Raw genomic sequence first — 72089 nt, forward strand, 5'->3', positions numbered from 1 at the left:
TTCATACGGATTTTCCAAAAGTCGAAATATTAACCGGAAAACAAAGGAGGCTTGTTACTACTACCACCATCTTTAAATACACGATCATTGTTTGCGGAAGCCATCTGAATCTTTAGGAATAAGTTACCTATAACTTGCTCTGATGCCAATTGTAAGTTGTAAATGCGCCTAAGAGGGGGGGGGGGTGAATTAGGTGGTAAAAATTTCTTCGATCTTGTTTCCGGTTCTTGGTTATTTTTCGATTTAGTGCTGAAAAATAAATTCCGGAAAGTAAAATAGACACCGGAATTTATAGTGGTTCCCTTCACACTCCGAAGGTACTCCACTCCCCTTTCGACTCGAAAGAGATTTCACTATAGTTAGAATTATTGTACAACCTAGTCACACCAATGGTGATGCTTACTATCTAACCTATAGGTAATCAAGTGTATGAAGAACAATCCTTTTCAACCCTTCACTTGTTTCCAACAATCCTAGACAACAAGGTATGATACAAATATCTAAACTTAATTAAAAAGTTGATGATGAATCTTGAATATATTAATCACTTGGATTAATCTTCCCCTTTGGATATCAATCACTCAATGTAGTATACAAGTGTTCAAACCGAATGATATGTATTCTTTTCAAGGTATATGAAGGTTTAATGCAAAGAATACTTTAAGAAAGTTTTTGGACACTTGATAAAAATCTGAGTTTTTATAAGAGTGATTTAATTGAAAGTTTGTTGCAAGAAAAGGAGGTCGTTATAAAAAATGAATAATGATGTTTATATATTGCTACAAACACCTTTTTGAAAGAGTATGATGAATGAAAAGATGCCATGATTCAAAGGAATGCAAAGAAAACATTTGAATGAAGAAATGCACCAATTTGCCAAAATTTGTCAGTGGTAACCGGTTACTGCACGGTGGGTAACCGGTTACTTGCTTTCAACGTTCAAAAAATATTTGAAAAACAACAGTGGTAACCGGTTACTGCTCGGTGGGTAACCGGTTACTGAAGCCCAGTTTTGAAAAATAGAATTTGGCAGAATGTGAAAAATGAAATGCAATATATCCTAATTTCCTATATGGACCAAGATATCATGGAATGAATATTTGAACACTTGTATATTATATCAGTGAAAGTTTTAGATATACCAATGATGATACTTGATCCTTTGAAATGATATCTTCACTTGAATCTTTACTCCACTTCAATTCACTTCAAGTCTTTGACAAACTTTTTGATCTTTTCATATGAGAATTGTTGAGAGATGTTGTAATCATCAAAATCATCAAGGAGCCATGACTTCACATAAGGGTAGTATGGCATAGGAGCCATAGGTGCTTGAACATGAGGGTAGACATTTTCTATCACATCACTTGCCTTAACCTCTTTCTTATTAGCAAAACCCTGAGATCTCTCGGCCACTGACTGGCTGTCAATACTAGCAATCTTTCCATTTTTCAACTCATTCTCGATGCGTTCTCCAATGGTTACTATGTCGGAAAAGTTGGGTCATCTTTAACTTTAGTTTCTTTTATTGATAGAGAATGTTTAACATTGGATCCTACTTTTCTACCATGCTTCAGGCGTGGTTATAAATCATTTGTAATATTAAATTGTCGAATAGGAGAAGCCACTTTGAGTGGAGTATTAGTTGTTGATAATTTTTTCATAAACTTTTGGCAATTGAATTGTGTTTTGAATTTCGAGGATTATATAATAATATTTTTTTTCAAATTATTAATTTGAACTCTAGTTCATACTTTCAGTTTCTCATTATCTCCCCCTAATATTAAGAAAACTAATTTATCAATTGATTATCAGCCTACTGAGTTTCAAACAAGTATGCAATTATTGGATCAAGATGTATCCTCAAGTATGAGATTCATATAAAATATATTTTTCAAAATTATTTTAAAACTCATCTTAGCGTACTTTACTAGAGCAATTGAATAATCACAACACATCAAAAAAGTTACTTAGATGAGACATATTAGGTTATTAAACTAAAACAATTTGTAATTTAATGGGAGAATTATCTTATATTAACTTGTTAGATTAACGAGAATAAATATCTTCATATTTATCTTTTGTGTGTTTCAAATGTTTAATTTAGATTTTATGATCTCACAAGTATCAATCATATAATTAACTTTAGACGTCTAAAGAATGTATTTTCAAGTATATTGTTTATGAACATATGCTACAAGATTTTCAATATATGCTTTAATAATATATGTGATACTTATCAAGAAAATTTTGAACAATTTAGAAATTGAGATCTTAGTTTTAGAAAACAACTACATAAACTTCTGGTCATGAGTAGACACTAAACATTTGTATTATATTTTTGTCGATGTAATAATTAATGTCATGAAAAACTCAATTTCTAATTTTTTAATTTCCTTTAGAAAAACACAAATTTTATTGTATTGAAGAAACTTTTGGTTCTTCAATACTAGTTCTCGCATCATAATACATCCGAGATGACACAATCGATTTTGTCAATAACACACTTAAGTGGTGATTTGTAAACTTCTGATTTATAATAATTCTTGTGTTTTAATTGTTCTAACCAATTTCAATGTATAGTAAAAATATAATTGAATTTCGTTGTTGCCAAAATAAAAATAAATATTTTAAATAGATGATTTTTTTTAAATCATGTATATATCAACTATTATTTTTCATATGCAAAATTATTTTAAAATACAATTGTTCTTTAATAAAAAAAGCATCATAAACCCTACATACGTATTATTATTTAATTTAATTATTATAAATTAAATCTAATGAATTAAAAATAAATTCATTAATATCTAAAAAAAATATGTAATAACTAATAATTAGGAAAATTAAAAATATAAATATATATATATATATATATATATATATATATATATATATATATATATATATATATATATATATATATATATATATATATATATATATATATATATAGTATAGTTCAATAGAAACTATTCAACCATATTATAAATCTTTCTTAATCTTCTCATAAAATAACATTCCTATAATATTTCTATACATAAAGATGTAAAGAGCTTAAATTTTTTAATTTAATATGTAAAATAATACTACCTTCATTCCTTTCCTTTATATAAGAGACAAATTATTTTTTAGATTTATTTAATAATCAATGTATCAATTTCAGAAATTGAACAAATAAATTGATTATTTAATAAATTTAAAAAATGAATTCTTTTTTATATAAAGGAACAAAAGTAGTATCAAATTGATAAACTTCTCTTAATTAAAAAAAAAAAAAACATTAATTTGATCTATATAAATATGGTCTTTATCTTCCAATAAATAATAACCTCAATAGCCATTAAAATAATTTAATATACCAACTAAACACCAATATTGATATATTAAATGCTTTTAATTTATATATTAAAAATAATTAAATATAATTAAATATTTTAAAACCGTAGCATTATATTTTTAAAATAATGATAAATCATTTACACATTATTTCATGATCAGTGTAGTAGAATATTTTATATTTTTATTTAATGAATTTGATAACAATAACGTTTCAATTTTAACGTATAAAACAGAGATAAATAAATAATTATAGAACATTTGTTTACTCTCATTTACTAAAATTAAATAATTTTTAATTTTTATTAAAATTTATTCTGTATAAAATTATACTTTATTATAAGGTCAAATTATTACACTATAATTTAAAACAGTGACAATCATAATCTTACCACCAAAAAGAAAATGTAAAAGTCATAATAAAAAATTATTATTATTATTATTATTATTATTATTATTATTATTATTATTATTTATGGAAATGCGAATGAGTGCCCCAAGGACACTGATTAAAAGATTAAAAAGAAAAGTTAATCATTATTTAAAAGATTAAAAAAAATCCTAATAATGTGTATTCATTCTATGCATTCAAAACATAAATATTTAATTTTTTTAAAGAATATTAAATATATTCAATACATTGAATATAAAATATTTTTTTATTGTGAATCCTTAATCAGTTCTCCGGTCACTTGTTACCTCACCCTTATTTTTATTACTAATGAAATCAGATCTAAAAAAATATAAATAGTTTTTTCAATTATAAAAATATAATATAATCAATATGTGACCTTTGATATTTTTTATAAACAATATAAATGGTTAGGGTTACGATAATTTTTACTTTTGGGAGTTTTATTGTGCTTTCGTATATAGAGATGAATAATGAATTTTTATATGTTTGATTTCGTTAAAATATAATTGAATTTTTGCTTTAACAATTATAGTTGAATTTTATGAAATTAATTAGGATGATAAAAGAAAAAAAAGTGATAAAAGCAAAGAGTAAACAGTAAATACCACAATACTCTGCATCAAGATACACTCCATACTATTTCAAAGCAAACAATCAAAAAAAAAAACAAATTTTCCATATGAGTGGAGCAATAAGTACTTTTCCAAAATAATGAATAATGAATTTTTATATGTTTGATTACATTAAAATATAATTGAATTTTTGCTTTAACAATTATAGTTGAATCTTATGAAATTAATTAGGATGATAAAAGTAAAAAAGTGATAAAAGCAAGTTCGTATATAATCCATAATGCCGGACCACAATACTCTGCATCAAGTTACACTCCATACTATTTCAAAGCAAACAACCAAAAAAAGAAGAAGCAAATTTTCCATATGAATGGAGCAATAAGTACTTTTCCAAAATAATGAATGAGCATAGCTACCACATGCCTAGTAACGGTTGATATGGGTTTCTAACAGTCTCCATTCAAATATTACTTTTAAATTAAATTTATTTTTAGTAAAACCATACACTGAGTTAATACATTGTTCTTTTAATCATGCATGACATAATAAAGATAGTAAGCATATATTTCTTTATTGACAAGAGATTACAATCATGATAGTGATACATGTAGATAAAGAGAACAAAGTACTAGTAACTAATAGCAACTTATTATAGTAAGGCTCAATAAAATATACTCATCTCACATACATTCTATTACACATTATCCTATGCGAAATATCACTTCACTTCCTTCACTACGTAGGACTCTAGAAGATACTCGAACAAAATTTGGTTTCACTTTCTTCCCTTCATAACTTTTTTTTAATGCAAATTCAATATATATATATAAAGTAACGTCTTACAAAATTTCATTAAAACCGTATTTTTACCATTCTCTTTAACATATCAAATGATTTTTGATTGATGTGAAATTCTATAGACGTGATATATATGATAATAGCTTTCAATCCAATGGTAAATTTTGTTATACAAATATAGACTAAAGAGTTGACGGAGGTGTTATGTTAATAAATTTGACATGTTGGTGTCATTTGATCCTAACCTTCATAGATGAATTCACCAGATATATGTTGGTGTCATTTGATCCCAACCTTCAATAAGTTTAAATTACATGTCAAGAAACAAAGTGAATGCAAGTTAAAGAATATGAGAACTGATGGTGGAGGTGAATACACCTCTATGAAATTTCAAAATTCTACAATGGGGAAGGTATAAAGCATGAGGTCATTGCACCATATACACCTTAGCATAATGGTATATATAAGAGAATAAATAAAAGTATATTGAACATAATCATGAGTATATTGAAAGCTAAAGAAACGCCAAATAGATTTTAGAGTGAAGCAGCTTCGACAACAATGTACATTCTCAATAGTTCTCCAGCCAAGAAGATAGTCGACAAGACACATTATGAGGCTTGGACATGACTAAAGCCAAATGATATTCAACTTATAATATTTTGATCCACATGTTTCAGGCATGTACTTGAGCAATTGAGAAAAATGCTAGATGATCGAAGTTAGGCCATGATTCTCATAGGTTATCATTCGACTGATGCATTCAAGATGTATTCACCAATTGATGATAAACTATTTAGTAGTAGGGATGTTCTGATGGATGAAAGCAATGGATGGAATTGGACTCAGGGGTCAGTTCGACATGAATAAGATATAGTCATAACTATGCTTAATGAAGACCAACAATGGGAGTTGGACTTAGGGTGCCAATGGTGTTTGGGCTTAGAAGGGGAAAGTATTGAATTTCCGGTACTTGAGAAATTGGAACTTGATGTCCAAGCAAGCACTGCATGTAAAGCTGAGGATTTCGGCTGGGGAAGAAATGATTAGCTAAGTCCACGGGACTGCATGGCATTTTTAGGATGGGGATACCAAGTGCGTTCTTGGTTACCTTTAGTAATTTCTGAAAGAAATGTAATTCGATGTCGTTTTCCTTAAACTTTTAATTTTAAAAATTGTATTTTCAACAAAAAATTTCCAATGCAATATTATTTTTGGGAAAATTGTATTTCTTAGACAAAGCAGGAAAAGTAAAAATATTGAGCATATATGAGGGAACTGATTTTATTGAAAAATGGTCTCAAAAATGAGTAATTTTTGTACAATTCTTAGAAGAAGTGATTGCGAAATAAAATTAAAAATTATAATGGAAATGAAACTTCTCGGGTTTCCACCAAATTCCCATTTTGCTATAGCCTATATGCCTTTGGTCGTCCTTTGATCTCTCTTTCAGAAGGAGAGTGACTGATATGCTGAGGAGGCAACTGGATTGACTTGCCGAGGATTGAAGAAAGATTCTTTGCGGGATGCAGTCTCTCGCTATTATTAAATCCCTAATTTTTTCCTAGACCGCCCATTCGGGTTTTCATCCTACCGGGATACCCATCTTTCCACAAGTCGCCCTTTCGGGTTTTCAACTTATCGAGCTTATTTTTTTTCAAGCGTGGTATTTTTTGACTGCATCCGCATTAACCGAGGATGGAAGATTTTCACCATGCATAGTTGTAAGGATCAAGGCTCCTCCAGAGAAGGTCTTTCTTACAATGTATGAGCCTTCGTAGTTCGGCGTCCATTTTCCCCTTGCATCGGTGTGTGTGGGAAAAATCTTCTTTAGTACAAGGTCTCCATTCTCAAGGTTGTGGGGGAAGACTTTCTTGTCATGTTCCCTCTTGATATGCTTTTGATAAAGTTGTTTGTGGCAGATGTCGGATAAGCGCTTCTCATCAATGAGGTTCAACTGGTCAAATCGGGCATGGACCCATACGGCTTCATCAAGCTTGACATCGGTCGAAATCCTTAGGGAAGGAATCTCTACTTCAACTAGCAAGACTGCATCCATGCAAGAGAGAAAGGTGTTTCCCCAATGGAAGTACGTACGGATGTACAATTGCCATGTAATGTGAACGAGAGAATTTCGTGCCAATCGTTGTAGGTTTCCACCATCTTCTGCATGATTTTCTTGATATTTTTGTTAGCTACTTCGACAACGCCATTCATCTTAGGCCTATAAGGCGATGAGTTGTGGTGGTCAATTTTGAAGCTTCGACATAGCTCTTTTATCATCTTGTTATAGAGGTTAGATCCATTGTCAATAATGATCTTGTTGGGGACCCCATAATGGCATATGATTTTCTTCCTTATGAACCGAGCCACCACTTATCTGGTAATATTGGTGTATGAGACAACTTCCACGCATTTTGTGAAAAAGTTAATGGCTACAAGGATGAAGCGATGTCCATTCAAAGAAGTTGGCATTATATGTCCAATTACGTCAATGCCTCATATGGCAAAAGGCCAAGGTGATGTCAAGCCATTGAGCGACATTGGCGGCACATGAATCTTGTCGGCATAAATCTGGCATTTATAGCATATTTGGACGTGGAGGTGGCAATAAACCTCCATAGTCATCCAATACTTGTTGGCCCTTAAGATCTTCTTCACCATAGTATGTCCACTAGAATGCGTCCTGAAGGAGCCTTCATGGATTTCCATTATGATTTGGTTTGCTTCTTGCTTGTTCACACATCTTAGCAAAATCGAATCATAATTTCTCTGGTATAATACCCCTCCACTTAAGAATAACTTGAAAGATAGTTTCTGAAGGTACTTCTTGTCAGTAATGGACGCGTCCTTTAGATATTCTTGGCATTATAGGAATCTCATGATGTCATAGAACCAAGGATAACCATCGACTTCGTCTTCGGTCGCCAAATAGTAAGCAGGCTCGTCCATGTAGCTGAGGTGAAAAGATGGTGCTTCATTCTTCCAGTTGACCTTTAACATGGACGCCAAAGTTTCCAAGGCATCAGCTAGCTGATTCTCCTCTCGATGCATGTGATGGAATGTGACCTCATCGAAGTATGGGACTAGTTTCAAAACATGCTCTTTGTAAGGAATAAGCTTGTGATCTCTAGTGTCCCAATCTCTTTTGAATTGGCTGATTAATAAGGTTGAATCTTCGTAGACTTCAAGGATTTTAATCCTAAGATCAATTGCGACTTCAATACCGAAGATACAAGCCTCGTGATCGGGAAAATAACAAGTGTACTATTTTTCCATTGTAATAATGGTAGGAAAGTTTCCAATGTACTATCTTTAAATCCATGTCTTGGTTTTTCATTTTGGTGATGGTTGAAGGTGGACCAGTCCGGTGAGGTCCACTGGAAAAGAAGACCGGAACTCTGGCTCCGGCGATGTGTTGGCAAGCTTCTCAACCACAGGACCCATTTAAATTGTTTTAATCTTGGGCGTTGATTGTGATTACCACGTGTGCTGCTCAGTTGACTAAAGACCACATAAAACGCGCGCTTTGGACCATCTGATATGTCACCTCAATTAATGAGGGAGATCAGATGATCCACATATTTTTGAATTTTTGAATTTTCATTTTAATTGCTTTACTTTTATTAATTCATATTAATTTCATTATTGATCCAAAAAATATGGGAATTTCACAAAAAAAATCAAATATTTTGCTCTTTCATTTTCTGAATTAAAATATTTTTTGGATCAATATTGATATTTTTCATGATTTAATTGTTTTTGTGCATATTTTTTTAATTGTTTAAAAATACTTGTGACTTTTTAAAAATAGTGAATTTTTCCCCCAGGGTCCTTTGACCTTGTTTGACCTATGATAAATCTCTTGGCATTTATTTGGTGTTTTGAATAGGTTTTAGGTTTTTGATCAAACATAATTTAATTTAATGCATTTTTATTGATTTTTAATTGATTTTTAATTTGTTTAATTGAAAATAAATTGTGTTGAGCCATTTTTATTTACTTGTGAAGTTTGAATATTGTGTTTGGGCCTTGGTCAAGGTTGATTTGACTTTTGTTGGATTAAAATCATTGGATTTAGGGGATTGATGAAATATACATTTCATCTCTCAAAATGAATGAATGATTTTAATTTGATAAAATTCCTCTCATGACCAATTTGTGTTTATCTCATTTCCCCTCCCTCTTCATCTTCAATTCGTTTCTATCCCACTCCTCTCATTGGCCAATGACATCTCAATATCCTAAGGCTAATTGGTTCATGAACCAATACAAGTATGGATGAGATTAGGTCCACCCTTTGATAATTTTCTTTTTGCGTGTGGTATGTGTAGCGGTAAATTCATGACCATCAAGCTATAGATAAGCTAGACGTCAATAAAATCAGAGTCGTCACCACACTTTTATTATTTCCAATGGAAAAGGGAAAAGTACGAACAAAACCCGAAAGATAAGAAGTTTTCAAATCAAAACTAATAAAATACCAGAGATTACAGGTAAGGGGGTTAGTTACACAGAGGGAAGGTGTTAGCACCTAAAGTGTCCTAGGTACTCCTAGGGAGCCCTTTTTTGTGTGGATATGTGTTTTTGTATAAAATGATGTTTGTAATAAATAGAATGGAGGGATGAGAAAAGAATTCATTAATTATGTTTTTGTGTTTGACAAGACCTTCAGACTTGTGCCTACGTATTACCATAAAATGAGGGATAAAAACCTCGTAGTTCGTGGTAGCAATTTCAAAATGGATGCATTACTTTTAACAAAATTTTAAGTTTAACTAAGGCACTAAAAGGCCTAAAAAGGTTTGAATTAGTGTTATTTCTTTTTGTCTTTCGAAATTTTAAGTCAAGTATAGTTAGGTTCATTTACAAGTTTGATTAAGAAAAGGATTTAAAAATGCAATGGCATAAGGCCAAAGTTTCTAATTTGCAATGTGGTCTAAATTTAGAAAACACAAGCAAAGAAGATTTTTAAAAAGAGGGAGAAATTTTGAAATTAAAGAAGTGGGAAGGAGATGAAGAGACTAATTCTAAGCGCAAATTTAAAAGTTAAGAGTTGAAAAGATCTGATCAATAGGCTGGAATACAATAGACAAGAATGTCATATAGAAACCCAAATTCCCCTAGGACTTTATAATCAAGCAATATCAATACACAAATAGCAAGATGAAGAGTAAGGCGTCAAATAAAGATAGCCACATCCAAGCTTAGCAACTCCATGATCTTCTTCAAAATGCCCCATGTATCAAGTGACTTCAAAAGATAGGCATTAGACACAAGTTCAAAGTAATGGCTTCAATAGGGCCATGTTGCAGAAGAACTCAAATGGGATCAAAATACTTGCATCAGATGAAAGTTTACTTCACAAGCATTTGGTTTCACTAAAGTTGTCATTGGCCAAGTCCTTTTGCATAGGGAGTGTTGCCTAATTCTAAGGCAAATGTCTCAGATCAAATCCAACAGTCCACACAAATGTCTTTTAGGGTTTTTGTTTGTTTTATGTATATTAAGGTCAAAATACCACAAACACAAACAAGTATATACAAGCACAATATAATCACAAAATATGGTTCAAGTGAGCAAAGTGAAAATGGCATTAAAGTAAACAAGTTAAATGGTATGAATAATGAAAAATGAATAAAGGCTTAAAAATTAATGTGCATAAAAGTAAATGGCTTAAAATTAAATATTAGTTGTTATTTAATTAGAAGTTAGTATTGGTTTTGCTTTTGTTTTGTTTAAGTCATTCTTTGGAGAACACTCAACCCACTATTTACAAGCATGGATCCTTGAACCAAGACATCTTCCAAAGTAAGGAAAAAAGGCCAAGTTTCTACACAATACCATGAAAGAGTGGAGACTTACAATCTCATTTACTAGAATGATATGCCTTTTGTGTCACAAATTTAGCGTTATGTTAAGCAATCGTAATTGGACTTATGCAGAAGTCACAACTATTTGAGGTCGGGCAATATAAATTTTAGTGTTAATGCATGTTAGAGATATGGTATTATGAACCATACTCCTAAAACATACCAAACTTAAAAGAATATGTAAAAGGGGTTGACCTAATCTCATTCATACTTATGTTGATTTTGCAATCAACTATCCTTATGATATAGAGATATCATAGGTCCATGACATGAATGAGAAGAGAATGGGATTGAGATGAAGAGTGATGGGAATGAAATCAACACAAATTGGTCAAAGGAGAAATTATATCAAATTAGAATTATCCATTCATTTTGGGAGATGAAATGTACATTTCATCAATCCCCTAAATCCAATGATTTTACCTCAACAAAGTCAAATTAACCTTGACCAAGGCTCAACAACACAAGTCAAACACAACAAGTCAATATCAAAAGCTCAACACAATTTATTTTGCAATTAAACAAATAAAATCAATTAAAATATACATTAAATTAAATTATGGTTTATGAAATTCCTAAAACCTCATCAAAACACCAAATAAATGGCCATGAGATGTATCATAGGTCAAACAAGGTCAAAGGACCTTGGAGAAAATTTTTCATAATTTTTGGAAACTTAAAAGTATTTTTAAACAATTAAAAATATTCAAAAACTCAATTAAATCATGAAAATATTAATAATGACCCAAAAAATAATTTTAATTCAGAAAATGAAAGAGGAATTTATTTCAAATTTTTTGGTGAAACTCTCATATTTTTTGGATCAATATTGAAATTAATATGAATTAATGAAAATAAACCAAATAAAATGAAAATCAGAGAATAGGAAAAAACATGGACCACTTGATCTCCCTCATTAATTGAGGTGGCAGATCAAGTGGCTGTAAGCGTGTATTCCATGCTGGACACAAGTCAAATCGCTGTAAAAATGTTAATCAAAAGCAACGCACGAGATTATAACATTTCAAATGGATCATGTGGTTCAGATGAGCGCCAACACATCACCGGAGCCAAAGCTCCGGTCTCCTTCTCCGGTGAGCTTCACCAGACTTGTTCACTCAGAACTAGCACCAAAATTAAAAAGAAGGACATGGAGTTTAATTTTGAGGTGCATGATCTGAGTTGCTTCGATTTGACCTCAAAACAACTCAATCTTGTTTCCTACATTGGTAGTACTTCAGACAACCAAAGATCAAGAAGAATTATGGAGAATTGAGTGAGAATCAAATATATGAAAATTTCGGGAGAATACCTTCAATGCAGGTCTGTTACACTCGATATTGCTCTTGCTTGCTCTTGATCTTGCTCTGGACAATTGATGGAGTTGAATTGAATGATCAAAACGCACAAGACTCTTGGAGATTTGAATTTCAAAACAGTGAGATTCAAAATCAATTTCCAATGGAAATTATCAAGGTTATCCTTTGAAATGAGAGGGTTTGAAGGTTGGGATTCAAAGTTGGCGCGCAGGGTCCTCAATTCTGATGGCAAGGGGCTCTATTTATAGTCAAACCAATTGATATTTGCACACTTGAAATGAAGTATCAAAATTAGCAATGTAAATTTCATGGGTGCATGGGCGTGTAATAGGCCCATGTAATCACTTCTTGTGGTCCATAATTGAGTACAAACATTGCTGAAGTCGTGTTGGAAAGCTATGCATTGGTGTATGTAAGTTTCAAGTCCAATTGTGCCAAATGGTCATCCATGTTCAAGTCATGCACAACTCATTCAAACCTTGTCCAAATGGGATGAAATTGGACTTTTTGTAAAGGTTAGATCAAGAGGAACAACTTTTATGTTGAACACGTGTTCATTTGAAGCTTGTATCATTATGAATTTTAAGGTGGAAGTTGGAAAAATCAAACATATCAAAAAAAATTCTAAGTGTCAAGCTATATGTTCACTTATTCCACCTTGGCTAACATTTTATGTGAGCTTCAAACGAGAAACGTTACTTCGTCAAAGTTGTATCTCTCTCAAATTCCTTCAAAATGGTCATAAATTTGACCTTATTTGGATTTAATATGAGGGAGTTATGCATTTTTGAAGTTGAGGAAAATCACTTGTTCAATCGCATTGGTCCAAAATGACCTATAATGTATCCTCATATCACATGCACATAAAAGTTGAATTTCATCTTCCTCCATACATCAAAGTTGAAGTATGCATCTTTAATTTGATTTTGAAACTTTAATGGCTTTCATATAATAAAAATTGAGCAAGTTATGGTCTTGGGAAGTTGACCTCCAAATTTGGGTTTAGACAAAATGACCTATAATCTTTCACCATAAAAAATGACTTTCCAAGAAAAACTAGCTATATAGCTCCACATAAAAGTTGTTTGTAATGTTATTTAGAGTAACTTTTATGTTGGAATAATTTTCATATGATAAAAATTGTAGGAGATAGGGTCTAGGGAACCCTAGTTTTGACCAGTTGACTTTCTCTGGTCAACCACCATGAACCAACTTGCTAGCTTGAAATTCTCTTGACTTTTGGGATCCATGGGAGATAATATATGCATAATATGATGAAATTTGAAGTATCCCTTGAGATATTTGATCAATTGTTGAAGAATCTTGTTGAAGAAGTCACACAAGATACCTAGATGAACTAGGGTTTCCAAGGCAAACCAATTCCAAACTCTTGATGAATCCTTGATAAAAATAACATGTAAGGCTCATGAGGGTTCATATATGATGTCTAGAGCCATTGTATATCAACTATTGATTGAGCTCCTTGCGTTGAGGGTCTTAAACCCTAGATGTGAGCTTGATAGATCAAAGGTGAGCATGTGCAATACCTACAAAAGAGTTAGACAAATACAGAGACATATTTTGGGTATTTTGGTTAGTAAATGATAAAGTACACAGTATTATACAATTAAATGGTGCTTGATGATCTCTCCCTATACAAATCCAATGAATGAGGGGTAAGGAGAATGCCCAGATGTGATCCCAATGCCAATGAATATGATGAGATAGCATGAGGGATCTTAGGTTCAAAATTGGGGTCTCACAGTATGTTTTAGGAGTATGTTTCATTATACCATATCTCTAACATGCATTAATACCAAAAAATTTATTGCCCGACCTCAGATAGTTGTGATTTTTACATAAGTCCAATTACGATTGCTTAACATAGTTCTAAATTTTGACACAAAGGCATACCATTCTAGTAAGTGAGATTGTAAGTCTACCCCCTTTCATGGTATTGTGTTGAAACTTGACCTTTTTTCCTTCCTTTGGAAGATGTCTTGGTTCAAGGATCCATGCTTGTGAATAGAGGGTTGAGTGTTCTCCAAAGAATGACTTAAACAATTAAAAAAGAAAAACTTCACTAACTCCTAATCAACTAACATTTGACTAACTTTTAATTTTAAGTCATTTATTTTTATGCACCTTAAATTTAAGCCATTTATCATATGCCATTATACATATCATTTAACTTGTTTATTTTAATGCCATTTTCAGTTTTCTCACTTGATCCATATATTGTGATTGTATATACTTGCTTGTGTATTTTTGTTTGTGTTTGCGGTCTTTTGACCTTAAGATACTTAATAAACAATAAAAACCCTAAAAATGATTGTGTGGTCTGTTGGATTTGATATGAGACTTGGACTTAGAATTAGGCAACATTCCCTATGCAAAAGGACTTGGCCAATGCGAACTTTTCTGAAACCAAGTTTGTGAATAGGACTTTCATCTAATACATGTGTTGAGATCCTTATGAGTTCATCTACAACATTTTCTTGATGCAAATGTTACTTTGAACATGTGTCTAATATCCTATTTTAAGCCATTCAAGGAGTATGTCATCTGATACATGGGAGCTTAAGAAGAAGAATATGGAGTTGCTTGCTTGTATGTAGATATCTTTATTTGATGCCTTTCTCTTCATCTTGATATTTGTGTATTGTTGTTGCTTTATTTAAAGTCCAAGGGAAAAGTGGGTTTTTATATGACATTCTTAGCTATTGGATTGCATCCCATTGGTCAGATCTTTTCAACTCTCAACTTTTAAATTTTTGCTTAGGATTAGTCTCTTCATCTCCTACCATCTTCTTAAATTTCAAATCTATCCCTCTTTTCAAAAATCTTCTTTGCTTGTGATTTCTAAACTTAGACTTGCTTGCAAATTAGAAACTTTGGCCTTATGCCATTGCATTTTTAAACTCTTTTTCTTAAATAAAACTTGTAAATTAATCTATTCATATCGACTTAAAATTTCAAAAGACAAAAAGACTAACACTCATTCAAACTCTTTTAGGCCCTTGTTCCTCTTTTAAATTTAAACTTTTTGTTAAAAGCAATCCACTCACTTTGAAATTGATATCACGAACTACGAGGTTTTGATCCCTCATTTTATGTTGGTACATAGGCACAAGTCCGAAGGTCTTGTCAAATACAAAAATATAATTAATGAATTATTTTCTCATCCCCACACTTTGGATGCTAACAACTTCCCTCTGTGTAACCAACCCCATTACCTGTAATCTCTGGCATTTTATTAGTTTTGATTTGAAAACTTCTTATCTTTGGGTTTTATTCGTACTTTTCCCTTTTCCTTTGGAACCAATAAAAGCACAGTGGCGACTCTGGTTTTATTGGCGTTAAGTTTATCCATAGTTTAATGGTCATGAATTTACCGCTACAGAAGCGGTAGTGTTTTTCTGATTGTTTCTAGTTTCTTCTTGGAATTGAACATTATAAGTGTAGCGGTAAATTCAGGATCATCAAGCTATGGATAAGCAAGACATCAATAAAACCAAAGTCGCCACCACGCTTTTATTGTTTCCAAGGGAAAAGGGAAAAGTACGAACAAAACAAAAAAATAAGATGTTTTCAAATCAAAACTAATAAAATGCCAGAGATTACAGGTAAGGGGGTTGGTTACACAGAGGGAAGGTTTTAGCACCCAGAGTATCCTAGGTACTCCTAGGGAGCCCTTTATTGTGTGCATATGTATTTTGTACAAATTGATGTTACAAACAAATAGGGTGGGGGGATGAGAAAAGAAGTCATTGATTATATTTTTGTGTTTGACAAGACCTTCAGACTTGTGCCTACGTACCAACATAAAATGAGGGATCAAAACCTCGTTGTTCGTGGTATAAATTTCAAACTGGATGTATTGATTTTAACAAAAATTAAGTTTGAAAGGCACAAAGGCCTAAAAATGGTTTGAATGAGTTAGTTCTTTTTGGCTTTTTGAAAGTTTAAGTCAAGTATATTTAAGTTTATTCAAAATTTGATTTAAGAAAAGAAGTTTGAAAATGCAATGGCATAAGGCCAAAGTTTCTATCTTTTTGGATTTTTAAAAGTTTTAGTCAAGTATAATTAAGTTTATTTACAAGTTTGATTAAGAAAAGAAGTTTGAAAATGCAATGGCATAAGGCCAAACTTTCTAGTTTGCAATATGGTCTAAGTTTAGAAGAATCTAGTACAAGCAAAGAAGATTTTTAAAAGGAATGAGAGATTTTGAAATTAAAGAAGTGGGGAGGAGAAGAAGATACTAATCCTTGTAAGGGCAAACTGTCATACAACATACAATCATAGGTTTTGATGATGACAAATTACCAACATCGATGAATCGGCATTGTCGAATCCACCTCTACAAAACAAATGCAACATATCACCTATCATATCCTTTTCTATGTTCATCTAAACTGTTATATTTCATACAACATATGTGGATAAAATGTGGTCATGACAAAATGCATGAAAACCACAAAAATCTGAATTTTTGCAGATTTGCAGGGCTTGAGTCGACCGCAGGGTCGGCGCATAACATAGTGCAGTTTGTCACGGGTCAGCGCATGGAGGCTTGAGTCGACCACAGGTTGGCACATAACATAGTGCAATTGGTCACGGGTCAGCGCATGGAAGCTTCAGTCGACCACAGGGTCGGCGCATGAAGCTTTCACTTTCCCACGGGTCAACGCACGCCGACCTATGGTCGACGCATACTGTTGTGTTTTTCAGATTGTCCAAAACTGCAGGCTATGCGTCGATGCATAGACCTGCTATGGTCGACCGTTCGTGCGCAAATACAGTTTTTAAGTAATTCCCACTGTGTTTGAAAAGCTGTTAAGTTGGTTGGTTGGTTTGTTACTATATATAGAAGTTCAGCTACTTATATCAGTTGAACATTTGACAAATTGATTCAAGTGTTCAAAGAACAAGAAAAAGTGAAATAGGTGTCCAAGATTCTTCATCTTCATCTTCAATTACACATCAATTACACACAACCATTTTTGAAGTGCTTTGTGATTGGTTAAAGGTGATAACGTTCGAAGCCGTGATTGGGGAATCCGGTTCGGGTTGAAGCTTGCGACAGGTTTTTTCTTGAATAAAACCTTTAGGGTTTTGTCCTCCAAGACTGGTTTGATTTTGGGGGTTTTTGGACGATTTCTTCATCAATTTTCAGCTGAGCGAAGGTGATTGAGAAGAGGAAGTCTTCATCAATCTAGTAGTGGATTTAGTGATATTTAAGGGAAGATTTCGGGTTCGATTTGTTGTAGTTGAGATCAGCCGGGCCGAGGGTTTGAAGAACTGAGAGTTATTCAACAAAGGGGCTGGAATCGGAGGTCTATCAACAACAATCGAAGGACTTGATTCACCTTGAATCAAGGAACAAGGAGTGGAAGCAACATTCAACGTCTTGAGAATTCTGTTGTATATTTGCTTTTCAATCCTTGTATATACGATTATACTCAACAGGTGATATCTATTAAAGCAATCTCAATTCTAGTTTTAGAATTGAGGGCAAACGTACCCCGAAGCGAGGACGACGGGGGAACTGCCTCATCAAATCTTTGTCTTCTCTATTTTTCAGCATATTTGTTTTGGCTTAAAATTAAGTGATTTTTGTATAAGCACTTTTATCAAACCTTGATATTAATTGAGTAAGAAGTTAAAACTCTATTTTTGAATCCAAAGTACAATAAGATATTGTACTAGACTAATTGGAATCACTTACTCAACATAAATATCACTTGGAGTGTTTTTGCACACCAAGTGTTTGATAATTTGCCTAAACCAAAATTATCTTAGTTGTGTATCTAGTTTGGTTTGCTCTTTGAATCATTGGAACTAGGAATCCTAGCAAGTGAAATAAATCATTGATAGTGTGATTAGTGTAGTGATTCTTATTCTACATTATCACTAATCCATAGGCTAGACGCATATCCGGTTTTCCAATAACCGTTCGTTTTAGACTATATTTTCCCCGGCCGCTTCCGCACTTAAAACAAATTTTCAAAACCATTTTTAATTGGTAGCGCCGACTCAAATTTTAATTGGGATCTATTCAACCCCCCCCCCCCTTCTAGATCCGTGCCAGTCTAACAAGTGGTATCATGAGCACCGGTTCACTCTGTGCTTCAAAATATAACTTTGATAGAAAATGGCTAACAAACCTAAAGGGGCTTATAATAGAGCTCCCGTTATCAATGGTGAAAATTATAGTTATTGGAAAGACTGTATGCGGGTGCACAAAAATTCCATAGATAGAAAAATATGGAATGTTATTCTCAATGGTCCAATTGAAATAACCATGACCAATGAGAATAATGAATTAGTGCCAAAGCCCGAAGCATAATGGACTGATGATGATGAAAGAAAATACAATTATGATTGGAAAGCCAAAAATATCCTAATCTCCTCATTAGGTTTAGATGAATACTATCGTGTATCCCATTGTCCTACTGCTAAGGCCACGTGGGATTCACTACAAATCGCCCATGAGGGGACGAACGATGTTAAGTTGGCAAGAATCAACACACTAACACAAGAGTTTGATCTCTTTTTCATGGAGCAAGGGGAAACCATTGCTGACATGCAAAAGAGATTTACTCATCTCATCAATCGATTACATTCATTAGGTAGGCCGGTTTCCAATGATGTTGCTACTAATAAAATCTTGAGATGTCTTAACAGGGAATGGCAGTCGAAAGTGACCTCCATCAAAGAAGCAAATGATCTTACCATATTAGATTTGACAACATTATTTGGAAAGCTACAAGAGCACGAACAAGTACTCTTGAGCCTAGAACAACACGAAAAGAAAGAAAAGAAGGACAAAACAAAGGTGAGTGAAAAGAAATCTATAGCTCTTAAGACTTCCTCCTCGAAGTCTCAAGCAAAAGAGCAAAGTGATTATTCCTCGAGCGACGAAGAAGAAGAGGACAAGAGCGAATATATGGGGTTGTTCGTTAAACGTTACAATCATTACGTGAGAAAGAACGACATCCAACATTCCGAGAAGAACTTGGTAAACTTCCGGAAACAATCGAGGTACTCTAAAAATGATGACTCAAAAGGTAAAAAGACTAGAGGGTCGTGCTACAATTGTGGGAAGCCCGGTCATTACAAACCAGACTGTCCGATGAACAAGAAGACAAAGGAAAAGGAATCATCCAAATCACACAAGAGATCATCAAAGCCAAGGAGAGCATACATAGCTTGGGAAAGCGATAGCGACTCCTCCGATGATGAAAGTTCTAGCGATGAAGATGAAGCTGCAAACCTATGCCTCTCTGCTCATCCAAAGAACAAAAAGAAACAGGTACGACATGCTAAATATGAAAAATCCTCTAGTATGTCTCATCATGAATTACAAGCTGCATTTGATACTTTACACTATGAAGCTAAAGAGGCCTTTAAAAGGCTTGCCTCAAATAACCAAATTTTTATCCATTTGGAACAAAAAATTCGAGAATCCGAAAGGAAACTTAAGGCACTCAAAGCTTCTATAGTAGAAAGCACAAAAGCAGGTTGTGAGAACCTTAGAAATAGGATAATTAACTTTGGGTGTGATACTTGTTATATTTGGCAAGGTGAAGTAAGGAACCTAAAGACCAAACTTGACAAGGCTTTTGAGCCCAAGATTACTTTTGCTATCGATAAATCAAACTTTCGAAAAAGTATGGTTAATCCATATCAAAAATATAAATATGTTATAACGGATGAAGATAGCAAAGGCAATCAAAATGCAAATTTCTCTTGTCTTTATTGTTGCAAGAAAGGCCACTCCATTGCTAAATGCAGGTTTAGGAGATTCTTAGTTCCTCAAGGCATTTATCAATGGCTGCCCAAATGCAACCATTTCGTTACTCACCATTCAGGACCCAATAAGCCATTGGGTACCTTCTCGTGTTAATTGCATTTCCATAGGTACAATGCCTCAAGACCACCGAGAGAAGATGGGTTCTCGACAGTGGATGCTCAAGGCACATGTCAGGAGACATATAACTCTTCATTGACTTCGTGGCTAAGAAGAAAGGATATGTAACCTATGGTGACAACAACCGTGGAGCAATACTAGGTAAAGGTAGTGTAGGTAATCCTTCTTCCACTACTATTTCTGATGTATTGCTTGTCGAAGGTCTTAAACACAATCTACTTAGCATCAGTCAATTATGTGACAAAGGATACAATGTATCTTTTTCAAAAGATTGTTGCAAAATTGCACATAATGATGATAAGAAAAGTATGTTTAATGGCCTGCGCGTGAATAATGTCTATATGTTTGACTTGAACGAAGTATCGTTAACAAGTGACAAATGCCTTGTAACAATGAGTGAAGATTCATGGTTATGGCATAGGCGTTTAGCACATGTTAACTTTGACTTACTAAATAAAGTGGTCTCAAAAGATCTAGTCTTAGGTCTCCCCAAAATAAAGTTCACCAAGGATCACCTTTGTGATGCTTGTCAAAAAGGGAAGCAAACGAGGATCTCATTTAAATCCAAAAATATCGTTTCAACAACGAGACCTCTCGAACTTCTTCATATGGACTTATTTGGGCCGTCTAGGATTAAAAGTCTAGGAGGAAATTATTACGGTTTCGTAATAGTGGACGATTTTTCTAGATTTTGTTGGACTATCTTTTTAGTAAGCAAGAGCGGTACGTTCGCCGCCTTTGAAAGGTTTGCTAAGCTTTCCCAAAATAAATTAAATACAAACATTGTTTCAATTAGAAGCAACCATGGGGGTGAGTTCGAAAACCATTTATTTGAAGAATATTGCGGTAACCATGGTATAGATCATAACTTCTCCGCTCCACGTACTCCTCAACAAAATGGGGTTGTGGAGCGTAAAAATCGAATTTTGGAAGAATTGGGAAGAACAATGATTAACGAAAGTGGTTTACCGAAATATTTTTGGGCCGACGCCATTAGTACGGCGTGCTATGTTTTGAATAGGGTGCTCATTCGCCCCATTCTAAATAAAACTCCGTATGAGATTTTAAAAGGGAGAAAGCCAAATGTTTCTCACTTACATGTTTTCGGTTGCAAATGTTTTGTATTAAATAATGGAAAGGAAAACTTGGGCAAATTCGATTCCAAGACCGACGAAGGTATCTTCCTCGGATACTCTCAATCGAGTAAATCATATAGAATATATAACAAACGATTACTTGCTGTGGAAGAGTCTGTACGTGTCACTTTTGACGAATCCTATCCGAGAAACGTCGGAAAGGGTAGTGTTGTTCATGGTGCAGGTACATCTACGGAAGACATACTCAAGGGTGGCAGGCCGGGGATTGATCAACCCGATAAAGTCAAAGTTGAGGAGGATAAAGATGTACACCATGAGGAAACCGAGGTAGCTCATCCGCCTTCAAACGATGATCTCCTTCAAGCTTGGAAGTCTCCCAAAGACCATCCAATTGACAACATTCTCGGAGATATCTCAAAGGGTGTTACAACTCGATCGAAGCTAAGTAATATCTGTTATCACTTCGCTTTCGTTTCACAAATGGAACCTAAAAACCCTAAAGAAGCCCTACTCGATGAACATTGGTTTTTGTCAATGCAGGAGGAACTAAATCAGTTCACTAGAAATGAGGTTTGGGACCTTGTCCCTCCTCCGCGAGGTCATCGAGTAATCGGCACCCGATGGGTGTTTAGGAACAAGTTGGACGAAAACGGGGTAATAACCCGTAACAAGGCGCGTTTAGTCGCGCGAGGGTATAACCAAGAGGAAGGCATCGACTATGAGGAAACTTATGCACCGGTTGCCCGACTCGAGGCTATATGCCTTCTCCTTGCCTTCGCTTGTGTGAAAGACTTTAAACTATTCCAAATGGATGTTAAGAGTGCGTTCCTTAACGGTTACATAAATGAAGAGGTCTACGTCGCACAACCTCCGGGTTTTGAATCTCATGAGTATCCTAATCATGTTTACAAACTAAAAAGGGCTTTATATGGTCTCAAACAAGCTCCTAGAGCTTGGTATGAGCGACTAAGTAAATTTTTACTTGATCAAGGTTACTCAAGAGGAAAGGTTGACACAACTCTCTTTATTAAACGTCAAGGAAATCACTTGATATTAGTAAAAATTTATGTTGACGATATTATATTTGGGTCTACTAACATGAATCTCGTGAGAGAGTTTTCGGATCTTATGCAGGATGAATTCGAGATGAGTATGATGGGGGAGCTCACATACTTTCTTGGTTTGCAAATTAAACAACTCAAAGAAGGAACATTCGTGAGTCAAACAAAGTATTGTTTGAACCTTATCAAGAGATTTGACATGGCAAAAGCCAAGGCCATTGACACCCCCATGCCAACATGTGCAAACTTGAATAAAGATGAAAACGGTAAGGACGTAGAGGTAAAAAGGTATAGAGGTATGATTGGATCACTTCTCTATCTTACGGCTTCTCGTCCCGACATTATGTTTAGCGTGTGTATGTGCGCAAGATACCAATCATGTCCCAAGGAATCCCATCTAAAGGCTGTCAAACGAATACTTCGATACCTATCCGGTACTCCGAAGTATGGACTATGGTATTCCAAAGGTAATGATTGCTCATTGGTAGGTTTCTCCGATTCCTATTTTGCCGGTTGCAAATCGGATAGGAAAAGCACTAGTGGTACTTGTCATCTATTTTCAAATTCCTTGGTCAGTTGGCATAGGAAGAAACAAGTTTCAGTTGCTTTGTCAACCGCCGAAGCGGAATACGTTGCCGCCGGTAGTTGTTGTGCTCAAATCCTATGGGTTAAGCAACAATTATTGGATTTTAATCTCAAACTCGAACGTATTCCCATTTTCTGTGACAATAAAAGTGCCATTAATCTTACCAAAAATCCTGTGTTGCATTCTCGCACCAAACATATCGAAATTCGACACCATTTTCTTCGGGATCATGTAGAGAAAGGTGATGTTGTATTTCAACATGTTGACACTAAAAATCAACTAGCAGACATTTTCACAAAGCCGCTAGCTACTGAGCCTTTCTTTCATATTCGCCGAGAACTTGGTATTCTCGACATTTCGGAACGGGCGTCATAAATTGCTTGCTTTATCTTATTTCATTTAAAAAGATAGCCTTGTACTTCTAACAAGTTGATGTTGTTGCAAGCACAAGTATATTGTTCATCAAGTTATTCCGGCATCGAGGTGATATTGTTCCTTTACCCTTCTCTCTCTCTCTCCCAACCTTCATGGTTAAATAGTTGTATTACATGATAATATTGTATATATATGACTTGTTTCTTATACCATATCTATTTGGATGTTTAATGTTGTGTGGCATTCTATTTATGCATCAAACATGTGAGCATATGTGCATAACAATGAAAAAACTGCTAAATGTGCCTGTATGAGTCGACCATAACAGGGCAATGGTCGACGCACACTTTAAAAAATTTCTTTTTTAAAAATTCAAACAGCATGCGTCGATGCATGCATAGTGTATGGTCGACGCATCGCACGAAAAATCAGTTTTTCTCTGCAGAAAACGTTCAAACTTCCCATGCATTTACATTTCAAATTCTCATTAAGTGTGCATTCAACCCACTACATTGTGAGTTGCATCTACCTAGTGCCTATTGTCTCTTGGCCTCTCCTCTTCCCAAAACCCTAAATCCTCATCTATAAAAAGGGAAAACCTCCTTCTTGCAAATCAGTCTCAAAATCTTACACCAAGCTTCACTCTCAAAACCTCCTTCTTGCAAAAAGCTTCAAAATCATTACCCATGGCTTCCTCATCCCGCAGACCTACCGGTAAGAGATCAAGGGGATCATCCTATGCCTCCTTACCCATTACCGTTGTCTCATTAGTTCCACCGGCTCTTGTCAACACCTTCAACAAAGACATTGGTCAAAGAGGAGTTGTGAGGCAACATGCATTCTACAAACTCACAGCAAAACGCATGCATCTCGTAGACATCATGAATCTGCTACAGTATCACGACATTGTTAAATTCCTGGAATGCAATGCCAAATATAGAGAAGACCTAGTCCGTGTGTTCTACACCTGCCTTCATGAAAAATTTCGTGGTCAAAAGTTTCACTCCAGGATTGGCACAACAAAGGTATCTTTCAAGTCTGCTGTTTGGAATAAATATTTTGATCTGACATTGGCTGCTGATGAAAATCCTCTTCCTGAGGTAACTAATTCTCACACAATAGAAGGATATGAGTTTAAGAGCGCTTTGAATGATATGTTGAAACGACCCTACCCAGATCATATTATGAACAGTGATGCGTTCCCACGAACTGTCAATGTCGGTAAGCTAAAAACAGGTGAGCGCATTCTCCAGTGGATTGTGGCGCGCATCCTGCGGCCTAAGAAGGGTGGCCTTTCTCGAGTTGAACAGGCTGAGGTTCATCTCATATATATCCTGAAAAATCAGCGTAAAATAAACTGGCCCTACTACATTGCTAGTAGGATGTTCAGTTTACGAGACTCCGGACGAGGCACTGCTCTTGCCTATGGATCGTTTATTCAAGAAGTTCTTACTGCAGCCAACGTTGATTATCTGTCCTTTCCGTATACCTCCATTTCCTCAGATAAAGAATTCAGCACAAAAACTCTCTCTATGATGGGATACTTTTGGTGTGATGAGCGGAAAGCATACAGATTTGTTCGCAGGGGGTATATTCCTACGACTGTTGAAGAAAATGATGAAAGTGATGAAAGTGAAGAAGAAGACCAAGAGGAAAACGAAGAAGAAGGAGCAGGGCAAGTGTAACACCCTTCTAAAATACCCCGAGTATATAATTAAAATAACACATATCAATCAGAGTAAATATGCAATCAAGGGTGTCACACAACATTTCACACCATAATAACTGTCATGCTCTTTCATTAACTCAAACATAAAACATTTGCACAATACGCAGCGGATAGAGATCAAATCGATCATTCAAAACATGCAACATACTACATGTAAACTGGTTCAACAATCATCAACAACAATATTAAAAATGTTCCCTCCCGATGTTACATCTATCAGAGCATGACCCACTTAGGAGACTACACTAGACTCCAAGCATTAGCTTCCCCTCAACTCATTTGTTCGTTACCTGAAAAATAGTTGTAAGGGTGAGTTCCTCAATCGATATAATAAGCATTATAAATCATCATGTAATGCTAAGTAAATTCACACATTTCATCACCCTAATCGTAACATACATCCAGTAACGGCACATCAACTCAAACATCATACTTAATATCAACACAATTCCACTCCTCAATTAAATTAAATATCCATACAACAAGCCAACAAAATGCAACTCTAATGAGACTCGACTCGTCATGCATGTGGTACCATTCGGAGTAAAACTCCCAACTTAAAATCATTGCCATTTTATTGGGCATCAAGGCATAAGCCTTCAACTTTCAACTTAAAATTTGCCAATCCAGGCCAACGTGGTGTGAGCAAAGCTCCGACTTAATGCATATGAATGTACATGGCATACACGACTTTAAACTGTCGACAACATAATAATAATAGCAATACAACAATGTTTTCAACAACATCAACTTATAATCAACTTTGGCTCACCAAGCCTACAACTCAGTATTTTCAACAACTTTCCGTACACGGAACAACTCAGCAACATACTTGTATCAACACTTCATAACATAAATCCAACAAAGTTACTCATCACAATTAACTATAATAGGCCAATCACCAATTAGGTTCACAACATTAAAATATCAATTTTTTCTAATTTCCAACAGTGTTAACCGGTTAACGCCCTGGGTTAACCGGTTAACGCAGGACAAAACACATTTTCTGGCAAAACGCAACAGTGTTAACCGGTTAAAGCCCTGGGTTAACCGGTTAACGCAGGAAAAACAGCACCTTTTCACAAAATATAACAGTGTTAACCGGTTAACGCCCTGGGTTAACCGGTTAACGCAGACAAAACAGCAGTTCCTGCGCTAACACAAGGCAGAATGCAGAGTTCTCCGCATTTTCCGCCGTTGGAGGACTTCCGGACCTCCGATTCAATTTCCGTAAAAAGCTATACGTTCGGGGGAACACGACCCACACAATTACGGACTCAATTACAGCTTTAATACAACTTATTCATCACAATATTTCAGCATTCAACATCCCAATTAGGGTCACTTCAACGGTTTATCACTACCCATGACATGTTAATCTATAATACCCATTAAACGACGATAAACCCCCCTTACCTGAGATAATCCGGCAATCTCTAAGCTTCAACCTTTTCCGTTCTTCAACCTTTGCTCTCTAGCTCTTCCTCTTTGCCCTTTCTCCACTTTCCACTTTTCAGCCGCTTCTCTGTTTCACGTGAAAACTCTTTACCAAAAATGAAAACCCTTTTCTCTTATTCCAACTTATATATTTTCCACTAATTATTATTCCAAATAATAATAATAATAATAATAATAATCCAATAATTCAATTTATTTAATTAAATTAATAAATATATTATTAACTTAATTTAATTAATTCTCTTATTTTATTCGGGGTGTTACAACTCTCCCCCACTAAAAGAGTTTTCGTCCTCGAAAACATACCTCAAGCAAATAACTCTGGATAAGACTCTTTCATCTGACTCTCCAGTTCCCAAGTCACATTGCCACCTGCTGGTCCTCCCCAAGCTACCTTCACTAAGGCAATCTCTTTACCCCGCAACTGCTTCAACTCTCGATCCTCAATCCTCATAGGCGATATTTCAACAGTCAGGTTATCTCTTACCTGTACATCATCTACTTGGATCACATGCGACGGATCATGAATGTACCTCCTCAACTGAGACACATGAAAAACCTCATGCAAATTCGCAAGTGACGGCGGTAAAGCGATACGATAGGCTACCTCTCCTATCCTCTCCAAAATCTGATAAGGACCAATAAATCGAGGTGTCAACTTCTTTGACTTCAAAGCTCGACCAACCCCAGTTATTGGAGTAACACGAAGAAACACGTGATCTCCCTCTCGGAACTCAAGTGATTTCCTCCTCTTGTCATGATAACTCTTCTGACGACTCTGAGCAATTCTCATCTTCTCCTGAATCATCTTAATCTTTTCCGTAGTTTGTTGAACAATTTCCGGTCCAACCACAGCACTCTCACCGGACTCATACCAACATAACAGTGTCTGACATCTCCTACCATACAAAGCTTCAAACGGCGCCATACCAATGCTCGAATGAAAACTATTGTTGTAGGTAAACTCAATCAAAGGTAAATAACAATCCCAAGCACCTCCCTTTTCAAAAACGCAAGCTCTCAAAAGATCCTCTAATGACTGAATCGTCCTCTCAGTCTGACCATCAGTCTGCGGGTGATATGCAGAGCTCAATCTCAGTTTAGTTCCCAAAGCCTTCTGCAAACCTTCCCAGAAGTTCGATGTAAATCTAGGATCTCTGTCCGAAACAATACTCGACGGAATACCATGCAAACTTACAATTTTCTCAATATACAACTCAACTAATTTCTCTAACGGATAGTCCATTCTGATCGGAATGAAATGAGCCGACTTTGTCAATCTGTCAACAATCACCCAAATAGCTTCAAAATTCTTAATTGTCCTCGGTAAACCAGAAACAAAATCCATACTGATACTATCCCACTTCCACTCTGGAATAGCCAACGGTTGCATTAGCCCAGACGGCTTCTGATGCTCAATCTTTGACTTCTGACAAGTCAAACAGGAATAAACAAAACTCGCAATTTCTCTTTTCATTCCCGGCCACCAAAATAACTTTTTCAAATCATGATACATCTTCGTAGCTCCAGGATGAATACTCAGGCCACTACGATGTCCTTCTTCAAGAATACTCTTCTTAAGTTCGATAACATCCGGAATACACACCCGATTACCAAATTTCAAAACATCATTCTCATCAACTCTGAATTCGCCACCTTGACCTTGATTCACTAGAGTCAACTTATCAACCAAAAGCACATCGGATTTCTGACCCTCTCTGATCTCATCCAGAATACCACTTGTTAACTTCAACATCCCCAATTTAACACTATTGTGAGTACTCTCACACACCAAACTCAAGTCTCTAAACTGCTCAATTAAATCCAATTCCTTAACCATTAGCATAGACATATGTAATGATTTCCGACTCAATGCATCAGCCACTACGTTTGCTTTACCCGGATGGTAATTCAAACCAAAGTCATAATCCTTCAGAAACTCTAACCACCTTCTCTGTCTCATATTCAACTCTTTCTGATCAAACAAATACTTTAAACTTTTATGGTCACTGAAAACCTCAAATCTTGACCCGTACAAGTAATGCCTCCATAACTTCAGAACAAACACCACAGCCGCCAACTCTAAATCGTGCGTCGGGTAGTTCCTCTCATGGACCCTCAGCTGTCTTGAAGCATAAGCTATAACCTGTTTATTCTGCATCAACACGCCACCCAAACCCAACAATGAAGCATCACAGTAAACTTCAAATGATTCCGACGAGCTTGGTAATATCAGAATAGGAGCAGTAGTTAACCTTCTCTTTAACTCTTGGAAACCTCCTTCACATTTTGATTCCCAAACAAACGCTTGCCCCTTCCTAGTCAACATCGTCAATGGTAACGCCAACTTAGAAAATCCCTCAATGAACTTCCTATAATAACCAGCCAAACCAAGGAAACTTCGAATCTCAGCAACAGACTTCGGAGCTTCCCACTTAGATACCGCTTCTATCTTAGAAGGATCAACAGCAACACCACCTCTTGAAATCACATGACCCAGAAAACTTACCTCTCCTAACCAAAATTCACACTTGGACAATTTAGCAAATAACTTCTTTTCTCGTAGAACTCCCAAAACCACTCTCAAATGTTCAGCATGCTCTTCTTCAGATTTCGAATACACCAAAATATCATCAATAAACACCACAACAAACTTGTCTAGGTACGGATGGAAAATCCTATTCATATACTCCATAAATACTCCAGGCGCATTAGTCACACCAAAAGGCATTACAGAATACTCATAATGTCCATACCTTGTTCTGAAAGCAGTCTTCTGAATATCCTCGGTTTTCACACGGATCTGATGATACCCAGATCTCAAATCTATTTTGCTGAACACACTTGCACCAACCAACTGATCCATCAAATCATCAATCCTCGGCAAAGGATACCGATTCTTGATCGTCACTTTATTCAGTTGCCTGTAGTCCACACACATCCTCATAGTACCTTCTTTCTTCTTAACCAATAGCACTGGTGCACCCCACGGTGACACACTCGGACGAATAAATTTCTTATCCAACAGATCTTCCAACTGACTCTTCAATTCAGTTAACTCAACAGCAGACATACGGTACGGAGCCATCGATATCGGCCTAGTACCAGGTACCAAATCAATCGAGAACTCCACTTCGCGCTCAGGCGGTAATTCATTCACCTCTTCCGGAAACACATCAGGAAAATCACACACCACGGCTAGATCGCCAATCACCAGTTTATCTTTAGCCTCCAAAGTCGTTAACAGCATAAACAACTCTGCCCCATCAGCTACTTCCTCATTCACTTGCCTTGCTGATAGAAACAAACTCTTTCCCTCCTCAATCTCAGGAAAGACCACCGTCTTATCAAAACAGTTGATAGAAACTCGGTTAAACACCAACCAGTTCATACCCAGAATAACATCAATTTGCACTAGTGGAAGACACACTAGGTCCATCCCAAAGTCTCTACCAAAAATACTCAAAGGACAATTTAAACAAACCGAAGTAGTAGTCACTGAACCCTTCGCAGGAGTATCAATTACCATACTACCAAACATCTCAGATATATCTAACTTAAGTTTCACAACACAATCCAAAGATATAAAGGAATGAGTCGCACCTGTGTCAATAATAGCTACAAGAGGAAAGCCATTAATATAACACGTACCTCGGATAAGTCTGTCCTCACTGGAGGTTTGAGTTCCGGTCAATGCGAACACCTTCCCCGTCTGAGATTTCTTTGGCTTCTGACACTGACTTCCAATATGCCCTTCTTCGCCACAATTAAAACAAATCATTTCCTTGTGCTTGCAATCAGCTATTGCATGACCAGTCTTACCACAACGAAAACATCTCTTTACTTCAGCAGTGCATACATTTACTCTTATGACCGGTCTGACCACATTTGAAGCAAACTATACCAGCAGGAGCACCTCCCCTACTAGTCCTCTGAGCCGGAGCAGCTCCTTGTTTCCCTTTTCCCACTGGGGCATCATACGGCTTGCCACGATTTTGATGTTGCTTGCCCCTGCGGTCACTGACAATCTTGTAATGAGCATTATTGTCTTCTTCAAATATCCTGCAGCTATCAACCAATTCAGTAAAAATGCGTATCTTCTGATACCCAACAGCCTTCTTAATTTCAGAGCGCATTCCATTTTCAAACTTGATGCACTTTGAAAATTCAGCACCAGCACCAGTGTAATGAGGATAAAATTTGGACAGCTCCATAAATTTCGCAGCATAATCAGTGACAGACATGTTTCCTTGCTTCAGCTCAAGGAACTCAATTTCCTTCTTACCACGGACATCCTCCGGATAATACTTTCTCATGAATTCCCTACGGAATACATCCCAAGTAATGACTTCACCTGCCACGGTCAACCTCTCGTGAGTCTCTAGCCACCAGTCATCAGCTTCGACTGCTAGCATGTGAGTACCATACCGAACCTTCTGAGCTGGAGTGCAATCCATAACACGGAAGATTCTCTCGATCTCTTTCAACCATCCCAAGGCTGCATCTGGATCATGCTTCCCTTTAAACACCGGCGGATTCTCTCTTTGAAAAGTCGCCAAGCTACGTGATCCAGCATCTCCACCAGCATTTGGCAAGTTCTGCACAGCTTGTGCCATCGCTTGCATTGCGGCAGCCATTGCAGCGTCGTTCCTTCCAGCCATTTTAACTTATCACCACAACACAACTTAAAAGTTAGATTAGTAACAATACACAATTGTTAGACAGTAACGACACGACAACTGGCCGGACAGACCAACCAGGCTCTGATACCACTAATGTAACACCCTTCTAAAATACCCCGAGTATATAATTAAAATAACACATATCAATCAGAGTAAATATGCAATCAAGGGTGTCACACAACATTTCACACCATAATAACTGTCATGCTCTTTCATTAACTCAAAACATAAAACATTTGCACAATACGCAGCGGATAGAGATCAAATCGATCATTCAAAACATGCAACATACTACATGTAAACTAGTTCAACAATCATCAACAACAATATTAAAAATGTTCCCTCCCGATGTTACATCTATCAGAGCATGACCCACTTAGGAGACTACACTAGACTCCAAGCATTAGCTTCCCCTCAACTCATTTGTTCGTTACCTGAAAAATAGTTGTAAGGGTGAGTTCCTCAATCGATATAATAAGCATTATAAATCATCATGTAATGCTAAGTAAATTCACACATTTCATCACCCTAATCGTAACATACATCCAGTAACGGCACATCAACTCAAACATCATACTTAATATCAACACAATTCCACTCCTCAATTAAATTAAATATCCATACAACAAGCCAACAAAATGCAACTCTAATGAGACTCGACTCGTCATGCATGTGGTACCATTCGGAGTAAAACTCCCAACTTAAAATCATTGCCATTTTATTGGGCATCAAGGCATAAGCCTTCAACTTTCAACTTAAAATTTGCCAATCCAGGCCAACGTGGTGTGAGCAAAGCTCCGACTTAATGCATATGAATGTACATGGCATACACGACTTTAAACTGTCGACAACATAATAATAATAGCAATACAACAATGTTTTCAACAACATCAACTTATAATCAACTTTGGCTCACCAAGCCTACAACTCAGTATTTTCAACAACTTTCCGTACACGGAACAACTCAGCAACATACTTGTATCAACACTTCATAACATAAATCCAAAAAAATTACTCATCACAATTAACTATAATAGGCCAATCACCAATTAGGTTCACAACATTAAAATATCAATTTTTTCTAATTTCCAACAGTGTTAACCGGTTAACGCCCTGGGTTAACCGGTTAACGCAGGACAAAACACACTTTCTGGCAAAACGCAACAGTGTTAACCGGTTAACGCCCTGGGTTAACCGGTTAACGCAGGAAAAACAGCACCTTTTCACAAAATATAACAGTGTTAACCGGTTAACGCCCTGGGTTAACCGGTTAACGCAGACAAAACAGCAGTTCCTGCGCTAACACAAGGCAGAATGCAGAGTTCTCCGCATTTTCCGCCGTTGGAGGACTTCCGGACCTCCGATTCAATTTCCGTAAAAAGCTATACGTTCGGGGGAACACGACCCACACAATTACGGACTCAATTACAGCTTTAATACAACTTATTCATCACAATATTTCAGCATTCAACATCCCAATTAGGGTCACTTCAACGGTTTATCACTACCCATGACATGTTAATCTATAATACCCATTAAACGACGATAAACCCCCCTTACCTGAGATAATCCGGCAATCTCTAAGCTTCAACCTTTTCCGTTCTTCAACCTTTGCTCTCTAGCTCTTCCTCTTTGCCCTTTCTCCACTTTCCACTTTTCAGCCGCTTCTCTGTTTCACGTGAAAACTCTTTACCAAAAATGAAAACCCTTTTCTCTTATTCCAACTTATATATTTTCCACTAATTATTATTCCAAATAATAATAATAATAATAATAATCCAATAATTCAATTTATTTAATTAAATTAATAAATATATTATTAACTTAATTTAAATAATTCTCTTATTTTATTCGGGGTGTTACAGCAAGCATTTGAGCAACATGATAGTCCTCCACAAGCAGACACACACGACTACACAAACTCCGCTTGGGTTCAGAATACCTATTCATTTGCAGAAGATACACCCAACCATGGTGGCTGGGGTGAATCGCAACATATGGGCTGGTCAACACAACGCCAATTCTATCAGCCGTATCAATATGGTGCTGAAGAATCTCCACTGTCTCCTCCGCAACAAGCAAACTCTTCTGAACTTTTAGATATGATGAGAGATATGCAGTTGGCTCAACAATCATTCATACACACTCAGGATGAGCGCTATGCTCATATAAGCAGTCAGCTTCAAGCACAAAATGAGAGGCTCGATAACCTCTCTACCAGCATGAATGAACGGTATGCAGCATTCACTGAGACATTTGAACGACAGGAGCGGTCCGTCGATGTGGGCCTCAAGTATCCAAGTAGCGTTGCTGACCAAATGACTTCTTTGGCAGATCCTGACAGAAACCCGGATATTTGTTACCCTCGAGGACGAGGCCATTAGGGTATAAAACTGCATGTGCATTTGTATTTTTGTTGTTTGACTAAACTTATTATATGTTATGCTTGTTTGTTAATCTAGTTTAATGTTATCTCCTTTTCAATTTGTTCAGTAATAATATTGGTATGGTATTATTATATGATTCGCTATCTCCTGTTGAAAATCATGTTATGTTGAATAAGAGTTCTCTCTCTCTTTTTGATGTTGTCAAAGGGGGAGAAGAGCATATACCAAATCCAAGCCAAGATATTCACACAACAATTAACAGTTCGTTTTGCCGCCAGCCTTAGATTACAAAAGAAAGGGGGAGTGTGTGTAAATATTGCATGTTGTTTTTTTTTCTTTGGTTTCACACAGGTTGTCATCATCAAAAAGGGGGAGTATGTAAGGGCAAACTGTCATACAACATACGATCATAGGTTTCGATGATGACAAATTACCAACATCGATGAATCGGCATTGTCGAATCCACCTCTACAAAACAAATGCAACATATCGCCTATCATATCCTTTTCTATGTTCATCTAAACTGTTATATTTCATACAACATATGTGGATAAAATATGGTCATGACAAAATGCATGAAAACCACAAAAATCTGAATTTTTGCAGATTTGCAGGGCTTGAGTCGACCGCAGGGTCGGCGCATAACATAGTGCAGTTTTTCACGGGTTAGCGCATGAAGGCTTAAGTCGACCACAGGTCGGCGCATAACATAGTGCAGCTGGTCACGGGTCAGCGCATGGAAGCTTGAGTCGACCACAGGGTCGGCGCGTGAAGCTTTCACTTTCCCACGGGTCAGCGCATGCCGACCTATGGTCGACACATACTGTTGTGCTTTTCAGATTGTCCAAAACTGCAGGCTATGCGTCGATGCATAGACCTACTATGGTCGACCGTTCGTGCGCAAATACAGTTTTTAAGTAATTCCCACTGTGTTTGAAAAGCTGTTAAGTTGGTTGGTTGGTTTGTTACTATATATAGAAGTTCAGCTACTTGTATCAGTTGAACATTTGACAAATTGGTTCAAGTGTACAAAGAACAAGAAAAAGTGAAATAGGTGTCCAAGATTCTTCATCTTCATCTTCAACATCTCACAACACATCAATTACACACAACCATTTTTGAAGTGCTTTGTGATTGGTTAAAGGTGATAACGTTCGAAGCCGTGATTGGGGAATCCGGTTCGGGTTGAAGCTTGCGACAAGTTTTTTCTTGAATAAAACCTTTAGGGTTTTGTCCTCCAAGACCGGTTTGATTTTGGGGGTTTTTGGACGATTTCTTCATCAATTTTCAGCTGAGCGAAGGTGATTGAGAAGAGGAAGTCTTCATCAATCTAGTAGCGGATTTAGTGATATTTAAGGGAAGATTTCGGGTTCGATTTGTTGTAGTTGAGATCAGCCGGGCCGAGGGTTTGAAGAACTGAGAGTTATTCAACAAAGGGGCTGGAATCGGAGGTCTATCAACAACAATCGAAGGACTTGATTCACCTTGAATCAAGGAACAAGGAGTGGAAGCAACATTCAACGTCTTGAGAATTCTGTTGTATATTTGCTTTTCAATCCTTGTATATACGGTTATACTCAACAGGTGATATCTATTAAAGCAATCTCAATTCTAGTTTTAGAATTGAGGGCAGACGTACCCCGAAGCGAGGACAACGGGGGAACTGCCTCATCAAATCTTTGTCTTCTCTATTTTTCAGCATATTTGTTTTGGCTTAAAATTAAGTGATTTTTGTATAAGCACTTTTATCAAACCTTGATATTAATTGAGTAAGAAGTTAAAACTCTATTTTTGAATCCAAAGTACAATAAGATATTGTACTAGACTAATTGGAATCACTTACTCAACATAAATATCACTTGGAGTGTTTTTGCACACCAAGTGTTTGATAATTTGCCTAAACAAAAATTATCTTAGTTGTGTATCTAGTTTGGTTTGCTATTTGAATCATTGGAACTAGGAATCCTAGCAAGTGAAATAAATCATTGATAGTGTGACTAGTGTAGTGATTCTTATTCTACATTATCACTAATCCATAGGCTAGATGCATATCCGGTTTTCCAATAACCGTTCGTTTTAGACTATATTTTCCTCGGCCGCTTCCGCACTTAAAACAAATTTTCAAAACCATTTTTAATTGGTAGCACCGACTCAAATTTTAATTGGTATCTATTCAACCCCCCCCCCCCCCCCCCCCCCCTTCTAGATCCGTGCCATAGTCTAACAATCCTAAGCACAAAAATAAAAGTTAAGGGTTGAAAAGATCTGACCAATGGGTAGCAATCCAATAGACAAGAATGTCATATAGAAACCTAAATTCCCTTTGACATTTAGAATCAAGCAACAAACAATGCACAATATATCAATCTTGAAGAGCAAGGCATCAAATAAATATAGCCACATCCAAGTTTAGCCACTCCATGATCTTCTTCAAATTTGCCCATGTAGCAGATGAATTCTACAAGTAAGAGGTTCAAAATAACAACTTCATAATGATCATGTTACAAATGAACTCAAAGGGATCTTCAATGATGTATCAAATGAAGTTCTAAATTGCAATCACTTGGTTTCATGAAAGTTGGCATTGGCTAAGTCCTTTACATAGGGATGTTGCCTAGATTTTAAGTCCAATTGTCCAAGATCAAACCAACAGTATGCACAAAAGTTTTTTAGGGTTTTTGTTTCTTATTATGTACATTAATGGTCAAAGACCACACAAGCAAACAAAATATATACAAACAAGATATATCACACAATATGGTCCAAGTGAACAAAGGGAAAATGACATTAACATAAACAATTAGAATGATATGAATAATGGCAAATCAATAAAGACTTGAAATTAAATTGTGTTAATATAAATGGCTTAAAATTAAATGTTAGTTGTTAATGAGTTAGAAGTTAGTATTGTTTTTGCTTTAGCTTTTTATTTTAAGTCATTATTTGGAGAACACTCAACCCACTTCTCACAAGCATGAATCCTTGAACCCAAACATCTTCCAAAGGAAGAAAAAAAGGCCAAGTTTCCACACAATACCATGAGAGAGGGGAGACTTACAATCTCACTAACTAGAATGTTATGCCTTTTGTGTCAAAAATTTAGCGCTATGTTAAGCAATCGTAATTGGACTTATGTAGAAGTCACACCTATTTAAGTTCGGGCAATAGAATTTTTGTGTTAATGCATGTTAGAGACATAGTATAATGGACTATGCTCATGAAACATACCACACACAAAAATAATATGCCAAAAAGGTGGCCTAATCTCATCCATACTCATGTTGATTTTTGCAATCAACTAGCCTTAGGATTTAGAGATATCATAGGTAAAATGGAATGAATGCATAAAGAAGGGGAATTAGATGAAGAGGGAGGGGAATTGATCAAAACTCAAATTGATCAAATGAGGACTTTTACCAAATTAAGATCATTCATTCATTTGGGGGAGATGGAATGTACATTCCATCAATCCCCTAAATCCAATGATCTTAACTTTGTAAAGGCAAATCAACCTTGACCAAGGCCCAACAACACAAGTCAAACTTATACAAACCATCAAAATATCTCAAAATAATTATTTCGTATTTATTCAATTTAAAAATATTAAAAATAATGCATTAAATTAAATATTGTTTGTCAAATTCCTAAAACCTCATCAAAACACCAAAGAAATGGCCATGAGATTTGTCATAGGTCAAAGGACCTTGGAGAAAAAATTTCAAAAACTTAAAAGTATTTTTAAATAATTAAAAATATTCACAAAATCAATTAAATCATGAAAAATATTAATGATGATCCAAAAAATAATTTTAATTCAAAATATGAAAGAGGAATTTATTTAAATTTTTTTGGTGAAACTCTCATGTTTTTTGGATCAATATTAAAATTAATATAAATTAAAGAAAATCAAAGGAAATAAAAAAAGAAATAAAAAATCAAAAAAATATGGACCACTTGATCTCCCTCATTAATTGAGGTGGCAGATCAAGTGGATGAAAACGCGCGTTCCATGGTGTAACTCAGTCAGCGCGCCAACACGTGGTAATCACAACTAACGCATGAGATTAAAATAATTTAAATTAGATCAATGGCTTAGAACCTGTCCAGCACACCACTGGAGTTGGACCTCCGGTCACCTTCTCAGGCGAGGTCCACCGGATTGGTTCACTCATCACCATCACAAAAATGAAATAAGAGGACATGATTTGAAAGAAAAAATAGCATAGATCACGAATATCACCTCAATTTAACCTAACTCCAATATATAGAGAGATACGTGAGTTGAATTTTGAGGTGTGTCAATTGAGTTGCTTCGATTTGACCTCAAAGCAACTCAATCTTCTTGCCTATATTGGTAGGACTTCAGACAACCAAGGATCCAAGAGAATTGATGAGAATTGAGAGAGAATCAAAGAGAAGAAGTTTTCTGAAAATTACCTTCAATGTTGTGCAGAAAGGGATCTTGCTTGCTTCAAACTTGACTTGATCACACTCGAGGAGCTTGTAGAAGTGGTTTGACAATGGTACAAGGCTTTGGATCTTGGAGTTTTTGAATCTCTAAACAATGAGATTCAAACTCAATTTTCAAGTTGAAAATTCTCAGGTTTTCCTTTGAATGGTGAGGGTTTGAATTGGGGGACAAAGCTGGCGCGCAAGGTGTGTTCAAAATGAGCTCAGAGGCATTGTATTTATAGCATTTGGGATTGATAATTGCACACTTGAAAATTTGCTAAATTTGGCAATGTGACGCATAGGATTGCATGGGCGTGTACAAACCCATGAAGCAATCCATTATGATTAAATTGCAACTGTTCTGATGTTCAAATGATGCTTGAATGGTAAGGTAATGTGAAATGGAGTTTTGGACATTTGATGCTCTCCAATGATGCAGACCTGTTAAGAACATGCGCAACCCTAACAAACCTCATCCAAAATGCATGAAATAGGACTCTTTGGAAAGATTAGATCAAGAGGAACAACTTTGATGTTGGACACTTTTTCATTTGGAACTTGGATCATGGTGAATTTTGAGGTGGAAATTTCAACATGTTGAAATTTTTTCTAAGTGTTAAGCCATATATCTCAATATTCCACCTTGCTTAACTTTTTATGTGAGCTTCAAATGAGAAATGTGTCCTCAAAAAAGTTGTATCTCTTTCAAACACTTTCAAAATAGTCACCAATTTCATGTCATTTGGATTTATAATGATAAAGTTATGCATTTTTGAAGTTGAGGAAAATCACTTGTTCAATGGTGTAGGTCAAAAATGACATATAATGTAGCCTCATATCACATGCTCATAAAATTTAAATTAGCCTTCACTCCAAAAATCAAAGTTGAAGTAGACATCTTTAATTTGTTTTTTCAACTTGGAAATATTTTATCTCAAAATAATTGAGCAAGTTATGGCCTTGGGAAGCTGACTTTCAAATTAGGGTTTAGACAAAATGACGTATAATGTTTCAACATAGAAAATGACTTTACAAGCAAAACTAGCTCTAGGTATCAACATGAAAGTTGTTTGGAATGTCATTTAGAGTAACTCTTATCTTGGAATCATTTTCATATGGTGAAAACTATAGGAGATAGGGTCTAGGGAGACCCAGTTTTGATCAGATGAATTCATCTGACCAACCACCATCAACCAACTTGCTAACCTTCATTTCTCTTGACTTTTTAGGCTCATGGTAGATCATATATACATAATATGATTAATTTTGAAGTGTCCCTTGAGAAATTTGATCAATTGGTGAGATAGCTTGTTGAAGAAGTTATTTAAGATACCTAGTCAAACTAGGGTTTCCAAGGCAAATCACCTCCAAACTCTTGAAGAATACTTGATCAATATAACATGGAGAGATTATTGGGACTCATATACGATGCTTTGAGACATTGTGGATCAATACTTGGTTGTGCTTTTAGCCATGAGGGTCTTAAACCCTATATATGAACTTGATAGATCAATGATGATCATGCCCTACCTACAAAAGAGTTAGGAAAATGCAAAGACATATTTTTGGTATTTTGGTTAGTAAAATGATAATATACAAGTATGATACAATCACATGGTGCTTGGTGATCTCCCCAAAACAAACCCAATGAAAGAGGGGTAAGGAGGATGCCAAGGTATGATCTCAATGCCAATGCATATGATGAAATTGCATGAGGGGTCTTAGGGTCAAAATTGGGGTCTTACAACTGCCCCTATTTAAGGACATTCTAACTGAGAAGGTGAAGGCTAAAATCTTCGTATCGACTCAGTAGAATGGGCTTAAATAACAACATATAGAAACAAATTTTGGTCCCTAAGAGACCTCATGATGCATATGATATGAATGTAAAAGCAAATTCTCTGTGGGGAAATGTTGGCACAAAGGAAAAGAAATCAGAGAGACCGAATATTCACAGAAGCATAACGCATTTCGTAAGGAAAGCTCACTGGGGAGACAGATACTCTGAGGGGATAAAAAGGGTTACGTGTAGGCCAGGCTACGACTTAAAACTTGCTGGGGAACTAGAGGAATTCCATAAAATGGAAAGACTCAGTCGGGGAAACAAAACATTTGCAGGGATACGAGTAGATCAGGATAAAACTGACATACTCGAATAACGTAGGAAAAGCGATTTCGATAAGGAAATACACACTCAACTCAACTGAAGAAATAAACTTCCACAGGAGGAGCAGAAATCTATTATCCACTACCTGCTACTGGGTAAAGAGATAATAAAGATCTGACAGAGAGGACATTCGTCATTGGTTGGGATGAACATATCAAGGATGACTCGCTGGGAATCGCCAGGAGGGTGTATTCATTACCGATTACTGGGTAAGAATAGCCTTGCTGGGGAAAGCTGCAGAAATAGGATTTACAACTACCAGTTACTGGGTAGAAGACCCAAGATGAGAATATCCATCATCGGTTAGGATGAAGATATCAAGGATAAACTCAAAGGAAAGAAAATCTGTCATCGGTTAGGATGAACATATCGAGGATAGACTTACCTGGGGATGTCAATGAGGATATCCGTCATCGGTTAAGATGAACATATCAAGGATAAACCAACTGAACAAAAAGTAGGAATTACATCTATCGAATGCTGGATAGAATACCATCAAAGAGAAAATCCTTCACCGGTTAAGATGAGCATATCAAGGATAGACACTGTTGATGAGCAAAATAAGAATTACATCTATCAGTTACTGGATAGAATACCAAAAGAGATAGTATCTGTCACTGGTTAAAGAGAACATATCAAGGATAAACTATGCAGAGGGAAAAATAGGATTTACAACTACCGGTTACCGGGCAGAAGACCACAAAGAGAAGGAAACCTGTCATCGGTTAGGATGAACATATCAAGGATTAATTCTCTGGGGAACAAAAATAGGGATTATAATACCTTTTTCTTGGGTAGAATACCAAAGATGAGAATATCCGTCATCAGTTAGGATGAACATATCAAGGATAAACTCATACAGGGGAAGAAAATATACGTCATCGGTTAGGATGATCATATCAAGGATATTCTTTTGGGGAAAATAAATCGATTGGGGACCCTGTTGAGGAGAAAAAATAGGAGTACTTTTGCCGGGTATTGGACAAGAAGTAACAAACTGCAAACTAAGAAGAATATTACCGGTTAATGGGTACTAAACTCTTAGGGGACCCAAATCAAGTCTTTCTGCTTAAGGGGCCGACACTCTACAATTGAAGGAGGACAAACGCCAAATTTGTATGGGGATAAAGTACCGCCATAACGGAGAATAAGAATCTCAAACAATGAATCAACAAATATGATGATACAAATATGCAATTATGAAATTATATGAGTGTATATGTATATGTATATGTATATATGATGATGATGCTGACAAAATGATCGCAAAGGATACAAAGGTGTCGCAAAAATGAATCATCAGTATAATCCTCGGTCAATCCACAAAAGAGGGAGACAACTGCTGGAGAACAGAGAGATCCCAAAAGCTCAACCCTAGCTGGTGAAGGAGGAGATCTACTGAGGAAAGGAAAACGTTAATCGAATTTGCAGGGAATTTTAGGTCAACACCATATCAAATGGGAGACAACCATGCAGAGAATAAACGTAAATAGTTTCTCAGAAACTAGGAGGAAACTCTGAATGGGGATTGATCCGGTGGCGACTGGTGGAGAAACCAACGCAATCTACTGAGGAAACCAATCTTACTTTGCTGGAGACAAAAATGAATCGGATAACAAACATCAACCCTGCTGAGGATTACACAAACTTCGTTGGGGAATAAACAAAAACTCCACTGGGGATCAAACATTCTGCAGGGGAACTGAATCAACCAACTCGGTTGGGGATATCTAAAGGGTTAACCGCTCGGGGGAATCATTAATCCTCCACACTTAGGACTTGCTGTTTTTTGAAATGCTGTTGATATTTATTTTTAATTGCTTTAAAGTTCTTGCTTTCATATGTTTAAGAAAACGATTTTGATTAAAAATTTTAATTTAAAAAAAATGATCATAATAAAATTTAAAACTATTTGGCTGAAGTAAATAAGAGTGGAAACAATTGGATAAAAGCTCAACTTTATTTAATAGAATGGTAGTCTGTAAATGACAAGACTCCATAGATTTTTACAAAGTTGAAAATGGTAATTTACATGGAAAAGGGTTACATTGAATACAATTGACCACTAATCCTTCTACCAACTTTTGATATCCGTTGTGCTTTTGGCCGCTACTGGGGATGATGAATTGATGTCAACCCTTGTGCTCAACAAAGTTTATCCAATACCGGAAGATCAGTAGAATGCAGTTAATTGTGATAATCCCTAATTTTGCATAAGTTGCCCCAAGGTGGGGTACTCAACTTATCGGGAAAATTCTTTCTGTTTTATGTCTCTAATTTTTTCCTGGATCTCCCTTTCGGGTTTTCAATCCACCGAGACGCTCATTTTTTCCTAAGCATCCCTTTCGGGTTTTCAACTTAGCGAGCTGTTCTTTTTTTATTTTAGGTGATGTATTTCTTGATTGCATTTGCGTTCACAGGACGAGTGAACTCTTCACCATCCATAGTTGTAAGAATCAAAGCACCATCTGAGAAGGCTCTCTTGATAACATATAGGCCTTCATAATTAGGAGTCCATTTGCCCTTAGAATCTGGTTTGAAAGATAATATCTTCTGGAGCACAAGGTCACCTTCCCTGAATACCCGAGGTCTGACCTTCTTATCAAAAGCTTTCTTCATCCTTTCCTGATATAACTGACCATGACACATGGCAGTTGACCTATTCTCTTATATTAAATTAAGTTGATCATACCTGGTCTGACACCATTCAGCCTCAATCAACTTGGCTTCCATGAGCACACGCAATGATGGAATCTCAACCTCTACGGGGAGCACTGCTTCCATACCATAAACAAGAGAGAAAGGGGTTGCCCCTGTTGAAGTGCGGGTGGATGTACGATACCCGTGCAAAGCAAATGGGAGCATCTCATGCCAATCCTTATATGTCACAACCATCTTCTGAATAATCTTCTTGATGTTCTTATTTGCAGCTTCAACAACCCCGTTCATCTTGGGTCTGTAGGGAGAAGAATTATGATGTGCGATCTTGAAGTCTTTATAAAGAGCTTCCACCATATTGTTATCAAGTTTGATCCATTATCAGTAATGATCTTACTTGGTACACCATAACGGCATATGATCTGATTCTTGATAAACCTTACAACGACTTTCTTGGTTACATTTGCATACGATGCCGCTTAAACCCATTTTATGAAGTAATCAATTGCCACCAAAATGAAACGATGTCCATTCGAAGCTTTAGGCTAAATCATCCCAATCATATCAATTCCCCACATGGAGAAAGGCCATGGGGATGAAATGACATTCAACAGTGTCGGAGGAACATGAATCTTATCCGCATAAATTTGACACTTGTGGCATTTCGTCACAAACTTGCAACAGTCAGATTCCATTGTCAGTCAATAGTAACCTGCTCTCAACATCTTCTTTTCCATTGCATGTCCATTGGAATGAGTACTAAAAGAACCTTCATGGACTTAAGTCATCAACAGGCCTGCTTCGTGTCTATCCACGCATCTGAGCAAAACCATGTCAAAGTTTCTCTTGTACAGTATATCACCATTCAGGTAGAAATTGCCGGCTAATCTTCTCAAAGTCTTCTTATCTTTCAAAGATGCCCCAGATGGGTAAATCTGACTTCAGAGGAAACACATGATATCATAATACCACAGATTCTCGTCTTTGACCTCTTCAACAACAAACACATGAGCTGGCCTATCAAGATGCATCACCGTCAAATTGGGAACTTCATTCCAATACTTCACTACGATCATTGACGCTAATGTTGCAAGAGCATCTGCCATCCGGTTCTCATCTCGAGGGATATGGTGAAACTCAACCTTTGTAAAGAAAGTTGAAATCCTCATCGCAAATCTCTATATGGTATCAAACCGGGTTGATTCGTCTCTGATTCACCTTTGATCTGATTCACAACCAAAGTTGAATCTCCATAGATGTCTAAATATTTGATTCTGAGATCAATGGCCTCTTCGAGCCCCATAATGCAGGCTTCATAGTCTGTCATGTTGTTTGTACACTTGAAAGTCAATCTAGCTGTAAATGGTAGATGTGTGTCTTGAGGAGTAATAATCACTGCCCCAATGCCATTACCATATTGATTAACAGCTCCATCAAATACCATGCCCCAACGGGAACAAGGTTCTGGCCCTTCTTCGAGCAATGGTTCATCACAATCTTTCATTTTTAAGTACAACATCTCTTCATCAGGAAAGTCATACTGCACTGACTGGTAAACTTCAATCGGTTGGTGAGCTAAATGGTCAGCCAAGATACTACCTTTGATCGCTTTCTGAGATCGGTATTCAATGTCACACTCTGATAACAACATTTGCCAACGGGCAATTCTCCCAGTTAAAGCAGTCTTCTCGAATATATACTTGATTGGATCCATTTTGGATATCAACCAAGTGGTATGATTCAACATATACTGACGCAGACGCTTAGCAGCCCAAGCCAATGCGCAACAAGTTTTTTCAAGCATAGAATACCGAATTTCACAGTCGATGAACTTCTTACTGAGGTAGTAAATCACAAATTCTCTCTTTCCAGTCTCATCTTGCTGACCAAGAACACAACCCTGAATTTCTTCAAGCATAGTCAAATACGTGATCAACGGTCTTCCTTCAACAGGTGGAGACAAAATCGAAGGCTCAAGCAGATATTCCTTGATACTTTCAAAAGCTTTTTGGCAATCTTAGGTCTAGTCACAAGATTGATCTTTCCAAAGAAGCTTGAATATAGGTGCACATGTGGCAGTCATGTGTCAAATGAATCTTGAGATATAATTCAAGCGGCCGAGAAAACCTCTGACTTGCTTCTCAGTTTTGGGCGCAGGAATCACTTGTATTGCTTTGACCATGGTAGGATCAACTTCAATACCCTTCTCGCTGACAATAAAGTCCAACAACTTACCAGAACAAACACCAAAAGTACACTTATTGGGATTCACGTGGAGGCTATACTTCCTCAAACACTGGAATAGCTTCAACAAATGCTCAACATGTTTCTCTTCATCAATCAATTCAGCAATCATGTCATCAACATAAACTTTAATCTCTTTATGCATCATATCATGAAAAAGAGTAGTCATTGCTCTTTGGTAAGTTTCACAAGCATTCTTTAAACCGAAAGGTATCATTCAATAACAGAATGTTCCTCAAGGCTTAATGAATATGGTCTTCTCCATATCTTCGTGTGCCATTTTGATCTGATTATATCCGGAAAATCCATCCATAAACAAAATACTTTGAATTTAGCAATATTGTCTACCAACATATCAATGTGTGGCAGAGGGAAATCATCTTTCGGTCTGGCTTTATTCAAATCTTTATAGTCAACACACATGCAGAATTTTCCATTCTTCTTCGGCACAGGCACCCATTACGGATACTCAACGGTCACAAGGAAACCGGCGTCGATCTGCTTCTGCACTTCCTCTTTGATCTTCGCAGCTATATCAGGATGCGTTCTTCTCAACTTCAGCTTGACTGGCGGGCATTCTGGCTTCAATGGCAATCTATGCTCCACAATCTCAGAATCTAAACCAGGCATGTCTTGATAGGACCATGCAAACACATCTGAATACTCTCGAAGAAGATTAATCAACCCCTTCTTAACATCTGGACACAGACAAGATCAAATCTTGACTTTCTTCACATCATCCTCGGAACCCAAGTTGACTAACTCAATCTTCTCTTCGAACGACTCTAGCGGTAAATTCATGATCATCAAGTGTAACACCCCAAAATTTGCCCTCCTCATTCATGCATTCATTTTTAGGTCATTTAACATTTCATATTGTATTTCATCATATCAATCAGAATCAGATCCAAGAAGCTTGAATATCATCCAAGACACTTTGTGGGTTCTATCTGGGTGATCAGTCAACACAAGGGAAAGACTTGAGTTACTTCCAACAGGTTCAAATGGGGCCTATTCATCATTCAGAATGCTGATCTTGAAGGAGCAAAAATTTGTTCCTTAGCTGTCATGCTCGCTAGGCGAGCAGAATGGTTCACCTAGCGAACCTGAGCTGTCATGCTCGCTAAGCGAGCAGATCCTTCGCTAGGCGAAGCACACGCGTTTTCAGAATATAACAGAAAGTCATGGGCTTGAGTTTCCCTCATCTGAGCCCACCAAGCCACAAAACCAGGTTATAAATACTAGAGTTTCAGTAGAACAAAAGAGGGGGAGAACCTGGAAGAAAACTTGATCAATATAACATGTTGAGAACATTGGGACTCATATATGATGCTCATAACCATTCTTGAATCAATTATTGGTTGTGCTCTTTGTTCATGAGGGTCTCAAACCCTAGATGTGAACTTGATGAATCAATGAGATCATGCCCTTCCTACAAAAGAGTTAGGCAAATGCCAAGACATATTTTTGGTGTTTTGGTTAGTGAAATTATAAAATACAAGTATGATATAATCACAAAGTGCTTGGTGACCTCTCTTAAAACAAACCCAATGAAAGAGGGGTAAGGAGGATGGCAAGGTACGATCCCAATGCTAGTGCTTATGATGAGATTACATGAGGGATCTTAGAGTCAAAATTGGGGTCTTACACATTCTTCTGACTTCTGATTGACATGAGTGTTGGATTGATAACCTTAAAGATCTACCCCACGCCACCGTATTAGAATTAACACCAGCAATTCATTGACTCCTTATCATCAATATTTATTTACTTCTTATTTCAAAACTATATATATATATATATATATATATATATATATATATATATATATATATATATATATATATATATATATATATATATATATATATATATATATTAAGATTAGAATGGTTTTTACTTTTTGGAGTTTTCTTTTACTTTCATATATAAAGATGAATAATTAATTTTTATAGGTTTGGTTTCGTTAGAATATAGTTGAATTTCTGCTTCTATAATTATAATTGATTTTTATTAAATTAATTAGGATGATAAAATTAAAAAGTGATACAAGCAAATAGTAAACGGTAAATTTGAATATAATGCAGTAACCACGACCATGGTACTCTGCATCGAGACCCACTACATACTATTTAAAAGCCAACAGAAAGAAAAACAATAGCAATTTTTCAATATAAATGGAGAAATAACTACTACTAAAACTGATTTAGGTGTACATTACGTTGTTGTCTAAAACCCTTTTAACTAACTTGTATGTTACGACTAGCAACCATTGTTTTGAATAATTCCTAGTCAAGGTTGATATTGGTTTCTATATATGACTCTCCATTCAAATCTTACTTTTCATTTATGTTTTTATTTTTAGTAAAACCATACTGTCATGCATAACACAATAAAGTTAGTGAACATATATAATGCATGGCATAATAAAGTAATAGGGAGAACAAAGTACTGATAGCAACTTCACCCTATATATATATATATATATATATATATATATATATATATATATATATATATATATATATATATATATATATATATATATATATATATATATATTGCATTCCACCCTTTCCCCTTCCATATACTAAACCGTTCTTCTCATTCCCTCTCCCCCTCCATATACTAAACCCTCCTTCTAATTCCTTACATTAAATTTTATCATGAATGACATGTCTTCTATTATCATTTTCATTCTTATTGTTTGTCTTATTTCATTTCTAGTGAAATATCGTTCATCTTTTTCCGTAGAAAAGGTAAATATACCTAACTTATCATTTATATATAATTTATATGGCTTCTATCTTTCTGTTTTTAACAAATATATCCTATCAATAATGCAGACTTATATTATATATACCGGCAATACTAGAAACAATGAAACATCTTTATTGCTTCAGTACAACAATCTGCTTCAACAAGTTACAAAAAGGTATATATTTATATTAAATTCTTAGATGAAAAAATTATATTTTTGTATCAGAATTTTTAGATTCAAGTGTAACATATTTAAAAACTAAAGTCATCTTCTATGATTTGCCATGTATTATATCTACAAATAACCTTACTCTTTTAGTCTTTTTTTAGACAAAAGCAATATATTAAAAGAGCATAAAGAGTGTTCAACGTTTACAGAACCGTTTATGGAAGTTCACCATTTTTTATGCTTAGAGAAAAACTAAAAAGTGAAATTGTTTATCAAGTTTTCTTTTAACTTTGATAGATATGAATAAACTGTTCATCAAATTTTCTTTTAGTTTTGATGTATATGAATGTTTGGAAGCTATTTTTTTTTCTTTTGGGTTTGTTTTAAAAAAATTTATGTGTTTTTCTACCATTGATTTACAAGTTTATGTTAAATAAGAATATTAACTTTTAAACTACACCTGAGCAGCTAATTAATAAGAGAAGAATGCACTCAATAATGTTTTTACTCTTACTGGTAATAAGTGGATAATAAGATTAGAAGAGAGAGCGCCAAGAGAAAGAGGAAGAAGCATGAGCTTACAATTTAAAAGATTAAACAAATAATTTAATAATATTGTATTTAGAAAGAGTTATAAGCATCAATTTTCAGTTTAATAGATTAAAAAAATAATTTAATAATATTGTATTTTAATCATTGTTAAAATAATATTGTATTTTATCAAACTATTGACCTAAGTTTTTTGTATTCAATTTCAGCAGTCAAAAACCAAAAACTATACTTCAATATTACAAGAAGAGTTTCAGCGGTTTTGTAGCCAACCTTACGAAAGAAGAAGCCAACAAAATGGCTAGTATGTGATTTTTTTCTTTCTTTCTATTAAAATATTAGTTGACACCATTTTGTTTATTAACCATTATAAATTTGTAATGTAGGATTCGAAGGAGTGGTGTCTGTTTTTCTTAATCAAAAGAGACACATCCTTACCACCAAGTCATGGGACTTTATTGGTCTAACACAATATGCTGAAAGAGAACATTATGAAAGTGATATTATTGTGGGGTTATTGATACTGGAATTTGGCCGGAATCTTCTAGTTTCAATAATGAAGGTTTCGGTCCTCCACCGACCAAATGGAGTGGCAGTTGTATTGCTTCAAATTTTTCTTGGAATAGGTATCTGACTTCCTTATCTTATTGCTGATAAAAAAAGCTTCCTTTATATCATCAGGAAATTAAACTTTAAACATCTTCATCTTCACCCACAAGCAATATCACAAATTAGTATTTCAATATGATTTATAGTATAATGCCTTATTATATAGAGATGAAACACAATCAAACAAATAAAAATATTAATATAAGTTAACATGTTTTTGTAGAAAAATCATTGGAGCCAAGTATTATTTAGCTAATTCTAATGAACCCTTGAGCAAAGTAGATTTTGAATCTCCAAGAGATTCAAAGGGACATGGAACTCATACAGCATCAACCGCAGCCGGGAACCCAGTTACCATGGCAAGCATGCTAGGACTTGCACAAGGAACGACAAGAGGTGCAGTCCCGTCTGCACGCATTGCTGTATACAAAGTATATATTTACTTTGAACTTTTATTTTTCAAAATAAATTTATAATTTTAATAAAACATATATTTATAAAAATAAGGACTAATGTATTTAAAATTTTCTATAAAATATAATTTTAAATGAAAAAAATGTGAATGTAGTTTTTAATTAAAGATAAAGAGCCTTATATTTTTTATACTATAAATTTACATAAAATTTTGCTTCCACAAACTAAAATTTCGCACTTCATTTATTATAGGCCCCTGTTTAAATAAAAATATAGTATTTAGAGATAATGAAAAACAGTTATTTTCTATTAAAAGATTATTAATAATAAAAAAATAGTATCTACCAAATGTAACTCAAGTAACAATAACAAGTATGAAACGTACGTCATCCTAAAAGAACACATTAATTAGGTATTGTTCATTAACACCTACCAGCAAACATAATAATTGGAAATATACAACTTAGTACTTACTAACATGACATAACAATTTGTCAAAAAAAGTTGGATGGTTTGTAAACCATAATTAGTCAGATAAATATCCAAGTAAATTGCCACACAGAAAATCAAGAGACTTAGTCTTAAGGAAAAGTAAATTGAAAAAAACAAAAGTAAATTGTACTTTAGTCATATAAAGAATAAAAATTAAGTCATGTTCTTGGTCGTCTTCTTTAGTGAGTTGTGCCAATAAACATACAAAAAAAGTCTAGCTCCATTATAAATAAAAAGTCTAGCTCCATACTCAATCAGGTAGTTTGCTTGTTTCCATAAAAATTTTGTGGTTAATACAATAATATAATAATAAATGATATTTTATTTAAAATAAAATTTTAATATTATTTTATTAAAGAAAATATTATTTATCGTCTAAATACGATGAATAATGTCTGATATAAGTATTGATATAGAAAATAGGGTAACAATATCGCTACAATATTACATGTATTTCATTTATACATTTGATAAGAGTAGTTTAAAATATAATACTACCTCCGTTTTTTATTATAAGTCGCTTTGGAAAAATATTTTGTACCACAATATAAGTCGCTTTATAATACCAATGAATCATTAATGTTATGTTTCCTATTATACCCTTAAATATTTATTATTCTCTCTCCTTTTAATTATGTCAATTTATCTTTTCAATACCATTAATGAAGGACAATTTTGTAAAACCATTCATAATTTCTCTTTTTTATACCATAATTATTACATTTCTTAATATGTGTGAAAAGTCAAAAACGACTTATAATAAAAAACGGAGGGAGTACTAGTATTATTTTGTATTTTATTTGTATCTTTTTCTTAATGAGTAAGAAATGATGAAAAATAATCTTGAGGAAATGAAATATTGAATGGGAAACTTTATTTGACTAAGGCAGGAGAAGTAGCTACAAAGTTAATAGAATTTGGTTGAAGTGAATTTATTACACCAATTGAGTTGTCAAATAAAACAATGACATATAGCTACCTTAGAGTACAGCTTTATTGTATCTCTCCTCAATCTCATCAATAAATAGAACAAGACCACACTATTACTCATTTACTCTTCATCCTCTTCATCCCCTCCACACCATTTTAAACCGCCTCTTCTCTTCTCTTCTCTTCTCTCCTCACAACTCAAAACTCAAAACTCACTCGACCAAGATTCAATTCACACCCTAACAACAAAGATGAAACATCTAACATTGACATGCCTCTGTGTTCTGGCTCTAACCATCATAGTTTGTTCCAACACAGCAAACGGAGCAGAAGACTTGTCCAAAACATGTGCTCAGGTTGTTTCAAAGGTGATTCCTTGTTTGGATTTTGCGACGGGGAAGCACCGACGCCGAAGAAGGAATGCTGTGATGCGGCGAAGAGTATAAAGGATACTTATCCGGAGTGTCTGTGTTACATCATTCAACAGACTCATAAGGGGAGTCCTGAAAGTAAGAGCATGGGGATTCAAGAGGATAAGCTTCTTCAACTTCCTGCTGTTTGTGATGTTAAAGCCAATATCTCTGATTGTCCTAGTAAGTTTTCTTTACTTTTTTTGAGAAAAAGTAACAAAATAGGTACATATTCGTTTAACACGCATTTCAACACCTGTTTTTTATTGGTTGATATTCACGTGTTTTTCTGTTCATATGGTGTGTTTGTTTTTACGATGAGTTTCGTTTAGACGCGTAAAACCTCTCAAAACCGGAGCTTCCTTGTTAGCGTGAAATTTTGTCTTTTTTTCAGCCTCTAAATACACGAATAGAATTATATCGTTACGGGAAAAACTCTACTCTCTTTTCTTTATTTTTTTTACCGGGAACAAATGGTGCTTTTGAAATAAATAAATTGTATTATTTATTGTTTTTACCATTTTCAACTACGTTAAAAAATGATATTTTTTCATAGTTTTAATTAAAATACATATTATATTTTTTCATGATATTTCTTATGCCTCTTGTTTTATTTTCACATTAAATTGAAAATATTTACATTTACCTGCAGCTTGATCTTTGAAACACTTTTTATTTATATAGTACAATCTTGAAGTTCAAAGAGATTAAAGATAATATATTATTAATTTAAATTATTTTTATACAATTATTTAATAGAATTATAATATTCTGTCCTTTTATATCTTTATTTTAAAATTAAATATGTAATTTAATGAGATATATATTTTTGATTGATTGATAAACTGTTAATGCATATTTTTTTTTCTCTAAGTTCAAATATGTTATAAAAAAGTAAAAATCATATTTACTAAAAAAAAGAATATATAATTATTTTGTTTAAAACTATTTAAAAATTTTAATTTTATAAAAAATATAAAAAGAATTTTAATTAATTATTATATTAAAAAAATGAGAATTTGCAATTAATTTCAACTTAAAAACATGGTGTTTTTTTCTTATAATTTAAAATAAGAAAAATGCATATTTTTCCTTATATTTTGAGATGGAGAGTACTCAACATTTTATATATATATATATATATATATATATATATATATATATATATATATATATATATATATATATATATATGGAAGTTGCTTGATATACACCTTGTGGAGCTAATGTATTTAAATATACTGGTGACATCTTTCGTCTGAAGAAAGCATGCTGGTAAGGGATAAGAAGATGCCTTTTCGGGTAAAGTGAGACCATACATCAAGATTCCAATAGCACCCACTCTTAAGGCTTCTTCAACTCCTTCCTTTCCTTCACATAAAACAATTGTGCCCTTCACCAGTCTCTCATCTAACGTGTTGTGTAAACAAAACCTATAATTCCAAATAATTTTATTACAAGATCATTGATTTTAGGAGAAATTATCTTTATTCTGAAATGCGTATTAAGAAGAAAATGTTGCAACAAATTTTTACTCATTTTTATGAGCATGAAAATTCTATAATTTGATTATCATAGACACCTATGCTTCTTACCTGGATTTACGTCGAAACACGTCTACTATTGTCTTTGATGCATCTCCCCCGAAAATTATAGGGTATAATGTTTCCGCAAGATCAAATGTATTTAGCGAGACACCCTAAAAATGTGAAAGAAATATGTTTAGAATTTATATTCTAAAGTAATTATTCAGATAATAATACAATTCATGCTATAGTGTATGAATTTACCTCATATGTTGTATTGTCTCCTAATTTGACCTTGGTGATAAATTTTCTATCTATCGTGCTTGCACCAACAACAATTGTCCATGGTGCAAGATTATGTAAGGATACAGGGTGTGGACCTAAGTTCCCTCCTGCCACTACCGTAAGCACTCCATCACGCATTGCATGGAATGCTCCAATAGAAATTGCATCCTTAAAATGATTACTGTTGTCTGCTGAATCAAATCCAAGCGATACTGATAATATATCAACCCCATCAAGAATTGCATCATCAAATGCGACAAGAATATTTTCATCAAAGCACCCAGTTGACCAACATACTTTGTATACTGAAATGCGTGTTGACGGAACTCCACCTCTTATCGTTCCTTGTGCAAGTCCTAGCATGCTTGCCATGGTAACTGGGTTCCCAGCTGCGGTTGATGCTGTATGAGTTCCATGTCCCTTTGAATCTCTTGGAGATTGAAAATCTACTTGGCTCAAGGGTTCATTAGAATTAGCTAAATAATACTTGGCTCCAATGATTTTTCTACAAAAACATGTTAACTTAGATTAATTTTATTATTTGTTTGATTGTGTTTCATCTCTATATAATAAGGCAATATTTATAGATATATTTACTTTGACCTTTTATTTGTTTGATTGCCTTATTATATAGAGATGAAACACAATCAAACAAATAATAATATTAATCTAAGTTAACATGTTTTTGTAGAAAAATCATTGGAGCCAAGTATTATTTAGCTAATTCTAATGAACCCTTGAGCCAAGTAGATTTTGAATCTCCAAGAGATTCAAAGGGATATGGAACTCATACAGCATCAATCGCAGCTGGGAACCCAGTTACCATGGCAAGCATGCTAGGACTTGCACAAGGAACGACAAGAGGTGGAGTTCCGTCAGCACACATTTCAGTATACAAAGTATGTTGGTCAACTGGGTGCTTTGATGAAAATATTCTTGCCGCATTTTATGATGCAATTCTTGATGGGGTTGATATATTATCAGTATCGCTTGGATCTGATTCAGCAGACAACAGTAATCATTTTAAGGATGCAATTTCTATTGGAGCATTCCATGCAATGCGTGATGGAGTGCTTACGGTAGTGGCAGGAGGGAACTTAGGTCCACACCCTGTATCCTTACATAATCTTGCACCATGGACAGTTGTTGTTGGTGCAAGCACGATAGATAGAAAATTTATCACCAAGGTCAAATTAGGAGACAATACAACATATGAGGTAAATTCATACACTATAGCATGAATTGTATTATTATCTGAATAATTACTTTAGAATATAAATTCTAAACATATTTCTTTCACATGTTTAGGGTGTCTCGCTAAATACATTTGATTTTGTGGAAACATTATACCCTATAATTTTTGGGGGAGATGCATCAAAGACAATATTAGACGTGTTTCGACGTAAATCCAGGTAATAAGCATAGGTATCTATGATAATCAAATTATAAAATTTTCATGCTCATAAAAAATGAGTAAAATATTTGTTGCAACATTTTCTTCTAAATACGCATTTTAGAATAAAGATAATTTCTCCTAAAATCAATGATCTTGTAATAAAGTTATTCTTGATTTATAGGTTTTGTTTACACAACACGTTAGATGAGAGACTCGTGAAGGGCACAATTGTTTTATTTGAAGGAAAGGAAGGAGTTGAAGAAGCCTTAAGAGTGGGTGCTATTGGAATCTTGATGTATGGTCCCACTTTACCCGAAAAGGCATCTTCTTATCCCTTACCAGCATGCTTTCTTCATACGGAAATATGTCACCAGTATATTTAAATACATTAGCTCCACAAGGTGTATATCAAGTGCAACTTCCATATACATTAACATTAATTCAGTGGACCATATTTGTATAAAGTTTATTTTATTAATTAAATTTTCAGGAACCCAGTTGCAACAATATTTAGGACCTATGAGTCAAACGATACCTTGGCACTAGTGGTTGCCTCTTTCTCATATAGGGGTCCAAACACTGCTATATCTGAGATATTGAAGGTTTCTTTTCTACAGGTGAATAAATAAAATACATTTTACAATACTTGTAGCTCACTTTTCTTTTGTTTAATATTGTAGCCCGATTTAACTGCTCCAGGCGTAAATATTTTAGCTAGTTGGCCTTCAACTCTTCCTATCTCAGAAACTCTTGGCGAGACTAGAAATTCAGAGTTTAATATCATTTCAGGAACATCAATGTCTTGTCCACATGTATCCGGATCAGCAGCGTACCTCAAATCATTTCATCGTACATGGTCTCCTGCTGCTATCCGATCGGCTTTAATGACAACTGGTAATAGAAATGAGTAATATAAGTATATAACATCTCAATTACAAAGTCCATGAATAAAGAAAACTGATGTTGCTACTATTTAAAAACAGTTATAGGTTAAAATAGACAAAACATGGTAACTTATCATAAGTGAATAGTGTAAGTCAAATTTATTTGATTGGTAAGTTAATATAAACAATATGTAATTTTTTTTGTTACAGCTAAAAAGATGAGTCCTGTTAATAATAGAGACGCCGAATTTGGTTATGGAGCCGGCGAAGTCGATCCTGTGAAAGCTTTGCGTTATGGTTTAATATATGATGCTAAAGAGGACGATTATATTAAACTTTTATGTGGACATGGCATCACTACAACCGCGCTTCGAGATATCACAGGAGATAATAGCAGTTGCTCGAAAATAACAGCACGACTTCAGCAAGAGATTTGAACTATCCATCCTTTGCTTCTTTGCTTTAAAAGCCTCACATCCTAGACAACATGTTAGTGGGAGATTCAATATATTGAGTATTGAAAAAACATGTTGAGTTAATTTCTATAATTTGGGATGATGAATATTTTAGTTGCAATATCTCTAATTGAAAATTTTGTTATTATCACTGTTGTTATTTTTTTTATTAATTATTTTATGTTTACTATTATATATATATATATATATATATATATATATATATATATATATATATATATATATATATATATATATATATATATATATATATATATATATATATGAAGTTGTGTACTTTTCTATACAAATGTAGAGCTCAGTTGTTGTTTTATAATAAAGAAATACAAAAGTCTCAATTTATATTAGAATTTTTTTTTTTATAATTTCTAAAATCTCTTGTGCATGTATGAACTAGAAAAAAGTACAATAAGTGAATGAACACTGCAGCCTAGCAAGTATCTCATTAGCACAAACAAACATATAAAGCAGAGTATCCAATTTAATCATCTGGGTACTACTTCATTACCCTTCTAAAAATAATGGATAATTTTACCTATACGACATGTCTCCCATATATTGATAATTAATTATATCATTTGAATGCGATCAATAAATAAGATGCAATTTTAAATTTTTATCCATCTCATTGTTTATAATTAATGTTTATCTCAATTTTCTATTTTAGATTATTTTCTCATTATCTCTAATTATCTCAAAAAACAAGAATTAGAAAGAAGAAAATCATTTAGATAATTATGATCAACCACTGCTTTTCTAGTCACCCTTGTTTAACCGTCACCATTTTTCAGTCAAAACTGAATATTCTCTCCATTCTCTTTCGAATCTCGCACTTTTGCTCATTTTCCACTCTTAATCTTGTTCTATATCTACAATATCTATTAACTTGGCCTTAACTTCCATCGCTTAAATGACATTCCCCACTGTCCTTGTTTTCGATTTCACCATTTTCTCTTAATTAATTTTATATTTCAATTATTTTTTTCTGTTTCATAATTTTTGGTTTTTTTTAATGTTTTTTGGTTACTTAATAGTTGTTCGTTTATCTTGTAATTGTGTATTAATTATATGTTCCCGTTATGGGTGTGTTGTTGTTTTAAGGTTTTATGTGATATCATTGTGAATGTTGGGTTTGGTTGCTCATTCTTCTGTTTGATGTTCGAATTTTGAATGCCACCATTGTATTTGGTGTGAGATGGTTGACTCTTTATGATTTCAGGATTTTTATCAGTTTGAGCTTGTTAATTTTGAGGAATGTATAGAATTTTGGTGATTAGAGTCTCGACTGATAACGAAGTGACTAAATCCTTAATATTTTGCCTAATGTTTTGATCACATCCCAGAAGTTTGGGTATTATTTTCCAGGACATCAATTATCGCTAGGATCAATTACCATATTAAACAAGTCTTGAAAAAACCGGATTTGGCGGGAAGAATGGTTGCTTGGACGATTGAGGTTTCAGAATATGATATTAAATTTATGCCTCGAAGAAGCATCAAGTCTCAAATCCTTGTTGATTTCTTGAACGAATTACGTGCTCCGATTTCAGAAGAATCATCATGCAAATGGACTTTGTGTGTTGGTGGATCCTCAAATATCAAAGCAAGCGGAGCTGGGATAGTGCTCGAAGGACTGGGAGACCTAACGCTTGAATACTCTTTGTGTTTTAATTTTCACACTAGTAAGAACTAAGCAGAATACGAAGCTTTAATTGCAGGACTGATGTTGGCAAAAGAGGTCAGAGTGATGCTTTTACTTGTCCAAACTGACACTTAGTTGATCCCCAGTCAAGTCAGTGGAGAATTTTAGACAAAGGATCGGTCGTTGATCAAATATCTACAAAAAACTATAAAGATGTACAAAACATTTGAAGAGTTCGAGATAAATCACATCCCTGGGGGAGAGAATACCAAAGTCGTCCTCTTAGCACGGCCAACAAGTACAAAAGGTACTAGGTTAAATAAAATAGTAATTCAAGAAACTATTGGGATTTAAGAGGGGTTTTCCAAAATTAATCCAATTGGAGGAATAATCTCGATGACCGTTTAGAGGTAAATTCATGACCTTCAAGCTATGGATAAGCTTAACATCAAATAAACTAGAGTCTCCACTGCACTTTTATTGTTTCCAAAGATAAAGGGAAAAGTAGGAACAAAACCCAAAGATAAGAAGTTTTCAAATCAAAACTAATAAAATGCCAGAGATTACAGGTAAGGGGGTTGGTTACACAGAGGAAATATGTTAGCACCTAAAGTGTCCTAGGTACTCCTAGGGAGCCCTTTTTTATGAGTGTATGTGTGTTTGGTATAAAATGTTTGAGGAAAATAGAGTGTGGGGATGAGAAAAGAACTCATTGATTATATTTTTGTGTTTGACAAAACCTTCAGACTTGTGCCTACGTACCAACATAAAAATGAGGGATCAAAACCTCGTAGTTCGTGGTAACAATTTCAAAATGAGTGGATTGCTTTTAATCAGAACTTTTAAAAAAAATGGGGCACAAAGGGGGTCAAAACTTTGAATAAGTGTTAGTTCTTTTTGTCTTTTGAAATGTTAAGTCAAATATGGTTAAGTTTATTTACAAGTTTGATTTAAGAAAAATGTTTGAAGATTCAATGGCATAAGGCCAAAGTTTCTGAAATTCTGGTGTAGCCAGATTTCAGATGTTCTACTCCAAGTCATGACATCTGATCTAACATTGTAACTAATACAACAAGACAGTTATTAAACTCTATACTCATATGCACACGTTCACAGATGTCACGACATCTCATTCGATGTCACCCTAGAATGGAGGAATACCTAGTTCTGTGCATCAGGTAGACAGATGCAGCAGTGATCAATCATAGCACTCCCTTCTGTTGTTTTCCTATGCAGTTATCCGTACGATGTCTCAATAGTGATTTGGACATCATCTGTTACAGTATTCCAGTGTGCTTACCTTTTACTTGTATTTCCTAAAAGAAAGGATGAACACATTAATCTAATTTCCACTTATTAGATTGCTAACAAATAAGCTATTTGTTAGGTTCATTAGTTATAGGGTAGTAGTTGGTTTCCTGGATGTTAGCTCAGCTGTTGGATTCCTAAAGAATAGCCTGAGAAAAATACTGAAACAGAAAAACCAATCATCCTACACTTTAGCACATGCTGTTTAGAATGAATGTCACAACATTCAAGTCGATAGCCAGAACATATGCTGATTCTGTTATGTTCCTGAAAACGGACAGTGCTAAATTTGCTGTACTGTGAAAAGACCAACCAGTCCCTACCTCAGTATCAGCCTACAGGAACAACTGTCAAGACATCCAGTTTGACAGTTTCACAATGATCCTTTGGCCAGGTCTGTTATCCTCGTGAAGACCAGACTTAAATAAATACTGAACTAAAACCAACATGCTTATTATTCAGTATATACTGACACTGATGAATGTCACAACATTCTGCTTGACATTCAAACAGAAGGATATATCTCAGGTCTCTTATTGTTTTGATAAGCAGACTGATATACCAGCTGAGTTATGGCAGATGGATTATAACATGCAGAAGGAAAACAAACACAGGAAATTGTTAACCCAGTTCGGTCCAACATGACCTACATCTGGGGGCTACCAAGCCAGGAAGAAGATCCACTATCAGCAGTATTAATTCAGAGTTAAACTCCCCCGTTTACAACTCTTCACTTAATCCCTACCCAATGCAATATATACTTAGGAACTCCTAGATAGAAACCTCCAGTTTCCATTCATATCACTACAAATACAATGTAATGTTAACACAACTTGAACTTGCTTCACAGCTTCATTCAAGAACATAATCACTCTTGCCTACAGGCTTTGAGTTACAAATACTCTCAGTTTTGAACACTGAGAAACACATGGTAACCTTCCCACAGATTGGGAGGTTTACCTCACATACACCCCTAAATTTTCATTCTATGAGGCTTACAAAAACTAGGTTACAATAAGCTTTTTATAACCTAATCACCCAACTGGATTTGGGCCTTCAGAAATCGCAGCAAACTTGTTCTTTGCTGTTACAAACTTCAGCAGAAACTTTCTGCTACAATCAAGGTCTTCAATCCTAAAATCTTTCCATATATATCTCCTTATTTTGAGCCTATATATATTCTGATTGAGTCTTTAAGACCTCCACATGGGAGTTAGGATATTCACCAGATATCCTTGCTAATCCCAGAATATATACTGAATTAATTAATTCAGTTTTCTACACATGTGCGATGTCACAGACCTGATGTCGTGACATCGTACATGACATGTTGGTCCAGATGTTGAACTTCTTCAACCCAACATATTAAAACAGCAGAGGTGAATACCTTATTTGTTTTACTAAAATTAATGCCAATCCTAAGGTATTAACAATCTCCCCCTTTGGCAAATTTTAGCTAAAACAAATAAGCCTCTGTCATTATCTCCACCACCACAAACACCAAAGTTGGTGTACATGAGGAAGTAGAGGTACAAGGATCAGTTGTACCAGAACCCTTCCCCTCAACAGGAGGGCTTCCTGAAGAATATGTAATGCTGAGTACATAGACAATGTAACTCAGATCACAAGGCACAACTGTCTTCTTAACTCAGATCACAAGACACAAGTGGTATACCCTGTTGGTGGATTTTGTGCCTGACGCCAACTTCTGTTTACTACCACATCCACAGTTAGCTTGCTTCTGGTACATTCTCAACCTCAGGACTATAGGACTATATTTCTCTCCCCCTTTTTAGCTAAACATTTGTAAAGGAACCCCTCACAAAACCAGATCCAGGCGCAGTTTACCCAAACCTTAACATACCCCATGATTCTGAGGGAATGAAGTGTTTCTCTTGTGAGAAGAAGAGTGCTATTACATCCTTTAAATAGTCCAGCCCGTGCTTAGGAATTAACGGTAGGAATAAATGCTTGGTCAAGATTCATTAATTTTTGCTGAGAAACAGTCAGAGAATCACCAACAAAATCTCAGACTATCGTTGAATACCTTTTATAGCTCTTGACTGTTTCTTTTCCAAAACAGCAGTTCCAGTGCATGTAGACTATTCCATATATGCAGTCAGACACGTTGAAATCGATGTCTTGACATTCCACGCGGCTTTACCCTGCATTCTGCCTGTATTCTTCCTATTATCATTTCCTAGGACAACTTTTGTACCTCCAGTAATAGCTTGACATCTGGCACATTACAACCGAAATTACAAACACCAGTAGATGGTTACTGCCCCTGTACCACGCAACTGTAACACACAGACTCATATCACATCTGTATTTCCTTATGACAGTGAGTTTCAGAAGGAAATAACAATATTGTCCAAGGCAATGTCATGACATCCGGTCAGACATTCTTCTGCTCATCCAGCCTTGACACTCACCACATCATCCCAATAACTAACAAGAAGCCATAACTAGTTATCTGAGAACACATAGACCACAAGCTTGGTGATTACTTGCAGCACAAAGGCAGAACTCCCCCTGTCATGAACAACTAACTCTCCTCTTGAAACTTGGAGATCACACATGAACATATCCAACAGGGTTGGACCTTCACATACTTCCTGATTTAAAGAGAACCCAAACAACTTGATGAATGGAAAACATAAGATTCATCTTCATGTCTTCAAGAGCACACCCTCTGTTCAACCCTCTTGGCTGAACACATCCACACTCTGTGTCAATCTCTCTTCTAACCAGAATAGAAAATCACTTCACAAAATGTTCTAACATTCGTTAGGACATCCTTCACAACATAACAAGGAACACTGTCTAATAGTCTTCAAATATCACTGAGTCACCAGCTTGATCCAAAAGAACCCAGACATAAATTGGGACATATACATTCTCATCCCAATACGAGAGATAATCTTCCATAGATAGCTCAGAACTCTTACCACCAGCTCCAAGAGATGAATAGAAAACACCTCCTTTTGTCTTCAACTTACTACTTTTCTGCTCAAAAGTAATTTGTCTCAGACTTTCCTCAAGAATAATCAGCTGCCATATGTGGATTATCTTGATTCTTCGAACTCACTTCTGAGATAGACCAAATGCCACTGGTTGATTACCTCCTTCATGAATCCTCATATGAAAAAGTCAAACGCCATTCTTTGACCTCTCCACGTTTATCAGACCTCTCCCAAAGATATTCTGACCTTCTAAGTGAGACTTGAACTTCAAGCTTTTTGAAGTATCCAATCTACAACCCTGTAGACCCTTCTATCTCAAGTTGATGTGCCACTTCACCAACTAAGAATCTGATGTTGAACCAAATGTCACAGCATTGTGTTCTGACATCTAGCTGTTGAATTCAGCTCCTTCTTCTGCCACTTGAAAGAACTTCCTCCCTTCACAGAACAAGAGTTCAATGTTCTCATAGACTTGATTGTGGAACCAAGTTTGAGTAAACAACCTCCATCCTGCAGATTTGCAGTTAAGTCATCAAAGCTCACACCTTGATGAATCCCTGCTTCTTCTCCAAAGACATCAGACACTCTGATGCATGAGTCTTCAGAAGGACCAGTTAGAGACTAACCCTTCACAGCTATACCAAGGATTCCACTTCCTAAAGCAAGGTTGTTTCCATGATGTTAAGAATGCTGCCACTTATTCTTAACTTCACAGTGTGCATTAGCCAATGCACTTCCTTACTTAGATCAGATATAAACTGATCCAAGTAACCACCATCAAGACTATGATGTCTTCTTCTTCTTGTACACCCCAAGGCTGAATATGTTTCTTGCCAGGAAACCTTTTCAGAGATCATATGCTTTTGCTGCCACCAAAGAGATAGATCATAAACCAGTGTACTATCCTTCCTATGATTCTGCACAGGGTCTTGAAGAAGAGATGTTCCAACATCTTTAAGAACATCAGATATCTTGAGCTCCAAGGATAATCAATTAAAAACTTGTACTTGGCACAAGTTGACATTGATCTTAAATCCTTTCCCAATATTCCTTTCAGATACTTCCACCATAAGACTACTTTGAGCATACTCTTCCAGTGTCAACATCTTCTGCTTGCAAGCACTTCAACAGTTTTGAAAATCTTCTCAGATTAAATTCACCCTTAGGAATGAGAGAGATGAATTCTTCCTTGCAAATGTGTCACACAACCACCAGAACCCATGTGACACAGGTTGAAATTCTAGTTATCAGACTTTGGATGTCACACGGGTTGTTATGACATCCAATTCTGCACAGACAGGAATTATGCAGAACTTAACAGTAAGTGCAGTAAATAACACAAGTAATTGTTTACCCAGTTCAGTCCAACATGACCTACATCTGGGGGCTACCAAGCCAGGGAGGAAATCCACTATTAGTAGTATCAATTCAAAGCTAAACTCACCCGTTTACAACTTATCACTTAATCCCTACCCAATGCAATTTCAATCTTAACCTAAGATCAGAGTTCCTACTCACTCCCCCTCAATCACCTCAGTGATTACTATCTTTAAACAATATTAAAGACAAGTTGAAGTCACACTTCAAACAACTCTTGATTGTGCTTCACAGCTTTAATCAAGATACACAGCACTCACGCTTAAAAGCTTTGAGCGACACAACACTTACAACTCAATGAACACCCTATGCCACAGCTATCATCTACTTGATAATGGCTTGGCTTACAAGATACGTCTAATACAAGACTCACAAAAATACAGCAGTGAAGTATGATGGACACACAAAATCTTCACGCCTCAAAATCCCTGAAACTGAATGAAGGAACGCCTTCCTTTTATATTGCAGTACCCTGGGCTTTTGCACCTGTATTCTCCTGAATTTAAGGTCACGCGAGTTCCCATAAATTCAACATTTAGGTTACTAACAAATAGGCTATTTGTTAGGTTCATTGAATGTAGCTTGGTTGTTGATTTCCTGGATTTTCTCTCAGTTGTTGAATCCCTGAAGAATAGCCTGAGAAAAAGCTGAAACAGAAAACTGAACAACCTATAATATAGCATATGCTGTCAGGCATGAATGTCACGACATTCAGCTTGACATCAAGGTCCATATGCTGAGTCTGTTTTTCCAGAAAACAGACTGTACAATTTTTCTGACCTGTACATGATCAAAAAGACCATACTACAGTAACAGCTTACATTAATAAATGTCAAAGTGTCCAACTTAACATTTACACATTTGGCCTTCAGTTAGTTCTGTTATTCTCTTGAATAACAAACTAAGTTACATGCTGAAGTATAGCAGAACACCACTCTGTCTAATGTTCAGTAGCTGCTGTCAATGAATGTCATAACATCCAGTTTGACATTCAGTCAGTAGGCCTTATGCCAGGTCTGGTCTTTCCTTGATAACCAGACTGGAAATAAATACTAAGTTCTAACAGAACACTAGCTGTTCTATTTCTTAGTATCTGTTGACAGGTATGAATGTCACAGCATCCAGTTTGACATTCAATAAATCTTGTGTTAGCTAATCCTGCAGTAACTACTCAAGTGTGTCATGACATCAGTCAAGACATCAGAGTACAGTTAGATATTCTAACCTACAATGTAGTCACACAAACATACTATGTCATGACATCAGTCAAGACATTTGTAACCAGCTAGTGTTTTACCATATAATGCAGCCAATTAAACACCTACAAACTCCCCCTTTGGCAAATTTTTGGCTAAAACACTTTGATCCCCATAACAGAGTTCATGGCAGCGGAATCACACACCTAGCAGGAATTAATACTAGCTAATACACTCAGAGTGGCAGCACAGTCACACATATGGAAGTTAAGTAAAAACTTCACACAGCAGCACACACATACAAAAGTTAAATCTAAACTTCAACACACAATCGCTGCAGGGGAGGAATCTGTCGTCATGAGAGTCTGTTGTAGAGACCCACTCTGTTTGTCAGGGGTTACTCCCCCTTTTTGTCAAAAATGTTGCCAAAGCCAACAACATAACCAGAGAATAATGACAGAGTTACAGACTTGGTTTGACTTCACAGTTTCAACCAAGTTACCATCCACTTGATCTTGCTTCACAGCTTTGATCAAGTAATCACCCACTTTTGCTTTACAGTAGGTACCACCATATCAGATGCCATGATTTTGTTTCTGACATCCAGAACCACTCCTGCATGAACAGCATCCTTGAACTCCTGCAGGTACATTGGCCTTCTCACAGTAGGGTGTCTCCTTACCCTCTTGTATCCACCCTTGTTGCAAGTAGCATAGCTATGATCTGTTGACCAATCATAGCCTAGTACAAATTGTTTAATAGGCAGAGATATTAAACAATTTATCCCAACCATCAGTGGTTGCTATAAGGTCTCAGAGAGACATATTCCCAGTTTGCTCCTTAAGTTTTCAAACTGAGTAGCATCCAGAGCCTTTGTAAATATGTCAGTCAGTTGAAGATCCGTGGCTACATGTTCCAAAGTGATCACCTTGTCTTCCACCAGATCCCTGATGAAGTGGTGCCTAATGTTAATATGTTTGGTCCTGCTGTGTTGGATGGGATTCTTGGAGATATTGATGGCACTGAGATTATCACAGAACAATGTCATGACATTTTGAGTGACATTGTACTCAGTGAGCATCTGTTTCATCCAAACCAGTTGGGAACAACTGCTTCCAGCAGCTATGTATTCAGCCTCTGCAGTGGACAGAGAAACACAATTCTGCTTCTTGCTGAACCAAGATATGAGGTTGTCTCCTAAGAAGAAGCATCCACCTGATGTGCTTTTTCTGTCATCAGCACTCCCAGCCCAGTCTGCATCACAGTACCCAGATAGGACAGGCTCAGACCCATGTGAATACAGCATCCCATAGTCACAGGTCCCATTGATGTACTTGAGAATCCGTTTGACTTGATTCAAGTGGCTCACCTTAGGCTCTGCTTGATATCTGGCACACACTCCAACTGCATAAGAAATGTCAGGTCTACTTGCAGTTAGGTACATCAGACTACCTATCATGCTTCTATACAAGCATTGATCAACACTAGGCCCTCCATCATCTTTGGTCAACTTCAGATGAGTGGGAGCAGGAGTCCTCTTGTGCGTAGCATTATCCATACCAAACTTCTTAACTATGTTCTTGGCGTACTTGCTTTGGGAGAGAAACATAGAGTCCTCCATTTGGTTTACTTGCATTCCAAGGAAATAGGTCAGTTCTCCCACTAGACTCATTTCAAACTCAGACTGCATCTGGTGAACAAATTTTTGAACCATTTGTTCTGACATTCCACCAAAGACTATATCATCAACATAGATTTGAGCTATCATGATTTTGTCTTCTTCATCCTTCACAAACAAGGTTTTATCTATGCCACCCTTTCTGTATCCATTTGAGGTCAGAAATTCGGTTAACCTTTCATACCATGCTCTAGGTGCTTGTTTCAACCCATACAAGGCTTTCCTCAACTTGTATACATGCTCAGGTTGGTTAGGATCACAGAACCCTTTAGGTTGTTCCACATAGACTTCTTCATTCAGGTAGCCATTCAAGAATGCACTCTTCACATCCATTTGGAATAGCTTAAACTTCAGGATGCATGCTACCCCCAACAGCAATCTGATGGACTCAAGCCTAGCCACAGGAGCAAATGTCTCATCAAAATCTACCCCTTCAACTTGAGTGTATCCTTGAGCTACTAGTCTTTCTTTATTCCTAGTAATTACTCCTTTCTCATCAGATTTGTTTTTGTAGATCCACTTGGTACCAATGATGTTGGTCCCTTCAGGTCTTGGAACTAGCTCCCAGACTTCATTCCTTTTGAACTGCTCAAGTTCCTCTTGCATGGCAGTGATCCAGTATTCATCAGTCAGGGCTTCTTTCACATTCTTTGGTTCAACCTTGGATACAAAGCAGGAATTTGAGTTTATTCCCCGTGACCTGGTAGTTACACCACTGGTGGGATCCCCTATGATAAGATCCTTAGGGTGGTCTTTCTGAATTCTGATAGATGGCACTTTGGTGGTTGCATCTACTTCACATTCAGGAGGAGGTTCCTGTACTTCTTCAGACTTGACTGGACTGTCAGTTGAACTGTCAAGGAATGTTTCAACATCCTCCATGACATCGGTTCCTTCCTCTTTATCGTGCACAATGACATTTATGGATTCCATCAGGACATTGGTCTTGTAGTTGAACACTCTGTAGGCTCTGCTGTTAGTGGAGTATCCCAGAAATATACCTTCATCACTTTTGGGATCTAGCTTCCTTCTCTGTTCACGATCTGTGAGAATGTAGCATTTACTTCCAAAGATATGAAAGTACTTCACAGTGGGTTTTCTGCCTTTCCATATTTCATATAGAGTGGAGGAGGTTCCTTTTCTCAAGGTGACTCTGTTGTGAACATAGCATGCGGTATTCATTGCTTCAGCCCAGAAGTGCATGGGGAGCTTCTTTGCATGAATCATTGCTCTGGCAGATTCTTGAATAGTTCTATTTTTTCTTTCAACTATTCCATTCTGCTGAGGAGTTATAGGGGAGGAGAACTCATGACTTATTCCTTCAGACGAGCAAAACTCATCAAACTTGGAATTCTTGAACTCCGTACCATGATCACTTCTAATCCGGACCACACAACTGTCCTTTTCCCTTTGAAGTCTTATGCACAGGTCTTTGAAGACATCAAATGTATCTGACTTCTCTCTGATGAAACTTATCCACGTGTATCTGGAATGGTCATCCACCACCACGTATGCATATTTCTTCCCACCAAGACTTTCAACCTGCATAGGTCCCATTAGGTCCATGTGCAACAGTTCCAGAACTCTGGAGGTTGTGGGATGTCCCAGCTTCGGATGTGACATCTTGGTTTGCTTGCCCACCTGGCATTCTCCACAGACTCTTCCTTCATCAATCAGAAGCTTTGGAATTCCTCTGACTGCTTCCTTGGATATAATCTTCTTCATTCCCCGTAAGTGGAGATGTCCAAGACGTCTATGCCACAGCTTCACATCCTGTTCTTCCTTGGCTGAGGAGCATGTTGTGGAAAAGTTAGAGACTTCAGGTTCCCACAGGTAGCAGTTATCTTTGGACCTGGTTCCTCTCATAACTTCCTGATTGTCACCATTTGTCACAATGCATAGCTCCTTAGTAAACTGAACATGAAACCCTTGATCATACAGCTGACTTATGCTGATGAGGTTTGCAGTTAGTCCTCTTACTAACAGCACATTATTCAGTTTTGGCACTCCAGAACAGTCCAGTTTGCCCACACCTTTTATTTTTCCTTTGGCACCATCACCAAAGGTCACATAGCTGGTAGTGTGAGGTTGAATATCTACCAGTAGATTTTCCATACCAGTCATATGTCTTGAGCATCCACTGTCAAAGTACCAGTCTTCTCTGGTAGAAGCCCTTAGAGCAGTGTGTGCTATCCTAGCATACCATTGTTGCTTCTTATAGCGCTTATGTGTTTTATGCTTAGGCCTGACATGCGAGGCTTGGTTAGGGAAACCATGAATCCAGTAGCAGAAGGCTTTTATATGACCAAGCCTACCACAGTGGTGACACCTCCACTCCTGGTATTTCCTCTTCTGATGATCATTCATCCTAGTTCCTCGATGTTGAGACATTGGCTTTGACTTCCGCTTGAACTTCTGAACTTTAGCCTTTGGGCGTTTGTGTTCAGTTGAGGATCTATTCCCAAATCCAAGGCCAGATTTGGTTCCAGACTGCTGTCCCACCTTTAGAATCTCTTCCAAGGTGTCAGTTCCCTTATTCATCATTCTGATGGATTTAGTCATCTGATTCAGCTTGGAGGTCAGCAGGGTTATCTCACCATTTAGACCCTCTATGACAGACAGTTGCTTCTGTCTCTCATCTTCCAGTTCCTTGATGAGTTTCTTTTGCTTTTCTCCTTGTGCACGCACTTCTGCACTGGTGGAACACAGCTTCTTATAGGCTGCAGCAAGTTCATCAAAGGTCAGTTCATCTGCACTTGAGTCATCATCAGAGGCACAAACACTGGTTAGTGCAGTGACATGTTTGGTAGATTCTCCTTCAGATTCACTTTCAGAGTCTCCTTCAGACCATGTGATAGCTAGCCCCTTATTTTGCAATTTGAGGTAAGTAGGGCATTCAGCTCTGACGTGTCCATACCCTTCACAACCATGACACTGGATTCCCTTGCCGTGATAAAACTTCTCATCAGAAGTTGATCTTTTCTTAATGTCAGACGGGATGTTCTTGACATTGGGTCTACCTCTTTGATCAATCTTCTTCCGAACTTGTTGAACTGTCTCCCAAGCATGGCTAAGGCTTCTGATATACTTTCATCACCTCCAGTATATCCTGCTTCTGACTCCTCTTCAGCATTAGATACAAAAGCTATGCTTTTGTTCTTCTTCTCAGCATACTCACCCAAGCCCATTTCAAAGGTTTGGAGGGAACCAATGAGCTCATCCACCTTCATGTTGCAGATGTCCTGCGCCTCCTCTATGGCTGTGACCTTCATAGCAAATCTCTTAGGCAAGGACCTGAGAATCTTTCTTACAAGTTTCTCTTCAGCCATTTTCTCACCTAGTCCACCAGAGGTGTTTGCAATTTCAAGAATATTCATGTGAAAGTCATGAATAGTCTCATCCTCTTTCATCCTCAGATTTTCAAACTTGGTGGTCAGCATCTGAAGTTTGGACATCTTCACCTTGGAAGTACCTTCATGAGTTACCTTGAGGGTATCCCATACTTCCTTAGCTAGTTCACAGTGGTGTACCAGCCTGAAGATGTTCTTGCTGATTCCATTGAACAATGCATTCAAGGCCTTGGAATTTCCAAGAGCTAATGCCTCTTGCTCCTTGTCCCACTCTTCTTCAGGAATCTGCACACTGACTCTATCTTCACCTGTCCTCATTGGATGTTCCCATCCTTTGTTGACAGCTCTCCAGACTTTGCTGTCTAGAGACCTTAAGAAGGCTATCATACGAGGCTTCCAGTCATCATAATTAGAGCCATCCAACATGGGTGGTCTGTTTGAGTGTCCTAAATCCTTGTCCATGGTACTAGAAAGTAACTTCCCTAGATCTCACCCAGAAATTCACAGGCAGGGTGCCTGCTCTGATGCCAATTGAAATTCTAGTTATCAGACTTTGGATGTCACACAGGTTGTTATGACATCCAATTCTGCACAGACAGGAATTATGCAGAACTTAACAGTAAGTGCAGTAAATAACACAAGTAATTGTTTACCCAGTTCAGTCCAACATGACCTACATCTGGGGGCTACCAAGCCAGGGAGGAAATCCACTATTAGTAGTATCAATTCAAAGCTAAACTCACCCGTTTACAACTTATCACTTAATCCCTACCCAATGCAATTTCAATCTTAACCTAAGATCAGAGTTCCTACTCACTCCCCCTCAATCACCTCAGTGATTACTATCTTTAAACAATATTAAAGACAAGTTGAAGTCACACTTCAAACAACTCTTGATTGTGCTTCACAACTTTAATCAAGATACACAGCACTCACGCTTAAAAGCTTTGAGCGACACAACACTTACAACTCAATGAACACCCTATGCCACAACTATCATCTACTTGATAATGGTTTGGCTTACAAGATACGTCTAATACAAGACTCACAAAAATACAGCAGTGAAGTATGATGGACACACAAAATCTTCACGCCTCAAAATCCCTGAAACTGAATGAAGGAACGCCTCCCTTTTATATTGTAGTACCCTGGGCTTTTGCACCTGTATTCTCCTGAATTTAAGGTCACGCGAGTTCCCATAAATTCAACATTTAGGTTACTAACAAATAGGCTATTTGTTAGGTTCATTGAATGTAGCTTGGTTGTTGATTTCCTGGATTTTCTCTCAGTTGTTGAATCCCTGAAGAATAGCCTGAGAAAAAGCTGAAACAGAAAACTGAACAACCTACAATATAGCATATGCTGTCAGGCATGAATGTCACGACATTCATCTTGACATCAAGGTCCATATGCTGAGTCTGTTTTTCCAGAAAACAGACTGTACAATTTTGCTGACCTGTACATGATCAAAAAGACCATACTACAGTAACAGCTTACATTAATAAATGTCAAAGTGTCCAACTTAACATTTACACATTTGGCCTTCAGTTAGTTCTGTTATTCTCTTGAATAACAAACTAAGTTACATGCTGAAGTATAGCAGAACACCACTCTTTCTAATGTTCAGTAGCTGCTGTCAATGAATGTCATAACATCCAGTTTGACATTCAGTCAGTAGGCCTTATGCCAGGTCTGGTCTTTCCTTGATAACCAGACTGGAAATAAATACTAAGTTCTAACAGAACACTAGCTGTTCTATTTCTTAGTATCTGTTGACAGGTATGAATGTCACAGCATCCAGTTTGACATTCAATAAATCTTGTGTTAGCTAATCCTGCAGTAACTACTCAAGTGTGTCATGACATCAGTCAAGACATCAGAGTACAGTTAGATATTCTAACCTACAATGTAGTCACACAAACATATTATGTCATGACATCAGTCAAGACATTTGTAACCAGCTAGTGTTTTACCATATAATGCAGCCAATTAAACACCTACACAGGTCAACAGCCAACCAGACCTTAGGCTGACCAAATGTGAGGAGGTTAACCAAAACTCCCCCTCAAATTAACAATCATGGAACCTCCATACTAATATCCATGCATTGTACACACATGTCTCAACATGACATACTCCATCCCTACCAGTCAGACTCCAGCTGACCATCAGTACTAGTGACACATTTTTGTGCTTTTGGTTAGTAAATAAAATGAGAACAACAATAATATACAATTCAAGCACGCTTGGTGATCTCAAACCAACTCTCGAGGGATCCCACCCAAAGGTAAGGGGCTAAGATGCTATGATCCTTGAGGCAAGATGCAAATGCAATGTTATGATGCCATGAAGGATCTTAGGGTCAAAATTAGGGTCTTACAGATGCCCCTATTTAAGTTCATTATAGCCGGAGAAGTGAAGGTTGAAATCTTCGTCTCGACGAGGTAGAATCGGCTTAAATAATAACAAAGAGACGAATTTTGGTCCCTAAGAGACCTCATGATGCAAATGTATGTATGCAAAAGGT

General features: G+C 36.0%; 2 pseudogenes; both read left to right on the forward strand.

Annotated features, from left to right (window-relative positions):
• Positions 1 to 24054: 24054 nt before the first annotated feature.
• LOC127122007 (cucumisin-like) lies at positions 24055 to 56172 on the forward strand (annotated as a pseudogene).
• On the forward strand, positions 51076 to 54024 carry LOC127118232 (non-specific lipid transfer protein GPI-anchored 1-like; annotated as a pseudogene).
• Positions 56173 to 72089: the final 15917 nt, after the last annotated feature.

This window comes from Lathyrus oleraceus, chromosome 2 (genome assembly GCF_024323335.1).
Source record: "Lathyrus oleraceus cultivar Zhongwan6 chromosome 2, CAAS_Psat_ZW6_1.0, whole genome shotgun sequence".
NCBI classification, from domain to species: Eukaryota; Viridiplantae; Streptophyta; class Magnoliopsida; order Fabales; family Fabaceae; genus Lathyrus; species Lathyrus oleraceus.